This window comes from Pristiophorus japonicus, chromosome 16 (assembly GCF_044704955.1).
Source record: "Pristiophorus japonicus isolate sPriJap1 chromosome 16, sPriJap1.hap1, whole genome shotgun sequence".
Classification (NCBI taxonomy): Eukaryota; Metazoa; Chordata; class Chondrichthyes; family Pristiophoridae; genus Pristiophorus; species Pristiophorus japonicus.
Window position 1 is genome coordinate 45,008,782 of NC_091992.1, and position 72,089 is coordinate 45,080,870.

General features: G+C 45.7%; 1 protein-coding gene across 1 annotated transcript; it reads left to right on the top strand.

The window, feature by feature from the left end:
• The first annotated feature begins 12,306 nt into the window (after positions 1–12,306).
• Positions 12,307–51,434, top strand: vps37d (VPS37D subunit of ESCRT-I). The gene is made up of 4 exons (XM_070857275.1): positions 12,307–12,480; positions 25,457–25,628; positions 32,283–32,365; positions 50,590–51,434. The coding sequence occupies exons 1-4, from the start codon at positions 12,382–12,384 to the stop codon at positions 51,088–51,090; spliced, it is 855 nt and encodes a 284-aa protein (XP_070713376.1). The 5' UTR covers positions 12,307–12,381; the 3' UTR covers positions 51,091–51,434.
• Positions 51,435–72,089: the final 20,655 nt, after the last annotated feature.

A 72,089-nucleotide genomic window follows, 5' to 3' on the forward strand; every position in this document is an offset into this window, starting at 1 on the left:
AAACGATTAATCATTACTTTATAGTCCCCACAAATTCTGACTGTGCCATCGCCCTTAAAAACTGGAACAATCGGACTGGCCCACTCATTGAACTCCACCGGCGTGATGATGCAGCTTGTCCAGCTCGATCTCCACTTTCTCTCGCATCATGTATGGCACCGCCCGTGACTTGTGATGGATGGGTCATGTACCGGGAATCAAGTGGATCTGCACCTTCACCCCTGAGAAACTTCCGATGCCTGGCTCAAAGAATGATGGAAACTTGCTCAGAACCTGGGCATATGAGGCGTTGTCGAAGGACGAAAGCACTCGGATGTCATCCCAGTTCCAGTGGATATTTTCCAGCCAGCTTCTGCCGAACAGTGTGGGGCCAATTCCTTGTACAATCCATAGTGGTAGTTCGTGCACTGCTCCATCATAGGAGACTTTTACTGCTGCACTGCCAATTACAGGGATCAGTTCTTTGGTGTAAGTTCTTAGCTTGGTATGAATGGGGTTGAGCTTGGGCCTGTGTGCCTTGTTGCACCACAGCCTATCGAAGGTCTTTTTGCTCATGATGGACTGACTCGCACCTGTGTCTAGTTCCATGGATATTGGAATTCCGTTCAGTTCGACTTTTAACATGATCGGTGGACGTTTCGTGGTGAAGGTGTGTACCCCGTACACTTCTGCCTCCTCGGTTCGAGTCTCTAGTTCAGTTTGGTCCGCCATGGATCGGTCTTCCTCTGCAACGTGGTGGTTTGCAGGGTTTGCAGCTCGTCTGCACATTCGCTGGAGGTGTCCCATTGTTCCACAGCTTTTGCACGCATAGCGTTTGAAGCAGCATTGATGGGCTCGATGATCACCTCCGCAACGCCAACAAGGTGTCAATTGCCTCGCATTAACGCTTGATGGCGGACTCTGAGTCATCTGAGGTTGTGCAGTTGCAGGCATGTACATTCTGTCAAATGCATTCCTGCCTGAAAAGAATGTTACTTTGTGTACAGTACTTGCCGAAACATCTTTCTGCTGCGAAATTTGTTTGGTGTTATCGCTGCTGGACATAAATGCCTGGGCTATCGTTATGGCTTTGCTCAGGTTCGGTGTTTCAACAGTCAAGTTTGCGAAGGATAATGTCATGGCCAATACCAAGCACAAAGAAGTCTCTTAGCATTTGCTCCAGGAATCCATCGAATTCACTATGTCCTGTAAGACGCCTTAGTTCGGTGATGTAGCTCGCCACTTCTTGGCCTTCAGACCGTTGACACGTGTAAAACCAATACCTTGCCATCAGAACACTCTCCTTCAGGTTTAGGTGCTCCCGGACCAGCGTACACAGTTCTTTATACTATTTGGTTGTTGGTTTCACCAGAGCAAGAAGATTCTTCATGAGGCCATAGGTTGTTGCCCCGCAGATGGTGAGGAGGATCGCCCTTCGTTTGGCAGCGTTCGCATTCCCTTCCAGCTCGTTGGCCACGAAGTATTGGTCAAGTCGCTCCATGAAGGCCTCCCAATCATCCTCGTCTGAGAATTTCTCCAGGATACCAACAATTCTCTGCATTCTCTACATGGTTCGTTATTTTGTCGCCAGTTGTTAAGTCTTGCATATAGCAATGTGACTGAGTACTATAGACGTGAGTAAGTGTGACCTTAGTCTCTTTATTCTAATTCCAGAGTGTTGGTACAGCATGGGGGGTCTGCTTATATACAGTGCTCCCAAGGGATGCTGGGATCCCTTGGAACGCTAACAGATACGCCCTCTGGTGGCGGTAGAATGCTGGTTACATAGTGTTGCATACATAACACTGGGGAACTTAGCAATGTGGTAGAATGCTCCAGCCCTGTCAGTCTGAGCCTCCGTGGTCATGGGGAAGCTGATAAAGTCCATCCTTCACACGTACAAGGCCTCTGTAACCTGTCTAATGCAGCGATGGGTTGCATAGTGAGACAGAGGGCAAATCTCCACTGCGGAGGCCCAAAAGGAACCGGACGCATAGAAAGACAGTGCCCCGGTGACCTTGACCTCGACCGACATTGATGTCCTGATGGCAGGCTGCATATGTGGCCTGATGAGCTCACATATTTCATTGATCACCACCTTGTGGAAGCGCAGTCTCCGAAGGCAGGTGAGGTCGGACACGTCGAGGTAAGATCTCTTTTCCTTTTATGTGCGGGGTGTGTATGGTCTGACCCTCCTCCTCATTCTTGCACGTCTTAAATTGGGGACATAATGATGTGCATCAGCCATTGAGCCATTTGCACTCTGCAGCATCTGTGTGTTAATTGATGCAGGCAGAGAAATGGCTGGCCCCATTGCAATGAAAGTATAATAGCGATTGATCAAAAGCAATGATTTCCTCACTAAAATACACCTAAAGTAAACCCCCAATAGTCCAGAGTCTGAAAATATGTCTGTTGAGATGGTCACTTCACCTGAGAAGAACTCCAGAGTCAATGCAAACTCCCCCGAAGTTGAAGCAGCCTTTTGAATGAAGCAACCTGCGATTTTAAAAATGGCAGCCACACTGCTGGCGTTCATTCAGAACAGTTCCACTTTTTATGGGTGTTTTGGGCGAGCGATATTGTGGGCGATATGTGTACGAGGTGGTGAAAGTGATGCTGGGCAATCTCCTGGGCGTTAGTTTCGCCAAATGTGATCTTTACAACAAAAAAAAGTGGGCGGGCGGTATTATTGAATCTCAGCGTTAATTACCTGCGGAAAGTAACTCTGGGCGATATTATGGGCATTGATTTCGCCCATTCTCATGATTCCGCCCAAAAAAAGTGGGCGGGCGGTATTATTTTTTCCCAGCTTTAAGCACATGGGGAAAGTAACGCTCGGTGAAAAGTTTCCGAAAAATGCCCGCCAGTTTCCATTTTGTGGCTAAATGGACGATATATGGGCATTATATGTCATTTCAGCGGTAAAATGGAAGTTAAATGGGCGTTAAGCATGCAGAAAAAGTAGAAAATCTAGCCCCAAGTCATTGGTATATACCACAAAAAGCAAGGGACCCAGCACTGAACCCTGTGGAACCCCATTGGATACAGCCTTCCAGTCACAAAAACACCCATCAACCATTACCCTTTGCTTCCTGCCTCTGATCCAATTTTGGATCCAACTTGCCACTTTGTCCTGGATCCCATGGGTATTACTTTCGTGACCAATCTGCCATGTGGGACCTTATCAAAAACTTTGCTAAATTCCACACCTGTAGCCAGAGGACTGAAAAATGGTCAGAGCCTCTGCTATTTCCTCCTTTGCTTCTCTTAACAGCCTGGGATACATTTCATCTGGCCCTGGGGATTTATCCACTTTCAAAGCTAAGCCCCTTAATACCTCCTCTCTCACTATATTTATCTCATCTAATATTTCACACTCTTCCTCCCTCATTGCAAAGTCTGCATCACCCCTCTCTTTTGTGAAAACAGATGCGAGGTGTTCATTAAGAATCATACCTATGTCTTCTGCCTCCACACACAGATACCCTTTATGGTCTCTAATAAGCCTCACTCTTTCTCTAGTTATCCTCTTGCTCTTAATGTATTTATAAAACATCTTTGGGATTTCCCTGATTTTACTTGCCAACATTCTGTAATGCTCTCTCTTTGCTTTCCTGATATATGTTTTAATTGCACCATACTCCTGCACTTCTTATATTCCTCTAGAGTTTCTGCAGTATTGATTTCTCGGTATCTGTCTAAGCTTCCCTTTTTATCTTTACCTTACCCTGTATGTCCCTTGACATCCAGGGAGTTCTAGATTTGTTAGCCCCACCCTTTTTCTTTAAGGGAACATACTTGCTTTGTGCCCTCAGGATCTCCTCCTTGAATGCCTCCCACTGCTCTGACACTGATTTACCATTGAGCAGCTATTTCCAGTCCACTTTGGCCAAATCGCATCTGAGCTCAGCAAAATTGGCTTTACCCCAATTGAGAACTTTTATTCCTGATCTATCGTTGTCCTTTTCCATAACTACCCCAAATCTAACTGAATTATGATTCAGTTCTGGGGGAGGTGGGACCAGTACAAACCGGACGGTCTGCACCTGGGCATGACCGTAACCTATGTCCGAGGTGGAATGTTTGCTCATGCTGTTGGGGAGGGGTTCAACTATTATGGCAGGGGGATGGGAACCTATGCAGGGAGACAGGGGAAGTAAAAAGGGGGCAGAAGCAAAAGGTAGGAAGGAGAAAAGCAAGAGTGGAGGGCAGAGAAATCTAGGGCAAAAATCAAAAAGGGCCACATTACAACATAATTCTAAAAGGACAAAGAGTGTTAAAAAAATAAGCCTGAAGGCTCTGAGTCTCAATGCGAGGAGCATTCGTAATAAGGTGGACGAATTAACTGTGCAGATAGCTGTTAACGATAAGATGTAATTGGGATTACGGAGACATGGCTCCAGGGTAACCAAGGCTGAGAACTCAACATCCAGGGGTATTCACTATTCAGGAAGGATAGACAGGAAGGAAAAGGAGGTGGGGTAGCGTTAATGGTTAAAGAGGAGATTAACGCAATAGTAAGGAAGGACATTAGCTTGGATGATGTGAATCTATATGGGTAGAGCTGCGAAACACTAAAGGGCAGAAAACATTAGTGGGAGTTGTGTACAGACCACCAAACAGTAGAAGGGAGGTTGGGGATGGCATCAAATAGGAAATTAGGGACGCGTGCAATAAGGGTACAGCAATTTTCATGGGTGACTTTAACCTACATATTGATTGGGCTAACCAAACTGGTAGCAATACTGTGGAGAGGATTTCGTGGAGTGTAAAAGGGATGGTTTTCGAGACAAATATATCGAGGAACCAACTAGAGAGCAGGCCATCCTAGACTGGGTCTTGTGTAACGAGAGAGGATTAATTAGCAATCTGATTGTGTGTGGCCCCTTGGGGAAGAGTGACCATAATATGGTAGAATTCTTCATTAAGATGGAGAGCGACACAGTTAATTCAGAGACTAGGGTTCTGAACTTAAAGAAAGGAAACTTCGATGGTATGAGACGTGATTTGGCTAGGATAGACTGGCGAATGATACTTAAAGGGTTGACGGTGGATAGGCAATGGCAGACATTTAAAGATCACGTGGATGAATTACAACTATTGTACATCCCTGTCTGGTGTAAAAATAAAACAGGAAAGGTGGTCAACCGTAGCTAACAACGGAAATTAGGGATAGTGTTAAATCCAAGGAAGAGGCATATATATTGGCCAGAAAAAGCAGCAAACCTGAGGACTGGGAGAAATTTAGAATTCAGCAGAGGAGGACTAAGGGTTTAATTAGCAGGGGGAAAATAGAGTATGAGAGGAAGCTTGCAGGGAACATAAAAACTGACTGCAAAAGTTTCCATAGATATGAGAAGAGAAAAAGATTAGTGAAGACTAATGTAGGTTCCTTGCAGTCAGAATCAGGTGAATTCATAATGGGGAACAAGGAAATGGCAGACCAATTGAATAAATACTTCGGTTCCGTCTTCACTAAGGAAGACACGAATGATCTCCCGAAAATACTAGGGGACTGAGGGTCTAGCGAGAAAGAGGAACTGAGGGAAATCCATATTAGTCAGGAAATGGTGTTAGGGAAACTGATGGGACTGAAGGCCGATAAATCCTCAGGGCCTGATAGTCTGTATCCCAGAGTACTTAAGGAAGTGGCCCTAGAAATAGTAGATGCATTGGTGGTCATTTTCCAAAATTCCATGGACTCTGGATCAGTTCCTGGAGGGTAGCTAATGTAACCCCATCTTTAACAAAGGAGGGAGAAAGAAATCAGGGAATTATAGACCGGTTAGCCTGACATTGGTGGTGGAGAAAATGTTGGGATAAATTATTAAAGATGTAATAGCAGCGCATTTAGAAAGCAGTGACAGGATTGGTCCAAGTCAGCATGGATTTATGAAAGGGAAATCATGCTTAACAAATCTTCTAGAGTTTTTTGAGGATGTAACTAGTAAAGTGGATAAGGGAGAACCAGTGGATGTAGTGTATTTGGACTTTCAAAAAGCTTTTGACAAGGTCCCACAGAAGAGATTAGAGTGCAAAATTAAGGCACATGGTATTGGGGGTAATGTATTGACGTAGATAGAGAAATGGTTGGCAGACAGGAAGCAATGAGTGGGAATAAACGGGTCCTTTTCAGAATGGCAGGCAGTGACTAGTGGGGTGCCGCAAGGTTCAGTCCTGGGACCCCAGCTATTTATAAAATACATTAATGATTTAGACAAAGGAATTGAATATAATATCTCCAAGTTTGCAGATGTCACTAAGCTGGGTGGCAGTGTGAGCTGTGAGGAAGATGCTAAGAGGCTGCAGGGTGACTTGGACAGGTTAGGTGAGTCGGCAAATGCATGGCAGATGCAGTATAATGTGGATAAATATGAGGTTATCCACTTTGGTGGCAAAAACACAAAGGCAGAATATTATCTGAATGGCGGCAGATTAGGAAAAGGGGAAGTGCAACGAGACCTGGGTGTCATGGTACATCAGTCATTGAAGGTAGGCATGCAGGTACAGCAGGCAGTAAAGAAAGCAAATGGCATGCTGGCCTTCATAGCAAGAGGATTTGAGTATAGGAGCAGGGAGTCTTACTACAGTTGTACAGGGCCTTGGTGAGACTGCATCTTGAGTATTGTGTGCAGTTTTGGTCTCCTAATCTGAAAAAGGACATGCTTGCTATTGAGGGAGTGCAGCGAAGGTTCACCAGACTAATTCCCGGGAATACAGGACTGACATATGAAGAAAGATTGGATCGGCTAGGCTTATACTCACTGGAATTTAGAAGAATGAGAGGGGATCTCATAGCAACATATAAAATTATGACGGGACTTGACAGGTTAGATGCAGGAAGAATGTTCCCGATGTTGGGGAAGTCCAGAACCAGGAGTCACAGTCTAAAGATAAGGGGTAAGCCATATAGGACCGAGATGAGGAGAAATTTTTTCAACCAGAGAGTTGTGAACCTGTGGAATTCTCTGCCACAGAAAGTTGTTGAGTCCAGTTCGTTGGACATATTCAAAAGGGAGTTAGATGTGGCCCTTACGGCTTAAGGGATCAGAGGGTATGGAGAGAAAGTAGGAATGGGGTACTTAAGTTATGTGATCAGTCATGATCATATTGAATGGCGGTGCAGGCTCGAAGGGCCGAATGGCCTGCTCCTGCACCTATTTTCTATGTTTCTATGTTTCTATGATCACTAACACCAAAATGCTCTCCCACTGATACCCCTTCCACCTGCCCCATTTCATTCCCCAAAACCATGTCCAGAATCGTCCCCTCCCTTGTTGCACTTGTTACATACTGGCTAAAGAAGTTCTCCTGAATGAATTTTAGGAATTCCGCACCCTCTGTACCATTCACACTACTTTTTCCCCAGTTAATATTAGGGTAATTGAAATCCCCTACTATGACAGCTCTAAAGTTTTTGCGCTTTGCAGCAATTTGTCCACATATTTGTTCTTCTATCTCCCTCTGACTTTGGGGGTTTATAGTACAATCCCAGTAGTGTGATCACCCCTTTTTTGTTCTTCAATTCAACCCATATGGGCTTTTTTTATGACCCCTCTAAGGAGATATTTCATAGCTCTCAAGAAAAATATATTCCAGTGAGGAGGAAAGGGTGTGAGAGAAAAGATAGCCATCCGTGGCTAACTAAAGAAATAAAGAAAGGTATCCAATTAAAAACAAGTGCATACAAAGTGGCCAAAACTAATGGGAGGATAGAATATTGGGAAGCTTTTAAAAGCCAGCAAAGAATGACTAAAAAAATGATTAGGAAAGGGAAGATAGACTATGAAAGTAAACTAGCACAAAATATAAAAACAGATAACAAGAGTTTCTATAGGTATATAAAAAGGAAAAGAGTGGCAAAAAGTAAATGTTGGTCCCTTAGAGGACGAGACTGGGGAATTAGTAATGGGGAACATGGAGATGGCAGAAACTCTGAACAAATATTTTTTAAAGTCTTTACGGTAGAGGACACTAATAATATTCCAACAGTGGATAGTCAAGGGGCTCTAGGCCGGGGAGGAACTTAACACAATCACAATCACTAAGGAGGTGGTACTCAGAATGATAATGGGACTAAAGGCGGATAAATCCCCTGGATCTTGCATCCTAGGGTCTTAAGAGAAGTAGAGGCAGGGATAGTGGATGCACTGGTTGTAATTTACCAAAATTCCCTGAATTCTGGGGAAGTTCCAGCAGATTGGAAAACTGCAAATGTAACACCCCTATTTAAAAAAGGAAGCAGACAAAAAGCAGGAAACTATAGACCAGTTAGCCTAACATCTGTGGTTGGGAAAATGTTGGAGTCCATTATTAAAGAAGCAGTAGCAGGACATTTGGAATACAAAAATTCGGTCAGTCAGAGTCGGCATGGATTTATGAAAGCGAAGTCATGTTTGACAAATTTGCTGGAATTCTTTGAGGATGTAACGAACAGAATGGATAAAGGAGAACCAGTGGATCTGGCGTATTTGGACTTCCAGAAGGCATTTGACAAGGTGCCACATAAAAGATTACTGCACAAGATAAAAGTTTACAGGGTTGGGGGTAATATATGAGCATGGATAGAGGATTGGCTAACTAACAGAAAACAGAGAGTTGGGATAAATGGTTCATTCTCTGGTTGGCAACCAGTAACTAGTGGGGTGCCATAGGGATCAGTGCTGGAATCCCAACTATTTACAATCTATATTAACGACTTGGAAGAAGGGACTGAGTTAACGTAGCCAAGTTTGCTGACGATACAAAGATGGGAGGAAAAGCAATGTGTGAGGAGGACACAAAACATTTGCAAAAGGACATAGACAGGCTAAGTGAGTGGGCACAAATTTGGCAGATGGAGTATAATGTTGAAAGTATGAGGTCATGCACTTTGGCAGAAAGAAAATCAAAGAGCAAGTTATTATTTAAATGGAGAAAGATTGCAAAGTGCTGCAGTACAGCGGGACCTGGGGGTACTTGTGCATGAAACACAAAAGGATAGTATGCAGGTTCAGCAAGTGATCAGGAAGGCCAATGGAATCTTGGCCTTTGTTGTAAAGGGGATGGAGTATAAAAGCAGGGAAGTCTTGCTAGCGCTATACAGGGTATTGGTGAGGCCACACCTGGAATATTGCGTGCAGTTTTGGTTTCCATATTTACAAAAGGATACACTTGCTTTAGAAGCAGTTCAGAGAAGGTTCACTAGGTTGATTCTGGAGATGAAGGGGTTGACTTATGAGGGAAGGTTGAGTCGGCTGGGCCTCTACTCATTGGAATTCAGAAGAATGAGAGGTGATCTTATCGAAATGTATTAGATTATGAGGGGGCTTGACAAGATGGATGCAGAGAGGATGTTGCCACTGATGGGGGAGACTAGAACTAGAGGGCATGATCTTAGAATAAGGGGCCGCTCATTTAAAACTGAGATGAGAGAAATTTCTTCTCTCAGTGGGTTGTAAATCTGTGGAATTCGCTGACTCAGAGAGTTGTGGAAGCTGGGACATTGAATAAATTTAAGACAGAAATACACAGTTTCTTAAACAATAAGGGCATAAGAAGTTATGGTGAGCGGGCGGGGAAGTGGAGCTGAGTCCATGATCAGATCAGTCATAAGATCATAAGAAATAGGTACAGGAGTAGGCCATTCGGCCTCTCGTGCCTGCTCCGCCATTCAATAAGATCATGGCTGATCTGATCATGGACTCAGCTCCACTTCCCCGCCACTCCCCATAACTCCTTATCCCCATATCGTTTAAGAAACTGTCTATTTCTGTCTTAAATTTATTCAATGTCCCAGCTTCCACAGCTCTCTGAGGCAGTGAATTCCATAGATTTACAACCCTCTGAGAGAAAAATGTTTTCCTCGTCTCTATTTTAAATGGGCAGCCCTTTATTCTAAGTTTATACCCCCTAGTTCTAGTCTCCCGCATCAGTGGAAACATACTCTCTGCAGCCATCTTGTCAAGCCCCCTCATAATCTTATACGTTTCGATAAGATCACCTCTCATTGTTCTGAATTCCAATGAATAAAGGTGCAATCTACTCAACCTTTCCTCATAAGTCAACCCCCTCATCCCCGGAATCAACCTAGTGAACCTTCTCTGAACATCTCCAAAGCAAGTAACTATGGAAACTAATGATCTTATTGAATGGCGGAGCAGGCTCGAGGGGCCATATGGCCTGTTCTTGTTCCTATTTTTATGTTCTTATGTTCTTATATCATCCCTCCTCACAGCTGTAATTGTTTCTTTAATCAATACTGCGACCCCCCTTCTTTTTACCTCCCTCTCTATCCCGTGTGAAAACCCTGTAACCAGGAATGTCGAGCTGCCATACCTGCCCTTCATTCAGTCATGTCTCAGTAATAGCTATAATATCGTACACCCAAGTGTCAATCTGTGCCCTCAGCTCATCTGCTTTATTCCCCATACTTCTTGTGTTGAAGTATATACCATTTAGTGATGCCAAACTCCCTTGTTGTCTATTTTCCAGCCTTTGTTTCCTCTGTCTTCCAAATTCACTTTCTACTTTTCTGCTGCGCAATTTCAGCTTTGCTTCTCTCCCCACTGAATCTATTCTCCGGTTTCCATCCCCCTTCCAAGCTCGTTTAAACCCTCCGGAACAGCACTAGCAAACCTTCCCATGAGGATACTGGTCCCAGCTCTGTTGAGGTGCAATCCGTCCGGCTTGTATAGGTCCCATCTCCCCAGAAACGGTCCCAATGCCTCAGGAATCCAAAGCCCTCCCGCCTGCACCATCTCTCCAGCCACGTATTCATCTTCTCTATCCTCCTATTTCTGTATTCACTAGCACGTGGCACTGGCAGTAATCCAGAGATTATTACCTTTAAGGTCCTGCTTTTTAATCTCTCTCCTAGCTCCCTAAATTCTGCCTGCAGGACCTCATCCCTCTTTCTACCTATGTCATTGGTGCCAATGTGGACCACGGCCTCTGGCTGTTCAGCCTCTCCCCCCAGAAAGCCCTGCAGCCGCTCGGTGACATCCTTGACCCTGGCACCAGGGAGGCAACATACCATCCTGGAGTCACGTCTGCAGCTGCAGAAATGCCTGTCTGCTCCCCTGACTATTGAATCCCCTACCACTACAGCTCTTCCATTCTTCTTCCTCCCCCTGTGCAGCTGAGCCAACCGTAGTGCCGTGGACTTGGCTCTGGCTGCACTCCCCAGAGGCACCATCGCCCTCACCAGTATTCAGAACAGAATACTGGTTGGAGAGCGAGATGGACTCAGGGGGCTCCTGCACTGCCTGCCTAGTCCTCCTCTTCTGTCTGGTGGTCACCCATTGCCTCTCTGCCTGCACACTCTTAAGCTGCGGGGTGACCATCTCTAGAAACATGCTATCCATGAAATTCTCAGTGTTCCCTGTATCATTAGCATGTTTCCACTGTCTCTCTCGTGAGTGTCTCGGTCTTTTGAACATGTTTCCCAGACTCTCCAACATTGTGTTCCAGTCTCTGTAATATGTTCTCTGTCTCAGTTATGCACTCCCCAGAAACGGTCCCAATGCCTCAGGAATCTAAAACCCTCCCGCCTGCACCAGCTACTTTGTTATGTTTAGACTCAACTATTCCAATGCTGGCCTAGCTGGCCTCCCACCTTATACCCTCCGTAAAACTGAACTCATCCAAAACTCTGCTGCCCATGTCCTAGCTCGCACCAAGTCCTGATCACTCCTGTGCTCGCTGACCGACATTGGCTCCCCATTCGGCAACACCTCAATCAAAAAAAATCTTACACTTGTTGTCAAATCCCTCGCCTCTCCCTATCTCTGTAACCTCCTCCAGCTCTACAACCCGCCAAGATCTCTGCACTCCGCCAATGCTGGTCTCTTGCGCCTCCCCAATTTCCTTCGCTCCACCATCCGTGGCCGTGCCTTCAGCTGCCCAGGCCCTAAGCTCTGGAATTCCCTCCCTCAACCTCTCTACTTCTCTCTCCTCTTTTAAGTCGCTCCTTGACTGTTCAGCCATCAAATAACTCACTTTGGGAGTGGAAGCAAGTCTTCCTCGATTCCGAGGAACTGCCTATGATGAATGAAATCATAGCTCTGACCAAGCTTTTGGTTATTGCTGCTAATACCTCCTTTTCTGATTATGCTTCTGTGAAGTGCCTTGGGGAGTTTTACTATGTAAATGCGCTCTGCAAATGCAAGTTGTGTTGTGTGGGTGCGATGTCTCACTGTTTCTGTATGATACGTTCCCCTGTCTCTCTGACCTGTTCCTATGGCTTCACTCTATGTATCGATCTCGTTGCCTGTGCAGCCCCGCCTGGCGGCTGTTGGCGGATCCCACAGTCCCGCCCTGCTCGCACACACTCCGCCCCGGCTCGCTGGCTCTGGCATGGTCCGGCTCCGCTGCTGACTCCGTCTGGCTCACCATTCCCGGGAGCTGACCGGCAGCAGCATGTCCCGGGACCGCTTCGGCATCCTCAGCACCCGGCAGCTGAGGGATGTGTTGGAGGACGAGGAGAAGCTGGGCAGGATGGTGCAGCTGAGCTCGCAGGTAGGAGAGAGAGAGAGAGAGAGACACCAGTCGCATTGTAATAAATCGCCACACAAAAAGCCTGCAGACAGCAGAGACTCTGGCGCTGAGATGCTCGTTAATTTCACACTGAAATTGCAGCCTCCGCCAGGGGCAGGCGGCGCGGGTCGCTGTGAAATTAACAAGCAGATATTTGCAGATCAAGGGCATGAAATTGACAAACCAGGAACCTTCGCCGGGGCTTCCAACTACAAACAAGGGATTCTTGAAAATCTCTTATTCACAGCAGCCGGAGAGCTGGTGAGGTGGTGATGGGACCTCTGTTGAAGCAGGGAGCAGGTGGCCGGGACAGTGCAGGGGGGGCTGGGAATTGGCCAGGGGTGAGCTGTGTTGTCGACCAGCTCCTGTTTGGAACAAAAGAGGAGGGATTGTTCCCGTTGTTAATGTGCCGAGACCCCCTCCATTGCTCAACATTACAAAGGTGAAGGAGGACAGCAGGAAATATCGGAGCAGCCCGGTGTGTATTGGGGTGGTCTCCGCTCTGAACCCACCGACTACTGATCACACCCGCCGACTGCGCTCAAAGGGGTCCCGATCAGAACGGGTCCTTTCCCCAACCCCCAGCTACAGCACATCAGGTCCGTGCAGCCAAATGTGTGCGTGTTTGAGCTGTTTAAAGGAATTAATATTTACAAAGAAAATATTTTAAATTAACAGGTGCATTTGCTGTGAGCTTGCTTTAGAAGTCAGCACCGCTGAGGAGCAGCACAGTGATCCAGCCAGCTGTAAAACAAATTTTAAAAATCTCTTCTCAGGGGCATTTGCTGTCAACTTTTCCTATTGGATATTCCTCTGTCCACCTTCAGACTGGAACCTGCCCATGTAAACTGGTCACGCTGTAATTGCACCCTCCTGCCAGTTGAGGTGCTGCAGCGCCACCACCAGCGGGAGGATGGAGCGGCCCCGGCCCCGGCCCCAGTAGGAGGATGGAGTGACCCCGCCCCCAGCGGGAGGATGGAGCAGCCCCTCCCCCGGCTCTGCCCCCAGCAGGAGGATGGAGTGACCCCTGCCCCCAGCAGGAGGATGGAGTGACAAGCTTACATAGGTAGTTTCCATTTTAAATGTGGGCTTAAGAATTTATAACAGAAATGTTTTTTTTAAAGGACAGAATCGATTACTTTAAAATGGGCCTGAATTACATGTGCGTCCTGGTCCAAATATTCCCACCCTCAAACCTCACTTCAGCTGAATACTATACTTGGTCTTGACAATGCCACGTGCAATTGACTAGTAATAATATAAAATCAAAATATATAAAGTTAAAGACATAGGGAGTGAAATTGGTCTTTGCCAGTAACAAGCTCAGTGAATCAGCAGCTGGTTTTACATCACGCCTATTGGCTTTGATGGAAAGGAGAATGGGTGTAAAACCGACTGCCGATTTGCTGTGAACCCATTCACACTACAGGCGTAGACCAATTTCACCCCTGTTAAAAATAACTTGAAAATGGGAATTGAATTAGGTTCATGCGCTCTTGTCCAATTATCCCTACCACTAACCTCACTTCGCCTAAAGACTAGGGCGTAGAAATTGCTACGTGTTGTGTCCATTTTTCAAGCATAAAACAGGCGCGAAGCATATCAATCTGTGTAGCTCTTGGTCCCACTGCCGAATTAATGGGCCCATTCCTTAGGCGTCCCCGGCGGCAACTTAATACAGGTGATAGGAGTGCTCTCCTCCCCTCCCTCATGGCCCCCTCCAACCCCACTCCCGGAACTTATCCGAGGGCCTTCTCTCAGCAAGGCAAGTGGCCTGATAATGGCAACCCCCTCACCCCACTTATATAGATGAGGCGCGAGGGCCAATTCGTATCACTCCTCGGGGCCTCATGTTTCGGAAGCATGCTGTTGCCACAGTTCCGAGTCTGGGCATACACTAATCTCTGACCCATCACATCATCCTGATCCCTGTGTGGGTCACCATTGCATATTCATTAATTTACATGATTTAAAAAAAGACAGAGAGAGAAAACAGGGAATTATAGACCGGTTAGCCTGACATCGGTGGTGGGGAAAATGTTGGAGTCAATTATTAAAGATGAAATAGCAGCGCATTTGTAAAGCAGTGACAGGATCAGTCCAAGTCAGCGTGGATTTATGAAAGGGAAATCATACTTGACAAATCTTCTAGAGTTTTTTGAGAATGTAACTAGCAGAGTGGATAAGGAAGAACCAGTGGATGTGGTGTATTTGGATTTTCAAAAGGCCTTTGACAAGTTCCCGCACAAGAGATTAGTGTCCAAAATTAAGGCACATGGTATTGGGGGTAACGTATTGACATGAATAGAGAAATGGTTGGCAGACAGGAAGCAATGAGTGGGAATAAACGGGTCCTTTTCAGAATGGCAGGCAGTGACTATTGGGGTGCCACAGGGTTCAGTACTGGGATCCCAGCTATTTACAATATACATCAATGATTTAGACGAAGGAATTGAATGGAATATCTCCAAGTTTGTAGATGACACTAAGATGGATGGCAGTACGAGCTGCGAGGAGGATGCTAAGAGGCTGCAGGGGGACTTGGACAGGTTAGGCGAATAGGCAAATGCATGGCAGATGCAGTATAATGTGGATAAATGTGAGGTTATCCACTTTGGTGGCAAAAACAGGAAGGCAGATTATTATCTGAATGGTGACAGATTAGGAAAAGGGGAGGTGCAATGAGACCTGGGTGTCATGATACATCAGTCATTGAAGGTAGGCATACTGGTACAGCAGGCAGTAAAGAAAGCGAATGGCATGCTGGCCTTCATAGTGAGGGGATTTGAGTATAGGAGCAGGGAGGTCTTACTGCAGTTGTACAGGGCCTTGGTGAGACCACACCTTGAGTATTGTGTGCAGTTTTGGTCTCCTTATCTGAGGAAGGACGTGCTTGCTTATCTACCACCAAGCTCATGGTCTACAGGGCTGTAGAAATACATGCCCTCCTGTATGGATCTGAGGCATGGACGATATATAGAAGGCACCTCAAGTCACTGGAGATATATCACCAACGATGCCTCCGCAAGACCCTGCAAATCCCCTGGAAGGACAGGCGCACCAACATCAGTGTCCTCGACCATGCTAATATCCCCAGTATTGAAGCACTGACCACACTCGATCAGCTTCGCTGGACAGGCCACATAGTTCGCATGCTAGATACGAGACTCCCTAAGCAAATGCTTTATGCGGAGCTCCTCCATGGTAAACGAGCCAAAGGAAGACAGCGGAAACGTTATAAGGACACCCTCAAAGCCTTCCTGGTAAAGTGCGACATCACCACTGATCCCTGGGAGACCCTGGCTGAAGACCGCCCGAGGTGGAGAAAGTACATCCGGGAAGGCGTTGAGCTCTTCGAGTCTCAACGCAAAGAGCATGAAGAAGCCAAGCGCAGGCAGCGGAAGGAGCGCGCGTCAAACCAGCCCCACCAACCCCTTCCCTCGACGAATGTCTGTCCCACCTGTAACAGGGTCTGTGGCTCTCGTATCAGACTGTTCACCATTCAAAGAACTCATTTTGGGAGTGGAAGCAAGTCCTCCTCGATTCCGAGGGACTGTCTATGATGATGATGAGGGAGTGCAGCGAAGGTTCGCCAGACTGATTCCTGGGATGGCAGGACTGACATATAAGGAAAGACTGGATCGGCTAGGCTTATACTCACTGGAATTTAGAAGAATGAGAGGGGATCTCATAGAAACTTATAAAATTCTGACGGGATTGGACAGGTTAGATGCAGGAAGAATGTTCCCGATGTTGGGGAAGTCCAGAACCAGGAGTCACAGTCTAAAGATAAGGGGTAAGCCATATAGGACCGAGATGAGGAGAAATTTTTTCAACCAGAGAGTTGTGAACCTGTGGAATTCTCTGCCACAGAAAGTTGTTGAGTCCAGTTCGTTGGACATATTCAAAAGGGAGTTAGATGTGGCCCTTACGGCTTAAGGGATCAGAGGGTATGGAGAGAAAGCAGGGGTGAGGTACTGAGGTTGCATGATCAGCCATGAACTTATTGAATGGTGATGCAGGCTCGAAGGGCCGAATTTTCTATGTTTCTATGTAAGCTTCAAAGCAATGAGGGATGAAGTAAAGTAAATTAACTGGGAAATATTGCTGTAAGATCTTTTAACTGTGGATAAGTGAAACATGTTTAAAACTATAAGGTCGAGACTCTGGGCTAGGTGCAGTCCAGAGAGAAATAAATGCAAATGAAACACAAGCCTCCATATTGGATGAACAGAAAAATTAAAATTGGAATAGTCAATGGCCAAAAAAAACTAAACCAAGCCTATAGAGCAAAGGAACAGAAGGACAGTGGAAGGAGTGTAAATATTCACTGAAACTGGGATTAAAAGAGATATTACATAAACAAAAAGGAGCTGGGAGATAAATACAGCATGAAAGCTGTCTGCAGCACCTACAATTCTCATGTTTATATACAGAGCCTTATCAAAATCCGAGCACGTCACACTGTGCACAATTTTGGAACGGTAACCTATTTTATGGTGCTGTTTGTTGGTGGAACAGTATATGGCCAAGACACTAAAAGAAAGAAGAACTTGCATTTACATAGCGCCTTTCATGACCACCGGACGTCTCAAAGCGCTTTACAGGCAATTAAGTACTTTTGGAGTGTAGTTACTGTTGTAATGTAGGATATGCGGCAGCCAATTTGCACACAGTAAGCTCCCACAAACAGCAATGTGATAATGACCAGATAATTAGTTTTAGTGATGTTGATAGCGGGATAAATATTGGCCATGACACCAGGGATAACTGCCCTGCTCTTCTTCAGAATAGTGCCATGGGAATTTTTACGCCCACCTGAGAGAGTAGACAGGCCCTCGGTTTAACATTTCACCCAAAAGACAGCACCTCCAACAATGCAGCATTCCCTCAGTACTGCACTGGAGTATCTGCCTAGATTTTGTGCTCTGGAGTTGGACTTGAACCCACAACCTACTGACTCAGTGGTGACACAGAACAGTCAAAGAGTGGTTAGAGAAGAAGTTACCCTAAAAGATAAAAGTCTCACCAAAAGAGATTAAATAGTTAAAATTATTAAGTGAATATTTTCCAGCAACATTCATCAAAGAAGGTAGCACTACTTTGTTACCCAATTTCTGTTGTACATCCAAAATCCAAGGATTATGAAGTCCGTGCGGCAGATGTACTCGATAGGTTAATGGGGCTTAACGGGTTTCCTGGGACAGATTGATCATATTCTAGAGCTCTGAAATAGACTAGGGGGGGCAATTTGCCAGGCACTGTGTACCATGAAGCAATCTTTGGGCACAGATGAGATTCTGCTTAACTTTTATTCCTGAATAAGCCAGGCTATCCAATGTCATGCTAACTTGCATGTGTGTAGCCAGACCTGAGAACTCCCATTCATTTCAATTCAATAATGTCACCTATTTAGATCTGACTCACTCTTAAAATGAAACATGTTTAAGTGAATCTGTCAAGATCGTGATGGATGAGGAAGCCATTCAGCCCATCCCGAATAACTTTACAGTCTCCCCCATTGCTGCATCTTATTATTTCTCAAATGATTCCAGGGTTTTCACCTCCACCACTCTACCTGAGAGAAAGAAAGACTTGCATTTATATAGCACCTTTCACAACTGCTGGACACCCCAGAGTGCTTTACAGCCAATGAGGTACTTTTGAAGTGTAGTCACTCTTGCAATGTAGGAAACACGGAAGCCAGTTTGTGAACAGCAAGCTCCCACAAACAGCAATGTGATAATGACCAGATAATCTGTTTTAGTGATATTGATTGCAGGACAAATATTGGCCAGGATACTGAAATAGTACCATGGAATCTTTTACATCCACCTGCAAGGATAGGTGGGGCCTTGGTTTAACGTCTCATCTAAAAGTGGCACCTCTGACAGTGCAGCACTCCCTCAGCACTGCACTGGAGTGTCAGCCTAGATCTTTGTGCTCAAGTAGGACTTGAACCCACAACCTTCAGACTCAGAGGCGAGTGTGCTACCCACTGAGCCACAACTGACACACAAAGCCAATTCCAAGTATTGATCATGCTGTGTTATAGGAATTCAGTTCTCCAATTTCTTATAAATGAATAGATTTGGAAGCCTAGAGTCAGCAGCTTAATATTTTATTAATAAAATGAAATCTAATTAATCACAGCAAGCAAGTTTATATACATCTATACTTACAAGCAGACAGCCCTTGGGTGAATCTGACGCCATCAATCCGAGCTGCCTGCAACCTGCTGGAATGGCCTGACTTTTATACTCACGAGTAAACAACTCGACAGGCGTTTTCCATTAACCAAAAGATATCTTACCTTCTGTTAATTGTGTTAACTTGTTAGAATCGTGCATTGTTAACGTAATATAGTTGCTCACTCTGTATTCATACCGTGCTAATTTAATCTGCTCTGTCTCTGCTGCCTTTACTTCTACTTCCTACCTTATCTCACCCAGCCTGACTGATTACTCATGAGTGACTCTTCCTGTGTCGACCACAGTCCATTACACGAATGTATTCAGCTGCATGTTGCACTTCGGCTAACTTCTTTTACTGTCTGTGTTATCCATTTTCTACAATTGTCTCTAAAACCTACATGTATGAAGAAGAACGCTGATTTCCTGTCCTGAATTACCCTTTTATTAGTTTTAACCTATGGCCCTTTGTCATACTCTCACAATTTAATGTAAATTAATATTCCAGATTTACCTTTTCCATTCTTTCAACCATTTTCTGTATCTCCGTAACAGGACCACTCAGAAACCTCCTTCCTAGGCTGAGAAGCCCAAGTTTCTCCAATCTTTCCTCATTAATCAGACTCCTGGCACTGGGGATCGGCCTGGTAACTCTTTACTGCACCGCCTCCAGTGCCTGAATACCTCCATTGTTAGAGCTGAACACATTGCTCAAGGTGCAGTCTGACACGAGCACTGTACAGTTTGATCATGATCGCTTCAAAATTGCAGTCTATAGTTTTGGCTGTATAGCTAAATATCCCATTGGCTTTATTGATAACTGCTCTGCATTGGTTTTGGACATATTGAACGTCAAATCTACTAGGACTTCTGCATCTCTTTTAACTTCACCCTCAGTTAATTCAACACCATTCATAGAGTGCGTGAGTCACCCATTTTATTTCCTATATGCAGTTTGTTTAATAATAAATTTCAGCCGAACAGCTCCAGTATAATTGATGTCCAAAAGTGGTTTAGGCACTTATTTGGGTTCTCTGATCTCAGCCAGGGAGGGCAAAATCAGCCAGGGTTCCCTGATTCCCTCTCCTTATCCAATTGCCCTCGACTGAATGGCGCACGTGTGTGGACAGTGAGTGAGGACAGCACTTAACTGTGATGCCCCCATGGTAAAATAGCCTGTTGACACGCCATGTCTATGATGACTGGTCAGTTTGATGGCAGCACCCATGAAAACGTACCGAAAATAGAGTCAGCAGGTTGTATTTTCCTTCACAATCCTACCCTAAATTGGGTAAGGTAGTGGCACACATTCCTGCATTTTCCTGCCCCTGGCCCAATGCGGCGGCCGCTGGTTACCCATACCCTCACTGCTGAATGTAGAGGCTGGCAGGAAGGCGGGGCCTGGCATCCCAGTTCATTTCCCAGCCGCCCACCCCCCTCAGTGCTATTCCCAGGACCACCTAGTGGATGATGGTGGGAGACCCAGGCCAATGATCGAATGGCCTTTAAGTTTGCTGCTGGAGGGTGAAGGCCGAGGAGATGCCTCCTCTCCCTCCAAATGGGCCCCAGTATTACCATTGAAGACTTCAGTCTCAGCTAAGCCATAAAGAAACACCCAACATTTCTGTCTCTGGGGCTGTATTACCGCTCGATTTCTCTTACTTGGCAGTGGGAATCCCAGCAGGAAACCACCCTGCCTGGCGATGTAATCCTGATCCAGGGAAAATCAGGTTACGACAGGCAGGAATCCAGCCCAAAGAGGGAAATTTCATCCAGTATCTTCAGGAAAAGGCAGAGAAATTTGGCTTCCTCCTCCCCCAAGTTCGTGTTTGCATTGAGTTCAGCCTTTAGCCTCTGCCTGTTTGTGAGTAATGAGCCGTTAGATCCATGCAGATCGACAATTAAGGGATTGATTTTCCTGGCAGACAATAACCAGACATTAATAATTAACTAGATAATTAATCACAATTAATCTGCGGCTTCAGTGCACACACAGAGCAATATAAACATGCCCATATTAGAAACCTAACAATTTTGGTAACTGGGAAAAGACAATGAACCCATAGAGCCATCTCTTTTCAGTTCCTTAGCCCCACCCACCGATCAGTTCCCCAGCCCCACCCACTGAGATCAGTTAACCCATAAGGAAAAGCTGCATCAAGGTGTACATTCATGGCGAACAAATGGAAATATTTGCCCACACTTTAAAACTTCTGGCAGGGAGTGAACAGGCTTTACCACACAGCATTCCCTTGTTAAGCAGCAATTGCAATATTTTTCCAAAATTATTCAGGCTTAACTTAAGGTGAAAGAAATGTGAAATTTGATGCATGTTCATGAGCTGGTGATATAGCAGTAGGAGGAATTGGATGGATCATAAACATTGGGATGTGGGACATTGGGGAAGTGAGACACACGTATTGAGTGATAGTGAGTGTAGGAACCTGGGCTGTCTTGATAGGAAAGTGCTGCAACTGCCTTGACCATATCTTACAGTTGTGTTTCTGAGATATCTGCACACGAGAAGGTTTAGGAACAGGAGTAGGTCATTCAGCCCCTCGAGCCTGTTCCACCTTTCAATTAGATCATGGCCGATCTGTTTATTAACTCCATCTACTTGCCTCAGTTCTGTATCACTTAATACACATCTTTACAACTCCATACAAACTCCATAGACAATACAATGACTGATTATGTAGACAGGGTTAACACGTTATGAAGAGGACTGCTGAACAGTTATTAACCTACTGACATTCAATCTGGTATTAGCATGACATGAATGAATGTTACTTATTCCAACAACAAAAACTTGTATTTATATAGCGCCTTTAACACGGTAAAACATCCTAAGGCACTTCACAGGAGCATAATCAGACAAAATTTGACACCGAGCCAAAGAATGAGACATTAGGACAGGTTGGTCAAAGTGGTAGCTTTTAAGGAGTGTCTTAAAGGGGGAGAAAGAGGTAGAGAGGCGGGGAGATTTAGGGAGGGAGGTTTTATATACAAGCAGCATTCAGATGGTGAAACCAACAAGTATCTCTGAATAGAGATGTATTCCTAGGTTCTGATGTGCCCAACTTGTTCTTTATGAATTGAGCTCAAGAGTTGACTGCTCCTATTTTGAGTTCAAGAATACTCACATGCCTCATTACTTTATTACTTACACAGAATTTCCAATCGCACTCATTTGACACTTTGCACAATCACTCCCACTCTTTAATTGAAATGCACTCATCTCATAGAATCATAGAATGGTTACAACACTGAAGGAGGCCATTCGGCCCATCGAGCCCGTGCCGGCTCTCTGCAAGAGCACTTCAGCTTGTCCCACTTCCCCGCCCTTTCCCCGTAGCCCTGCAAATATTTTTCCTTCGGAAACTTATCCAATTCCCTTTTGAAAACCACGATTGAATCTGCCTCCATCACCCTCTCAGGCAGTGCATTCCAGATCCTAAACACTCGCTGCATTAAAAAAGATTTCCTCATGTCGCCTTTCGTTCTTCTGCCAATCACCTTAAATCTGTGTCCTCTGGTTCTCAACCGTTCTGCCAATGGGAACAGTTTCTCTCTGTCTACTCTGTCCAGACCCCTCATGATTTTGAATAACTCTATTAAATCTCCTCTCAACCTTCTCTGCTCTAAGGAGAACAACCCCAGCTTCTCCAGTCTGTCCACATAACTGAAGTCCCTCATCTCTGGAACGATTTTTGTAAATCTTTTCTGCACCCTCTCCAAGGCCTCCACATCCTTCCGAAAGTGCAGCGCCCAGAATTGGACACAATACTCCAGTTGAGGTCGGACCAGTGTGTTATACAGGTGCACCATAACTTCCTTACTTTTGTACTCTATACCTCTATTTATGAATCTCAGAATCCCGTAAGCTTTTTTAGCCGCTTTCCCAACCTGCCCTTCAATGATTTGTGCACATATACCCCCAGGTCTCTCTGTTCATGCACCTCCTTTAAGATCGTAACCTTTAGATTATATTGCCTCTCCTTGTTCTTCCTAGCAAAATGTATGACTTTGCACTTTTCTGCCTTCAATTTCATCTGCCACGTGTCCGCCCATTCCACTAGCCTCTCTGTGTCCTCTTCAAGTCTCGGGTTCATTGGTCTAATGTATTGGTTTACTGGTATAATTTATCAAACAGAATGAATGAAGAGTTTGTGACAACTAAAAGCTTCTAGAGGCCTAAAGTAGCCCTGGATCACTAGCAAATTTGCTTCACTTCATTTACGCTTTCAATTCTTGGCCTAATCTTCCTTCATAAAATGTTCCTTAAGCTGATAGGTGCAAAAATAACACATTTAAAAATATGATTAAGCACACGCTTTTAAGACAAACCCAACATAGCACGCATTAATTAAATGCACTTCGTGTGTAAGATGATGTCAAATTTCATACTCTTAATGTGAGATTCCTGTTGATGCCAGTTACATGATTTCATCTTCACAACATTTCAACGTGAGTGAGGCCTGCTCTATGTAGCTAAAGCTGGTGAGACATGTATGCAGAGAAGACAAGGGGCTGCTCCTTCAAATAATTATTGGCTATAGCCTCCAACTTTACCAAGTTAAAAAAAGGCATGTAGGGCATTGTGGGTATATTGGTTCACCTCAACCAATCAAAATGGGAAGAACTTGAGGCTGTGTGGCACACAGGAGAACTCGCCAAGCCTGCAGGTTTACGCTCATTAACAACTCTTAGTGGTTTAACATGTGGTTCTGGTGTGCTCTGATTGGTCACACAAAAAGTGGTACTTTTATGACATCTTAATGCACCCGAGGTTATGGAAAATGCAGAAAAGTTGCACTTTCCCAAAAGTGTTTTTTTTTAAAGTGAGAAAAATTGCCTTCAATTTAATGCGCATTCTGTGCGTTAAGGATAATTTCACCTCCTGCCCAGCCAAAGGGGGGTGCTGTGTTTTTAAATAAAAATATAAATCAAGATAAGAGTACTATATTTATAACATGTGATTACTGATTGTATCGCTAGTTGTATTGTGATGCTCTTTAGTGACTGTACAGGATACCTTATCTGTTGACAGCGCCCCTTTAAGTCCTGTAATGACAGCCTACAGTCACCAACTTCTACATAATATGCAGTTCAAGCTGGTATGGCCGTCTGTCTCACATACACATGCACACTCACACACATGTAGCAGCAAACAGCAGCCAGTGTTTCTGTTCCTGATCACTGCCCAGTGACCCCCTGCTGAAACGTGCCCGTGTGGCTGCTGATTGGTCATGGGATCGGACTCAGCTATGGCTCCCCATGCAATCAATAGCCTGTCGGTGCCTGTTGCCCTGTCAATGCCCACTGCCCAGTCGGTGCCCACTGCCCTACTGATGCCCACTGCCCTGTCGGTGCCTGTTGCCCTGTCGGTGCCCGCTGCCCTGCCGGTGCCCACTGCCCTGCCGGTGCCCACTGCCCTGCCGGTGCCCACTGCCCTGTCGATGCCCACTGCCCTGTCGATGCCCACTGCCCTGTCGGTGCCCACTGCCCTGTCGGTGCCCGTTGCCCTGTCGATGCCCACTGCCCTGTCGATACCCACTGCCCTGTCGGTGCCTGTTGCCCTGTCAATGCCCACTGCCCTGCCGGTGCCCACTGCCCTGCCGATGCCCACTGCCCTGTCGATGCCCACTACCCTGTCAGTGCCCACTGCCCTGTCGGTGCCTGTTACCCTGTCGGTGCCCACTGCCCTGTCGGTGCCCACTGCCCTGTCGGTGCCCACTGCCCTGTCGGTGCTCAGTGCCCGTTGCCCTGTCGGTGCCCACTGCCCTGTCGGTGCCCACTGCCCTGTCGATGCCCACTGCCCTGTCGGTGCCCACTGCCCTGTTGATACACGGCATAGGTTCAGAAGTAAAGAATGGCCCTTTGAGTGATGTACCAGAGGTCTGCCTGTGGAACCTTACTTAGCCCAGTGAGAGTCAGCACCTCTAGTTGACAAAGGAATGAAAATGGTGGACAAGAATCATCTATTTCCAACAGAGAATGTCACCCTAATCAATAAAGCTATTGTTATCAGGATCCTTCCTTTCAGCAACAATCGTCAGAATCAGTGAGCCTGGCAACATTTTGAAAAGTACAAGTACAGTGAAAGTGAAAATGGTTTATAACATTATCACTATTAATTTATTTATCGTTGCTGCATTATTGTAATCACCTCCATCATGACAGAACAAAAAGAGCTCACAGATTAGTGACTTCAAAAGTGTCAGCTGTGGCTCAGTGGGTAGCACACTTGCCTCTGGGTCAAAAGGTTGAGGGTTCAAGTCCTACTCCAGGGACCTGAGCACAAAAAAATCTAGGCTGACACTCCAGTGCAGTGCTGAGGGAGCACTGCACTGTCAGAGGTGCTACCTTTTGGATGAGACGTTAAACTGAGGCCCCGTCTGTCCTCTCAAGTGGACGTAAAAGATCCCAAGGCACTATTTCGAAGAAGAGCAAGGGAGTTATCCCCGGTGTCCTGGCCAATATTTATCCCTCAATCAACAGATTGTCTGGTCAATATCATATTGCTGTTTGTGGGAGTTTGCTGTGCACAAATTGGCTGCTGCGTTTCCTACGTTACAACAGTGACTACACTCCAAAAGTACTTCACTGGTACTTAATGCCCACAGTGCATTAACGGCAATGGGATGCATTTGTGGAAGGTCTGCGCACAACACAAAACACGTCAAAACATCCACGTTGCTCAAAATCTCATCCGCTGCATCTGGTATTGGTGCATCTCCGGGGCTAATGTGTGTTTCTGATTCTAGTTACAGACACTGCAGCTGGAGCGGGAGATGCTCCTAGCTGGTAACCGGAAAATGGCAGAAGACAATCTCAGCCTGCAGCCTCGGCTAGATGACAGCAAACTATGTTTGGCCAGGAAATACCAGGAGCTGCAGGAGGTGACTGCAGTTTATGAGGACAAGCAGAGAAAAGTGGGTAAGCAACATTTCTTCTGCAATGCATTGTTTGCCACGTGTTGTCTACCCCCCCAGATTACAGCCAGCCTTTTCCTGTATAATCCTGAACCTTGGTCTGTGAGCGGTTAAAATCCCCCAGTGCCCCTACTCTTTATCACTCGCTGGAAAATCAGGTGACAATAAGAGTAAGGTTCAGCCTCCAAGTTGGTCTATAGTCAAGTCTATATTTTCCAATCTGTGTTATTTTAACACCACCCATTAATAACATGAGTTGCCACCAGCTAATTGGAAAATCAAGGTTTCATGGTGTAGGCACACCCATGCAGACTGACCAATGGGGAGAGATACTGGAGGTGTCGATCAGCCATGGCAAGCACATGTTTGAGAGGATGGGAGCTGTGGAGGAGCATTTGGATTTAGGGGCCCATGTACACAAATCACTAAAAGCTAGTGCACAAGGACAAAGAGTAATCGAAAGGCCAATGAAATATTGACCTATATCTCAAGAGGGATGGACTGGGAAATTGGGGAAATGATGCTTCTGTTGTATAGAGCCTTGGTCAGACCTCAGCTGGAGTACTGAGTCCGTTATGGACACTGAAACTCAGGAAAGATATATTTGCCTTGGAATGGGTACAGCGTAGGGCTTAAAGTGAATAAGGCATTTGATAGAGCAGGTACAGATAAACTCTTTCCTCTGGTGAGGGAATGCAGAACAAGGGGGCATAATCTTAAAATTACAGTTAGGCCATTTAGGTGTGAAATCAGGAAGCATTTTTTCACACAAAGGGCAGTGGAAATGTGGACTTATCTCCCCGCAAAATGCTGTGGATGTTGGTACAATTGAAATTTTCAAGAGTCAGGTCAAAAGATTTTTGTTCAGTAAGCATATTAAGGGATGTAGAGCAAAGGTGGATAAATGGGGGTAAAGTACCGATCAGCCATGATCTGATAGATTGACGGAACAGGCTCGAGGGGCTGAATGGCCTACTCCTGTTCCTAGGTACCCTATCAATGCTCAGAGGAGGGGAGGAAAATGGGGCAAATATTTCCAATAAAGTAGACGGTTAAAAGTAGCTGTAGACAATAAAAGTAACTGCTGGAAATGAGTAAATACCACCAACATGCATGAATGTTTAAACCACACTGCCACATTGCTGCCCCAGCCTTGTTCTGCCTCGGGCTGCTACGTGGGAGGCTGATCTAAATCATGCTTTAATTAAATTCACAAAAAGACTGAGGGAAGGTCAGATGCTCATCACCAGCAGAGTCTCCTTTGTGACAGATTTCAGACCTGCTGTTTTGACAGAGCTAACAGCTGCACTGACCAGAGCTGTGACTTAGCATTGAGTCTGACAAACGTGACCCAACAACAACTTGCCTTTATATAGCACCTTTAGCAAAGTAAAACGTCCCAAGGTGCTTCACAGGGGCGTTATCAAACAACATTTGACACTGAGCCTCATGAGGAGATTTGGGAATGGGCAAGAAACCAGAATTGGAGGAAAACAGATATCTCGGAGGGTTGCAGGGCTGGAGGAGGTTACAGAGATAGGGAGGGGCGAGACCATGGAGGGATTTGAGAACAAGGCTGAGAGTTCTTAAAACGAAGCATTTAACCGGGAACCAAGGTAGGTCAACGAGCACAGGGGTGATGGGTGAACGGGACATTATGTGAGTTAGGATTCAGGCAGCAGAGTTTTGGATGGGCTCAAGTTTATGGAGGGTGGAAGATTCAGCGATACGTTCAAGAAACGCCTGCTGACCGAGTGTAGGTGCAAGGAATGCATCAATGAGCGGATCATAATCCATTTTAAAACATTGTAACACACCCATTACAGTGTACGGCTGGCTACCATCAGGGCTTCACAGGCTTGGTGTGACCACCTTGTTCCCATGCTGTAACTGCTGAGCCACCAGTTAGCACATTCAGCATCTTTCTGATCTCCTTTCACTCTCCGAGCTTTCTCCACCCCCCCCCCCCCCCCCCCCCCCACCACGCCTCCCCCCACCACCTTCTCTTTTTATGGTCACCTTCTCTCTCTCACTCTCTCTCTCTCAATTCCTTGATAGCACACAGGCCAGGATAAGATACAGACAGAGTATCACATGGAGCAAGGCAATATACAGACTGGGATTAACATGCATACTTCCCCTGCTGCTACAGGGAGGTAGTGCATTTGCACACCTTTACACTGTGTCCCTGCATCACACTGTTTCATTCACACGGAGACAGCATTTACAACCTGCACTGGCATAAACAGAGCATGCCAACTGTGAGCAGGCTGAACACACTGTTTAATCTGGATCAGCTCAGATCACCGATAACACTTTTTAAAATTAATTCTTGGAATGTGGGTGTCGTTGGCAAGGCCAGCACTTATTGCCCATCCCTAGAAGCCTTGAAGAATGGTGATGATAGGCCTTCTTGAACCGTTGGGTAGTGGTTCTGATATAACTGAATGGTTTGCCACCAAGAGTCAACCAGAGTGATGTGGGTCTGGAGTCACATATAGGCCAGACTGGGTAAGGACTGAGTTTCCTTCCTGCAGGACATTAGTGAACCATTTGGGTTTATACAACAATCCCACAGCTTCATGGTCACTTTACTGATACCAGCTTTTTATTTCCAGATTTTTAAAACTGAATTCAAATTCTCAAACTACCATGGTGGGATTTCAACTGACGTTCTACTGGATTATCAGCCCAGGCCTCTAGATTACTCATCCATAACATAACCATTACCCCACTAGTCCAGTAACATAATCACTACACTGCCATGATCTATGCAGTGCTTTCTGATAGTTGCTTGAGTTTTGTCCATTATTGATCCTCATTTATTGTCTAGGACAGTACAGCAGTTGACTGTCAAGTAATCAATCAAATGACCTGCCTAATAGCATCTCGTTAACCAAAGTGGGGATTGACTAGCCTCATGTGGCTGACCTGGAGCTGAGGGGGAAACACCGAGACTGGCAACAAGCCCACGCTGGTTTGATTGTTTGGCACCGACAGAGGCTGCCCGCTTCTGGTAACAGCCATATGCCACTGCCTAGGTTACTGTGAGGTTCACAGAAGGTGCCCGTGCAGCAGATGGGTGAAGTCAGAGAAGCAGATGGCAATCATGGTGGAGCTCATTTCATGGCCACTTGGTAGGGTTTCCCCCTGAGCATTGTTTGTGTACAGAACAAGTGCATCCTCATTATCTCCTCATTACTGAAGTCCCGCTCTGTGGTTACTCCCATCTGTCCTTAACCCAGCTGGAGCTGTGAGGCCCCTCCATAAGTACAGGTCATCAGGCTCAGCCAGCTGTTCGCAGAGCCTGTGCAGGACTGAAGGTAAATCAAACAGTCTCATGAACATTATTCTGCAGGTTTTTCCTCATCTATTGAATGGCTGTATGTTTCTGATGGGTGCACTCTATCTAAAACTGTAAAATTCAGTTCAAATTGTTGTCTGCTGCTAGATACTTCCCAGCTGAGGCCGTGACCTTTCTAAAAAGAAAGAATTTGCATTTATATAGCACCTTTCACAACCACAGGACCTCCCAAAGCACTTTATAGCCAATGAAGTACTTTTAAAGTGCAGTCACTGTTGCAGTGTAGGGAAACACAGCAGCCAATTTGTGCACAGCAAGCTCCCACAAACAGCAATGTGATAAATGACATTTATGGTAGTCGAAAAGGTCTTTTATATCCTCCTGAGGGGGCACAGAGGGCCTTGGTCTAACATCTCATCTGAAGGTCAGTGCAGAACACCCTCGATGCCACGATGAAGTGTCAGCCTAGATTATGTACTTAAGTCCTGGAGTGGGGCTTGAACCCATGATTTTCTGAATCAGGTGTGAGAATACTGTCACTGAGGCAAGGCAGTGAGGAGTTAACTGATCGGAGCAGGGAGTGAAGAGTTATCTGATTGGAGAAGTGGAGGGAGCAGAGAGTGAGGAGTTATCTGATTGAAGGAGTGGAGGGAGTGAGGAGTTATCTGATTGGAGGAGTGGAGGGAGTAGGGAGTGGAAGGAGCAGGAAATGAGGAGTTATCTGATATTAGAGGAGTGAATGATGCGACCGGCCATACTAATTCTATAACTCTATTAAACCTTTGGGTGAAAGTATTCCTGACCTTCCTTCTAAGGGAGCGAAATTGCCCCTTTTTATAACCCCATTAGCACCTCTGGGAGGGTGGAGGGGGGCTGCTATGATTAGGTGCCCAGACCTGCACACTACTTCAGATAAGGTCTGACCAGTCAGTGCCTTATAGAGCAACAAAACATTCTCCTTAGGCCTATACACTATTTCCTGTTATAATAATCGATATGTATCACATAGCTCCGGTTGGGCGGTGTGTAGAATGTTTTAGTGTAAAAGGGGTGTCAAAGTTGTGTGGGGCGGACTGGTTGGGCTGGGTGCTCTTTACCTTTCCGCCATTGTTCATTGTTCACACGTAACCTTCAGGGCTGCTGACCGAGGGCCATGCGGCTCTTTGTCGGCGGCAGGGACACGATGGGCTGAAATGGCCTCCTTCTGCGCTGTAGATTTCTATGTTTCTATGTATAATCATTTATATGTGGAACTTTGCTGTGTGCACATTGACTGTAACATTTGCCTACATAACAGAGACTGTACTTCAAAAACAATTCATTCGTTTTGAGGCATGTTGGTACATTTGAGGGTGTGAAGAGGTACTACATATATGCAATTCTTTTTTTCTCTTCATGATCAAAGTTGTCTGCTACAACATTATTATGATAGTACTGATCACTTCAATGCCAGTTCCTCAGTGTTGTTAAACAATGTGACTCAGTTGTGAGATTGTTAAGCTGCACTATCGACCACATGAGTGGGTAACAGCATTACTGGTGGGCTGCTTATTGTCCTTAACTGGGTTCACTGTGATAGATCCTGAGGATAACTCAATGTTTGTACTGCCTTCACCAGCACTTTAAACAGCTGAGTGGCAGTGGCCAGTGGCCATTGCCCAGTGGCCTGTGCCTAGTGGCCATTGCCCAGTGCTCAACAGCATTTTACGCAGCTCCATTTAGAATGCCAGTTTTGTTCACGATCAATGAATGGAACAAAATAATAGCAACAGTATTCTTTTTATTGCACTAATTCTCGGAACATGCACATTGGGGAAGAGAAGCTGAACTATACAGTCCATTATAATGTTCATTTGGGCTCATGTTTTGGTAGTTAAGGATGAATGATACAAGATGTGAAGTTATATAGATTTTATAGACCTTTGCTTGATTTAGAGGAAAAATATTGCAGAACTGTTCCTCAGGTGACCAGTTGTGTTGGCTGGAGTCTTTGATAGAGTGGGTGAAATGGGACTAATGGGCCAACAGCTTCTCATGCTGGTGGGTGAAACAGTAACTGGATGGTCCAAGCTTCCACCAATGTTGCTGTGAAACGACCCATGTACCATCATTAAAAATGGACACGATCACTGCTTCTCTGAGATCTCCCGGCGTGCTCTCCTCCCTCCAAATGAGAGAGATGAGGTCATGTATCCGCGCCAACAGCGCCTCTCCACTATATTTTAGCGCCTCAGCAGGAATTCCATCTGCACCCGTAGCCTTATTATTCTTGAGCTGTTTTATGGCTTTGCCTACCTATTGCAGCGTTGGAGTTTCACTGAGGTGGTGGTGGGTTGCATGCTGCGGGATGGAGTTGAGAACACTCGAGTCAAAGGCAGAGTCTCGATTGAGGAGATCTTCAAAGTGCTCCTTCCAGCGGGCCCTGACAGCCTCAGTGTCCTTGATGAGTGTTTCCCGGTTCTTTGCCAGGAGTGGGGTGGGGCCTTGGGAGTTTGGACTGTAGGTGGCCTTGACTTCGGTGAAGAATCCTCGTATGTCATGGCTGTCGGCTAGTTATTGTATCATCTGCGCTTTCTCCATCCACCATCTGTTCTTTGCGTCCCGGTTTTTTTGTTGGAACTCAACCTTGAGACGTCTGTAACGTTGCTTTGTAGCTCCCGAGTTTGGTTGTTGCTTGAGGCTCAAAAATGTTCTGCGCTTACGATCTATTAGTTCTTGGATCTCCTGATCATTTTCATCAAACCAGTCCTAGTGTTTTCTGGTTGAGTAACCAAGTGTCTTTTTCACAGGCACTGGTTATGGAGGCCTGGAGGGCAGACCATGCGCTGTGGGCATTGAGCATCTCAAGGTCATCAAGGCACACCAGGTTGGCTGTGAGGCGTTGGCTGTATAGGGCTCTCTTAGCTGGGTCTTTAAGTGTCCCGTGCATCATAAACTGAAATGATCTTCCCGACAGATTATCTCCCAGCTCCCTTTGGATAGTTGCCTGTCTCCACTCAGCACATCTGCCCCCACCCCCACTCTTACTGATGACTGTTAAATGACCTCACGTGACTAAGATTGAGAATTCACTGAGTGGAGGATTGTGTGGGGATGGGGTAGGTCATCTGTGCCTTTTCCTGCTGTAGCACAGTGTGCTGATTCCCTACTTTTCCAATGTTGACTGTAAGAGGGGAAAGTGCCAGAGTGTGAAATTGTAAATTTGCTCACAAACCAGCAAGGAGCTGGTGGAATGTGTCACGGGAACAATAGGCGATCTTCCTTTGGGTAATGTCAGGAGATGCAGCATCTGCAACTGTCCTGCATTGCACTGCGATCTACTGATGTGACTGGGTCTGGTTTCTGTCTCCACAGCCGCCTACCTGGAACGGCACAGCCCCAAGTCTGCGTTGGAGCTCCTGCAGAGAGAGACGGTTAAAACCGAAGAGGAATCTGAGGTGAGTCCTCGGCAAAAATAAACCCCTCCTGTAGGTCCCTTTCTGATAAATCGTAACCCTACCTCACAATCTGCAAGCTTCAAAATCAGGGACACTTTATTTTATAGATAATGTATTTATTTTATGATGTGCATTTACATGAATAGTCAAATAACCCTCCATTTGCATATTTTGTACTTTTATTTATGCACATCTATTGAGTTTAATGCATTGTTATGGTTTTCACAAGTCCAAATGCTAAAAGCCCCTAATATATAAGAAAAAAGAGCCAACTTTGGCTCGTAAACAGAATATTAAAAAGGCATTAAAAGATACTGAACCCAGGTTATTACTGGAGGAGAGGAGCACAGATTTATCTGTCAGTATACAGACCCCCTGCAATAATGTCCAAATTGGGTTGCATTCCTTTTTTATTAGCCCATCTGATTGGGAGTTATGAAGAAAACAAATTAAGCACACTTGGGACCTTGGGTTAAGAGTTTTGGCCGGGAATGTGCTTCATTTGTTTTTCACACCTCTGAATCAAACGGGTTAACACCTTTATGCTATTTTGATATTTCTGCGGATCCATTAGATGCACTCCTACATCTGTGGGAAGACTTTGCGGGTTCAAACCCCAGTCTTGGATCTGAGCACATAATCTAGGCTGTTACTTCAGCAGTGCTGGATGAGATATTAAACTGAGTCCCTGACTGCCTTATCAGTTATATGTTAACTGTTTCTGATACCATTCACAGAGGAGAAGGATATTTTCACATCAAACCAATAACTGGTCATTTATCTAATTCCTGTTTGAAAAATGGCAGTTGCCTTTACGTACATTATATAAGGCACTGCACTTCAAAGTTATTGTTTCCGTTTGAAGAATAGTGTGACATAGTGGCTGGATTTGCAGGTGACTAACAGTCTGACAGGCCGCAACATAAACACACTCCTTTCATGGTCTTAACCATATCCATGGGATAGAGGGGGTGGGGGGGAAAGGTGGGCCATGTTCCCCCTAAGGTGCGCAGCTGTGCACCGATCACAAGGTCCTGCACAGGCCACTCATCAGCTGCTGCCTTTGGAAGAGGTATGGTGCGTGCGCAGCAAATTTAAAGGGAATAAAAATTCAAGGGAACATTGGTGCATTGATGGTGGTGGGGGGGGGGGGGCGGGGGGAGGCCGAGGGCACCTACACATATTCCTATGGATGTTAACCCAACATTTAGCAGCACAGTTCTGGTCGCCAAGATTGTCTGGAGCAAGGTTTGAACCCTATACTGTCTGATTCCCAGGCAGAAATGGTATCACAAAGCTGAAGGTTTGCTCCACTTCAAAGTAATTCATGTGAAGTGATTTGGTCGCAGCAAATTGGCTTTTAATGAGAAGCTTGTATTTTGCCAAGTCCAAAAGCAGACCAGTACTTGATGAGCCTGGGGTAGGGCTAGGAAACAGCCGATCAAGAGGAAAAATCACTTTTTAAAAACAATTATGTGTCGGCAATATTGAGCTGGTATCAGGGGCACATTTATTACAATGCAGTCACTCTCTCTCTGTCTGTCTCTGCTCCCTCTCTATTACAAGCTCACCTAGCTCCCGCCTCTTTGCCAACTCTTTGTCAAGTTGCTGCAGATTTGGATGCGGTGCCTCTGGCTCATTATTACTTGGAATTAATTTTACATTTTTCCTTTCGTTTTCTTTATATTTTGCTACATCCCTTAGTTCCCAGTTAACATATCCCTGAAATCCCGGTTTCTTCTTCCCGCGGGCATTCGACTCAATTCTGGAGAAAAGTTGCTCCCACCAGAGATCCCGGTCCTGAGGACTCCTCTCCCAGCACATCGGAGCGCGTGCACGTCGGGCGGACGTAGAGCTGGACTGGAGTCATGTGGCACTGGGCAGCCAATCCAGGTAAAGTATTTTCTCAATCATAATAATGGGAGCTCCGTAAGTAGGCGTTCTCATTATTATGATTGAGAAACATCCCCCAACACCAAAACACCAATAAAAAATAGAGAGAAAAAATCACATATTTAACATTAATTTAAATTAAAGTTAATAAACGTCTTAGAAAAATATATATTTTTCCAATTAAAAAAAAAAAAAAGTTTTTTAATTATGGTTTAAAATAAACTTACCTTAGTAGCTAAAACTTGACAAATTGGAAAAGCCGTTTTTTGGCGCATGCGCATCGCCTGGGGAGGCCGCGATTTCAGGGTTTAAATGGATCATTTCTCTGCTTCTATTTTGCTGGAGTGCCTCTGACTATTAATTATCAGGGGGGAGGGGGTTTTACAACATTCGGACTGCATTATACTCTGTATTTATTATTGGCCCTGAAATTCCGTTTTGGCTTTCCCGTGGGCATTTTAGAGAAAAAATACGCACCTACCTTAAGCTGCTGCCCACGTTCGACTTTCCAATGCTGAGGCCTCTCCTGACTGCCAGTCGTAGGGCGTGCACGTCAGGATGTGCGCAGGCCTACAGCTGGAGTCACATGGCTCTGGGCAGGCAATCGGGTAAAGTATCAAAATAATAGGAGTTCTGCAGGGTCCTAAACTCCTATTACTATAATTGTGATAGAGCCTGAAACACCCAAAACACAGCCTCAAACACCCAAAACACTAATTAAAAAATAGAAAATAATTACACTACATTCATTTAAATTATAGTTATTCATGTCTTTTAAAAAAAATAATAATAATTTCCCGATTTAAAAAAAAAAGTTTTTTAAAATAAACTTACCGTTGTGGGGAGGGTTTTTAATGATAAAATATGTTTTAATAACTATTTTTATATATTATTGTGTTTTTTAAAACACTTGCGCTTGTAAAAGTAGGTTATGTGCCTGCTTTTTCAGGCGCAAGGTTTTTGAGGACATTTGGAAGCGTAAATATCGGAAATTTCCACTTACAAGTGTCCTCGTTCCCGATCTGCGGCCGTCTGTCAAGCCAGAAACTTGACAGATCGGAAATGCCGGTTTCCAGCACATGGGAACGCCGTACAGACCCGGGGAGGCTGGAATTGTAAGCCCAATAGTTTTGACCCTACTTTCTATATCTGAAATAATATAGTTTATACATTTTTTTTGCTATCTCTTCAACCCGCACCTTATCCTAGCTCTGAATCTAAAAGAACTGCATGAATGTTCTGTGCCTGTGAGACTAGGCCCCGACCCGAGACTGGGAGCTTGGTCGTATCCATCATTCAGATTTCCCAATGTCAGTAAATAGCTGTAGCCAGTTTTAGTTTCACAAACTCATCATTTTCCTCCCTGAGCCTGCTCCACTCCCTGCTGGTGGCACTGAACTGTTGGTGGTGTTACAGCGCGGTGACAGCTCACACCAGTCGGTGGCCCTGGTGGTGTTATGGTGCAGTGACAGCTCACATTGGTCCAGTTTTAATATTTTGCTGCGACATGATTGAGAAAAAAAAAATCACGTCAAAAAGAGGTTACAAATCGGGAAAACTGGACTTTTGTTGCTCCATGTGCTTTTAAAAAAAATTTTAAAACATGCTATCTGCTCAATAAAAGACTAATCTGTATAAAAGCTGGACTCTGCTGACTTGATGAGGGGCGATGTAGGAATCCCAGGAGTATTGAGGACAGCTGGTGCATGGAGGAGTGGTTAGTCTCACCTGCTCTGGGTGAGAGAGCATGTTGAATATTTATGTACCAAGCAGTACAAAAGGAAAGACATCTGAATCCCCTTGAAAATAATTAAATGAGCTGAGTGAATATGAGAGAGCATGAAGCTGGAGTCTGAGGAGGTAGTATTGAAGTTTTGTCTCTTGATCGTGCTCTCACCCAACCCGCACATACCAATGTATGGTTAACCATGATATGGAAGAATTTGCACCATACCTTACTATAACTCATTTGCACCATGCCTTACTATAACTCCCAATGCTCTACTCATGCAGTCATGCTGTTAGTGAATGTGGCAGTTATTTGGCACATAGCAGTGACCCATACAAATGACCAGTTGATTTGTGTTTTATTGGTGTTGGTTGGGACACCAGCAGAACTCCCTACTTTCAAACAGTGCCTTGGAATATTTAACAGCTGCTGAACGGGGCCTTAGTTTAACACTGAACGGGGCCTTAGTTTAACACTGAATGGGGCCTTGGTTTAATACTGAACGGGGCATTAGTTTAACACTGAACAGGGCCTTAGTTTAACAATCATCCAAATAATACTCGACTCAGTCCCAGCACTATTGCCTCTAAGTCAGAAGGTTGTGGGTTCACTGCAGGACATAATCACATAAGGTAGGTTGACACTTCAGTCTGATGTCATGGGAGTTCTGCACTGTCTTTTGTATGACATATTAAACCAAGGCTCTACATGGTCCCGAAGGTGAATGTAAAATATACTTCAGTACCTGTTGGAGGGGCTGTCTTTTGGATGAGATGATAACTGAGGCTCCCATTTGCTATTCAGGTGGATGGAAAAGATTCCATGGTGCTATTTGAAGAACAGTCCAGCCAATATTTATCTCCCAATTAAAACCACTAAAAGCTGATTAACTGTTCATTCCTCTTGTTGTTGTTTGAGGGATGTTGGTGTGTGAAAACTGGCTGCTATTTTTGCCTACAACATATTGGCTGTAAAGCATATTGGGATGTTGTGAGGATGGGAAAGACACTATATAAATGCAAGTTAATTCTTTCTCTGACACCACAGCACTCCATCAGTACCGGCCGAGATGATATGCTCAAATCGTCGATTGGGGCCTTGTGTACAAACTTCTGACTCAAAGGCTGCCAAACTGACACTTGTATACATTTGCTTTTTTATTTCTCCACATCCATAGTTATTCATCTCATGAACCTAATTAAAAGTTTCATCGTTGGAGCCCCCCAAGCTATTTTCTTGCTTGGGCACAACTGGGCTGCTGTTGTTGGCGAACCTGCCCAATGGGAGCAGGTCTCTGTTGAAGAAAGTCCAGCAGGGATTGGCCTCGCAAAATGTCAACCAGATTTTGTAACATTGATTGGCTGAGAAACCTTCCTTGGCTGTTGGTTTTCCACCAATCAGAGGCGAATTTCTTAAATGTTATATCCCACCTCCTACATGGGTAGAGAGAGAATCAGGAATTAGAGGAAAGCACAGGAAGTGAAAGAACTTTAAACTTATTCTTTTAAAGAAAAAAGATTAGAATAAAACAAGAAAGATAAAAAGAAATGAAGTCCAATGAACATAAAGCTAAATATTCTGAACAGAAGAGAGAGAGAAAATGACCACAATTTTTCATAACCGGTTTTTATATTTATGTAAAATTGAGTTCAAGTGTCTGTTTTTGTAGTTTAGATTAGTTTAGTTTAGATTAGTATTATGTTAATGTAGCTATTCCAGACATTTCAATATTTTTATTATTATAATGTTAGTATTTACTTCAGGCTCGTGGTCTCAACTGAAATTTGTATTGAAAAGTCCGCCAAGGCGGTCTGAAATCCCACTAGTCAGGCTGCAGTTAGGACGTTGTGTCTAGTTTTGACCACAATACTTTAGGAAGGATTTCAAGGCCATGAAGATGATGAAGAAAAGATTCACTAAGATGATCCCAGCGATGATCAGCTTTAGTAATGACCAAACATTAACCAGGCCTCTCCATTAGAACAGAGAAAGTTAAGAGACCTGCTGGAGATGTTCAAAATTGTGAGGGATTTCAATCAGATAAATAGGGTAAGCTATTTCCACTGGTTGGTGAGTCAGTAACTAAAGGGCACAAATCACCAAAAGAATCTGAGAAAGGTTGGGATCAATATTTTTATGCAGCATTTTCTTTGGATGTGGAATGCTCCAACATAAACAATGATGGAAGCAGAATTCATAGTGGTTTTTCAAAGGGAAGTGGTTACATTTTTAAATAAGAACATCTTTAAAAGGTATAGGGAGGGGGAATGGGATTTGTTAGACAGGTCTTTCGGATAGATGGCACAGATGCAGTAAATGGAATGGCCTCTTTCTGTGCTGTAAATGTTTGGGATTTTGTGGTCTCCAATAATCTACGGATTAATTCTGGGCAATAAAAATGTAAATAATGAACTTATGTAGTCACATTGACAGATGTCCCGCTCGTCACCTGATTACATTATCATTAGACGTTTTCCAATCCGTCATCCTTTCCTGGTGGCTATTTTACTTTGTTTCTGAAGTGGAAGATTAAAGAGCATATAATAAGGAACTGATTGTGAACCTACTAATTCAATGCCAATAAAATTAATTGGCTTTAGAGCTGATGTGTGAACAAATTGTATGTTAAGGAAAGTAATTTTGTGAGTTTCCTTAATTTAGTGGGTGTTTACTTCTGCCGACACTCCTAAATTTAGTCTTGGGATTAAATGTTAAATATTTGACATAGAATTTACAGCACAAAAATAGGCCATTCGGTCTATGGCGGTGTGTATGCTCCACATGAGCCTCCTCCCACCTTACTTCATCTCATCTTATCAATATAACCTTCTATCCCTTTCTCCCTCATATGCTTATCTAGCTGACCCTGAAATGCTTCTTTGCTAGTGGCTTCAACCACTCACTGCGGTAGCTGGTTCCACATTCCCATCAGTCTCTGAGTGAAGATTTCCACTTTACATTAACTCAAGACCCAACGTTGGTGCTTTTTCTTTTGCTTGATAAGCAGAAATTAAATGGAACAGGCAGTTTAACTCCGGACTTACTTCAATTTCACATCACATTAACGTCTCCCATTTAAAACTGGGGCGAAAGCCCTGGAGGGAGCCAGAAGCGTTTGAATGGTGAGCAGAGCAGGAGAGATTGATTAAAGGAGGAAGGCTGCCAGATACGTTGGAGGAGAAGCAGCAACAGTAGGAACCCCAGGGCTCGTTGCTGCCCACTGCAGCGTGAGTACTGACAGTCAGCAAGAGACAGAGTTAAAGGGGTTGCACCTCAGCAGGGATGCACTCTCAGACCTGTGAACAAGACCTGCCATCAAAGAGCTGCATCTGGACCGCATTCTCTGTGCTAAACTTCTACACTACTGAGAAATACCAGGCAACAACAGGAGACATCAGTTGGATCGGCCAGTATGCCGTTCACAGCTGTATCCCTGAAGTAAGAGATGCCCTCTTCCACCAAATGCCGGCATATATCAAGTACAATAGTGGTACCTAGCCAGAGAGGCAGACCAATCATGTGGCCCGCAAGTACTCAATGCTATTAACTGCCACTCGTGTATCTATCGTAATTGCCCTCCTCATTATGAAAGGAATGGCTTTCTGCTCCCTGAACATTCAGATGGTTTAAATCCGCCAGCAAAAGATTACGCAAGTTAATGCTTATTTTCCATGGAGTATTCATGATGCCCACATCTTGAAGGAGTCAAAGGTTCCACAAGTGTTTGAGAGGGGAAACAGAATACAACGCTGGCAGGTTCACAGTTTCACTATTCTAGGATCACACTGTGGCAGGGGTGTATTTTTGTGAGGTCAGTTGTACAGTGACAAGACTTCTGCGAAGCAAAGCCCTGGCTTATTTTCTGCATGACCAGTTGTCTCCTTAAATCTCTGCCCCTCCATCCTCATGTCAAATAACACGTGCAAGGATTTCATGGATTTCTTTGTCAGCAAGATCCACCACACCTCGCCTCCCACCACCCAACCAGGACACCCCTACCCTAGCCCATCTCTCTCTTCTCTTGCCCTGTAGTTTCTCTCCCATCTATCCCCATTCTCTCTCCAAGTTCAACTCATCCCGGAGATCCACCTCCTGCTCCCTCGACTGCCTTCTTGCTGAACGAAGGACCACCCATCTCTCCTTGTCCCCAATGCTGATGTTGTAAATGGTTCTGTCTCCTCTGGCACTGTCACCCCTTCCTTTCAAAATCACTGTCATTACCCCTCTCAAAAAAACAGACTCTGCCTCAACCCTTGTCTTTGCAAACTACTGTTCCATCTCTAACCTCCCTTTCCTACTGTCCTTGAACGTGTTGTCACCACCCAGATTTGTAACATCTTTCCTGCCACTCCATGTGTGAATCTCTCCTACAGCTCTAAAATTGCCTTAAACAAAGTCACAAGGGATATTCTTTGTGACTGACCATGGTGCATTATCCTTCCTCATCTTACTGGAGCTCTCTGCAGCCTTTGACAACGTTGACCACACCAATCTCCTCCAATGCCTCTCTTCCATTGTCCAATTTGGTCTCACTTAGATTCACTCTTAGCTATCCAATCTGGCCAGATCATCTCTAGCAATGGCTTCTCTTCACACTCCTACAAACAGTACCTTGGGAAAGCTGCAAGGATCCATTATTGGCACCTTCCTCTTCTTCTACATGCTGATCCTTGGCGACATCATCCACAGGTATATGGTCAGCTTGAACATGTACATCGCTGATACCCAGCTCTACCACTACAACCCCTCCACTGCATCTGTGTTGTCAGACTGCATGTCCTACATCCAATCTTGGATGAGCCACAAATTCCTCTAGCCCATCACCCCTGTCCTTGCAGGCCTACATTGACTCCCAGTCCCCCAACACCTTCAATGTAAATGTCTTTTTTTTCAAGTGCCTGCATGGCCTCACCCTCCCTATCTCTGCAGCCGCCTCCAACCCTACAATCCAGCCCCCCCCCTCCCCTCCCCCCAACTCTCCAGTCCTCTGGCTTCGGTTTCCTGTGCAACTCCCTCTCTTCATCCCACCATTAGCGACCATGACTTTAGGCCTCATGCCTTGCAGTTCACAATTCTTTCCCTGAACCCATCTACTTCTCTACCACTCTTTTCTCCTTTAAGACTCTCGTTCCAGTTCACCCTTTTGACCAATATCTCTTTCTTTGGCTTGATGTTCATTTCTCCCTTACCCAATCAGGAAAGCACCCTGGGGTATTTTCTATATTAAAGACACTATGTAAATGTAATTTATTATTCTTGGCGGCAGTCAGTCACACAGTGACAGGGCTGCACTATTGTAAGGTCCATTTCTTCCAATGTATAATACCTTGCACTCATCTGTATTGAATTTCACTTGCCATAGTTTTGCCCACTTCCAAAATTTGTCCAAGTTCTTCCATAGTTACTTGGCTATATCATCAGATTAGACAGATTACCTCCCCCACCCCCACCGCCCCACTTTTAGTTGTATCAACAAGTTTGACTAACTTGCATATGTTTTTGAATCCAGATTATTTACGTAGGTCCAAAACAGTAAGGTCCCGTTAGCGATCCCAGAGGTATGCCACTCAGTGTAACACCCCAGCCTGGTATCACTCCTGTTACTAGTTGTAACTAAAGGAAGCAGTCAGCAGTTGTTTTATCTCTTTAAGACAATTCCTTATCCACCTCCAAGTTTTACAGAGGGTATTCATTTTTTCAAACATAAAAGCAATTTAAATATTACTTTAAACAACAAATCTTTATCATTTACTGGTTTTGAAAATGGGAAAACTGGTGCAGACCATAAATATTAGCAATTATTTCAACTTTATCTCCAACTATAATTGTAGTTGTTTATTATCCTCCCACGTTACATTGATATGTTTGAAATGTAGGTGTGACATACATCATCTGAAGTGTAATACAAGTCTATTTCTTAAACACTATACAAGATGATTATGTTCAATCAAGAGGTGTAGAATGAAGGGTGGATCATTTATACCTTTTCAGAATTAAAGTATTTCCACAAATTATAATAAACAAGCATCTGCATGCTTTGTCAGTATTTCATATAACTCATAGGAACATATAAAATTCTGACGGGATTGGACAGGTTAGATGCAGGAAGAATGTTCCCGATGTTGGGGAAGTCCAGAACCAGGGTCCAAGGATAAGGGGTAAGCCATTTAGGACCAAGATGAGGAGAAATTTCTTCACTCAGAGAGTTGTGAGCATGTGGAATTCTCTACCACAGAAAGTTGTTGAGGCCAGTTTGTTAGATATATTCAAAAGGGAGTTAGATGTGCCCCTTATGGCTAAAGGGATCACGGGGTCTGGAGAGAAAGCAGGAATGGGGTACTGAAGTGCATGATCAGCCATGATCATATTGAATGGTGGTGCAGGCTTGAAGGGCCGAATAGCCTACTCCTGCACCAATTTCTATGTTTCTATCAGCGCTGCGTCGAGAGTTGCACTTGCTCCCACTCTGTCCTAGGCCTTCGCCACTGCCGTGTTCTTCTAGTTGCCTCAGCCTTTCCACCCTGGACAAACAGAAGGCTCATTAATAGTCCGACATGCTGTCTAATTATTCATATATTGTGAAAGTTCAGTAAGCAAAAGTGAGGCTTGGTTGAAATTCATGAGATTCATATCAAATGCCTAAAATTTAACGTGTACCAAAAGGAGTTTTCCAACATTTCCTTCCAACAGTTAAAGTCTATAGCTGTGATATGCAGTGATGACAATCCTTATTATTTGTTCTTATCAATTCCGTGCAGCCCAATGTTAGAACTCCACAAGATCAGCCCAAGTTAGCTTGTGTGTTGATTACTGCTCCCTCCTGATTGACATGTGCTCAGTACCTCCCTCTGACAGGCCTAACTAGCAGCGAAAGCCCAGTCCACTGCAAATGGCAGTTATCTTTTATACGAAACTCTGGTGCAGAATAGTAATCCCAGACACATGAGGAAACCTAGCCCTAGATATTCATCTTCAGCACCTGCTGGGAGCATCTTGAGGTCGATGAAACCCCACACTGAAGACGAAAAGTGAGGCACTGATGACTAGAAAAACGGAATAAGTAACTGCTTATCATATGCACTTTTCAACAGACCAGCTACAATCTGCAATGACTTGGAGACTGTTTTCTAAAATAAATGTTTACAAAAAACAGCAATATTTCAATCTCATTATACAAACTAAAGCTAATACCTTGAAGAGAACAGAGTTGGGCAAGACACAGACTGTGCTTTGTTATCTCAGGAAGCTGTGGTCCACCTAGTCCCCACCCTTTATCTGAGTGCTGCTTTGCACCAGATATCACACACATTTCCCGGCTGCAGAGCATTCATGTACAGGAAGGACAGTTATTTCAGTTTGTTACTTGCACCATATTTCATACAGGAAGTGATTCCCCTCCCCCTGCTCGCTACTCCGAATCATGAGTTGGCTGTTTCTGCTGCTGTTTAAAACAATGTTTCTGGTCTGAGTTACACCTCTGTTTGATTATATTTTCTTTACTAGTAAAGAAAATTATTTTTGTCTCCGCCTTTCATTGTGTAAATGGGTGAGCAGGAAATCTACCATATAGGCCGAACAGGAAAACCAGCTTCAAAATACTGACACTGTCCAAATAAACCTGTAACCTCACAGGTAGCCCTGAGTATAATTCTATGATACGTAGTTAAACTGAGAGTGCAGTGGGACACAGCCTTGTCAAAATCTAGGGTGCAGGTATACCCAACATGATATCACATGTGTACACGGATTGTGGCAAAGATTTGGAAGATTTTCCTTCATTTATTACAGAGATTTGTAAGCTATTATGTTTATGTGTTGATACTCATTCCTGCCCTCCCCTTAATTGGCACACTTCCATTGTAGGATGGGGTATCTGATTGCTGTCTGGTTTGATGCCCAGTTGTTGTAGGGCTTGGTGACTTAAGGCTATAGGGTTAGGTATAAGGCTTAGAAGGCTTGGCGTCTGAGTGCTATTTGGTTGGCTTCTGAGCGTTGTAAGGTTGGTGTTTGATTGCTGCAGGGTTGTGTGTCTGATTGGTGCGGGGTTGTGTGTCTGATTGGTGCGGGGTTGTGTGTCTGATTGGTGCGGGGTTGTGTGTCTGATTGGTGCGGGGTTGTGTGTCTGATTGGTGTGGGGTTGTGTGTCTGATTGGTGTGGGGTTGTGTGTCTGATTGGTGTGGGGTTGTGTGTCTGATTGGTGTGGGGTTGTGTGTCGGATTGGTGTGGGGTTGTGTGTCTGATTGGTGTGGGGTTGTGTGTCGGATTGCTGTCGGGTTGTGTGTCGGATTGCTGTCGGGTTTGGTGTCTGATTGCTGTCGGGTTTGGTGTCTGATTGCTGTAGGGTTTGGTGTCTGATTGCTGTAGGGTTTGGTGTCTGATTGCTGTAGAGTTGGGTGTCTGATTGCTGTAGAGTTGGGTGTCTGATTGCTGTAGAGTTGGGTGTCTGATTGCTGTAGAGTTGGGTGTCTGATTGCTGTAGGGTTTGGTGTCGGATTGCTGTAGGGTTTGGTGTCGGATTGCTGTAGGGTTTGGTGTCGGATTGCTGTAGAGTTTGGTGTCGGATTGCTGTAGAGTTGGGTGTCTGATTGCTGTAGGGTTTGGTGTCTGATTGCTGTAGGGTTTGGTGTCTGATTGCTGTAGGGTTTGGTGTCTGATTGCTGTAGGGTTTGGTGTCGGATTGCTGTAGAGTTTGGTGTCGGATTGCTGTAGAGTTGGGTGTCTGATTGCTGTAGGGTTTGGTGTCTGATTGCTGTAGGGTTTGGTGTCTGATTGCTGTAGGGTTTGGTGTCTGATTGCTGTAGGGTTTGGTGTCTGATTGCTGTAGGGTTTGGTGTCGGATTGCTGTAGAGTTGGGTGTCTGATTGCTGTAGAGTTGGGTGTCTGATTGCTGTAGGGTTTGGTGTCTGATTGCTGTAGGGTTTGGTGTCTGATTGCTGTAGGGTTTGGTGTCTGATTGCTGTAGAGTTGGGTGTCTGATTGCTGTAGAGTTGGGTGTCTGATTGCTGTAGAGTTGGGTGTCTGATTGCTGTAGGGTTTGGTGTCTGATTGCGGTAGGGTTTGGTGTCTGATTGCGGTAGGGTTTGGTGTCTGATTGCTGCGGAGTTGGGTGTCTGATTGCTGCGGGGTTGGGTGTCTGATTGCTGCGGGGTTGGGTGTCTGATTGCTGCAGGGTTGGGTGTCTGATTGCTGCAGGGTTGGGTGTCTGATTGCTGCAGGGTTGGGTGTCTGATTGCTGCAGGGTTGGGTGTCTGATTGCTGCAGGGTTGGGTGTCTGATTGCTGCAGGGTTGGGTGTCTGATTGCTGCAGGGTTGGGTGTCTGATTGCTGCAGGGTTGGGTGTCTGATTGCTGCAGGGTTGGGTGTCTGATTGCTGCAGGGTTGGGTGTCTGATTGCTGCAGGGTTGGGTGTCTGATTGCTGCAGGGTTGGGTGTCTGATTGCTGCAGGGTTGGGTGTCTGATTGCTGCAGGGTTGGGTGTCTGATTGCTGCAGGGTTGGGTGTCTGATTGCTGCAGGGTTGGGTGTCTGATTGCTGCAGGGTTGGGTGTCTGATTGCTGCAGGGTTGGGTGTCTGATTGCTGCAGGGTTGGGTGTCTGATTGCTGCAGGGTTGGGTGTCTGATTGCTGCAGGGTTGGGTGTCTGATTGCTGCAGGGTTTGGTGTCTGATTGCTGCAGGGTTTGGTGTCTGATTGCTGCAGGGTTGTGCGTCTGATTGCTGAAGGGGTTGTGCGTCTGATTGCTGTGGGGGTTGTGCGTCGGATTGCTGGAGGGCTGTGTGATATCTTGAGACACAGTAAATACATACAACTCACAACTAGAACTGCAGAGCACATGGCTTTATTATTACATCAGTAGTCCACTAGTTGGCTCTACAACACTTCTCCCTCCTTATTGAAGAAGTTAATCACAGCAAATAATCATTGTACATGACTTGCATGGTATACACAAATCTTGATATACATATCTCAAATGGAACCTATTTTATGTTTCCAAATTCAATTATAGAATTTTATAACAAACAAAAAATATGAACTTATTTTCCATACTTACAGATTAAACTTAACCATTCTATTTAAGAAAGGAGGGAAACAAAAAGCAGGAAACTATAGACCAGTTAGCCTAACATCTGCCATTGAGAAAATGCTGGAGCCCATCATTAAAGAAGTAGTAGCAGGACATTTAGAAAATCATAATGTAGTCAAACAGAGTCAGCATGGTTTTATGAAAGGGAAGTCATGTTTGACAAATGTGCTGGAGTTCTTTGAGGATGTAACGAGCAGAGTGGATAAAGGAGAACCAGTTGATGTTGTATATTTGGATTTCCAGAAAGCATTCGATAAGGTGCCACACAAAAAGTTACTGCACAAGATAAGTGCTCAAGGGGTTGGGGGTAATATATTAGCATGGATAGAGGATTGGCTAACCAACAGAAAACAGAGAGTCGGGATAAATGGGTAATTTTCAGGTTGGCAAACTATAACTAGTGGGGTGCAACAGGGATCAATACTGGGACCTCAACTATTTACAATTTATATTAATGACTTGGATGAAGGGACCGAGTGTAACATAGCCAAATTTGCTGATAATACAAAGATAGGTGAGAAAGCAAGTTGTGAGGATGATGCAACGAATCTACAAAGGGATATAGATAGGCTCAGTGGGTGGGCAAAAATGTGGCAGATGGAGTATAATGATGTGAGGTTATCCACTTTGGTAGGAAAAATAAAAAAGCAAATTATTATTTAAATGGGGAGCGATTACAAAATGCTGCAGTACAGAGGGGTTTGGGGTTTCTTGTGCATGAAACACAAAACGTTAGCATGCAGGTACAGCAAATAATCAGGTAGGCAAATGGAATGCTGGTCTTTATTGCAAAGGGGATGGGGTATAAACGTAGGGAAATCCTGCTATAATTGTACAGGGCGTTAGTAAGACGACATCTAGAGTACTGCATGCAGTTTTGGTCTCCATATTTAAGGAGGGATATACTTGCATTGAAGGCAGTTCAGAGAAGGTTCACGCGGTTGATTCCTGAGATGAAAGGGTTGTCACATGAAGAAAGGTTGAGCAGGTTGGACCTATACTCCTTGGAGTTTAGAAGAATGAGAGGTGTTCTTATTGAAACATATAAGATTCTGAGGGCGCTTGACAGGGTTGATGCAGAGAGGATGTTCCCTCATGGGGGAATCTAGAACAAGGGGGTAGAGTTTCAGAATAAGGGGTCGCCCATATAAAACAGAAATTAGGAGGAATTTCTTCTTTCAGGGGGATGTGAAGCTTTGGGATTCTCTATCCCAGAGAGCTGTGGAGGCTGGGTCTTTGAACATATTGAAGGTGGAGATAGACACATTTTTGAATGATAAGGGAGTCAAGGATTATGGGGAATGGGCAGGGAAGTGGAGTTGAGGCCAGAATCAGATCAGCCATGATCTTATTGAATTATGGAGCAGGCTCGAGGGGCCAAATGGCCTACTCCTGCTCCTATTTCTTATGTTCTTATGTTTTCTGTTTCTTAAACAGAACTTTCAGACTGTTTGTCTGCCTGACTCAGACTCTGACTTAAATTCTGACTTTCTCTTGGATTTGTTTCTGGTACATCTGATCAAGGATTTGCTATTGGTACTCTACTTGTAACTAGACTATGTGACTCATCAGAATAAATTGAATCATCCCAACTTTTAACATCTTCCACAAACCTAACCTTTCCATGATCAAACATCTTGACCAAATATATGGGGGCCACATATCTTCACTACTCTTCCTGGTAACCACTTTAACCATTTATGGTGATCGTTCTTCCTCTAACTTTCTAGTTCAACTTCACACTTCTCTCCCTTACTCTATCTTTATCATGACTATCTTTCTGCCTTCTCTTCTACTGACTATGCCAAGTTTAGCATTAACAACGAAAACATGGTTCATGGCTGTCGTTTGAGAAACAACTCTGCTGTGATTTCTACCATTAGTGGTATGAGGAGTATTCCGATAGGTAATCAAAAAAATTGCCAGTTTGTGGTTCAATGACAACTGACATTTCTTTGGATTTAGATCCAACATTTGCTTGATGAGAGCAAGTTTGACAATTTGTACTGTGTGCTTTGCTGCACCATTTGAAGCAGGGTGGTATGGTAGAACTTTGGTATGTTTCATACCGTTTCTGCTCATGAACTGTGTGAACTCTTCTGAACAAAATTACGACCCATTATCAGGCACAATTTCTTCTAGGATGAAGAAAACAATCTTTGCAAATTGTCTAGTGTTTTGCTTGTTATTATCTGCATTGGAAACACCTCTACCCACTTCGCATGATTATCTATCACTATGAACAATTGTTGTCCTTCTAGCTCAGCAAAATCTACATGTAACCCTTGCCGCACCCTGGGAGGTCATTTCCATGGCTGGAATGGTACTGATGGTGGTTTCTTGCTTACTGATTGACATGCCATACACTGACTCACGATGTACTCTATATCTTTATCTAAACCAGGCCACCATAAGTAACTGCATGCAAAACTCTTGATCAAGCACATTCCCAGATGCTGGTCATGAAGATCTCCTAACAATTTGGACCTGAACCTATTTGGGATAAACACTCTTGCCACCCACATGATACAGTCGTTATCCACTGACAATTCATTTCTATGAACAAAGTATGGATGAATATCTGATACCTGGTTTGGTCATCCATTTGCTATGCAATCATACACCTTTGACATAACTGGGTCACGTTTGGTTGCCCTACCAATCTCTTCAGCTGTAACTGGCAGTTCATCAATGTATGAGAAATAGAACACTTCTTCCCTATTGGGTGTAACTTGTGATGGGGATTGCAATCTGGACATAGCATCAGCATTACTGTGATCAGCTGATCATCTGTACTCAATGTCATATGTATATACTGACAAAATCAAAGCCCATCTCTGCATTCGAGCTGCAGCTAAGGTTGGAACTGGGGACTTTGGATGGAGGATTCCTGTCAGATGCTTATGGTCAGTAACTATGGTAAACTTATGACCAGACAAGTATTTGTGAAACTTCTTGGCCCCAGAAATCAATGATAAAGCTTCCCTTTCGATCTGTGCAGAATTCCGCTCACTGGCACTGAGTGTGCGTGAAGCAAAAGCAATCCTCCCCACTAAGTAATACATGAGAGATCACTGCCCCAACACTGAGGTGAGGTGTCACATGCTAGCTTGACCTCCTTATATACATCATGAACTAACATGGTACTCTCTACTAACTGGCTTTCACACTCTTTGAATGCTGTGTTGCATTCTTTTCACCACTTCCAAGGGACCTGTTTTCTCAACAGCTCATTCAAAAGATGCACAAATGATCAAAGTTCAGAGACATTCTTAGGAGTGGATGCATTTCTGATTGCATTCAGCTTTCCCTTGGTTGGATGTAAACCATCTCTGTCTACTAGGTGCCCTAGGTTGGATGTCTGGTTGCTGTGGGGTTGGGTGTCCGGTTGCTGTAGGATTTGGTGACTGATTGTGGGAGGGTTTGGTGTCCCATTTGCCACAGGTTTTGGTTTCTGCTCACTATATGATTGGGTGTCTGGTTATGGGTCAGCCTTTGGTCTGTGCTAATTTAGCTAGTCTCAGTTAGGATGGCAATGTAAGGGTTCTATAATTTCTTTAAGTTGGGGAGGAGCAATGAGCAACCTAGGTTCCCGCTCCCATATTACTGTCCAGTGACCCAGGTTGGAAAGTACTTATTTATGGGCATCAAGTGAGGGCTTGATTGAAAAGGGCTGATGTCATCCCATTGCTGTAGTGTTCCTCTATTTGATCATCTTTGAACATTTACTGTCCACTCACACATACCAGAAGGAAACCTGCACTCAGGGATTGATACCACAACATGAGTCAGGATAGGAAGAGAAAACATGGTGGGGGAATAAAATCTGGGAATCGGCTCAAAGCAATTCATCAATGAGTCTGAGTTTGTTCATCAGTAGTTTCTGGGCCTTTTAAAACAAATCTGTGTTATTTCACCCATCAATGTATCTGTAGCTCTGAAAAACTTTCAGGTGGTTTATTGCCATGGTACAGGGAGTATAGTTCAAAACCGCAGGCAGAGACAACCTGTGGCTCCCTGTTTGTTTCTTTTAATTATCTGCAGTTGTATTTACATGTGCACAAAAGTCACATCCTGGCTGCACCCCAGTGACAATAAGTAGGAGGCAACTTCACTGCTAGAAACCATAGCAACAGCAGACTGAGCACTTCCACTGCAACTCAACTCAGCTGCCACATTGTGACCTGGAGTTGGTGCATGCACTGGATTTACTGGCATTGCAGTGCCAATCCTGGGCTTTTATTTCCATGTCTTCAGGCTAGATTTGCTGAGATACCTGTCGTGTTGCAGTTAAGTCCAGTTACACCCCAGTTCTACTGTAGAATGAAGGTACAATATTATAATGAGTTGACCTCTTCCTGCTCCCTAGATACTTTGACAGGCTCAGGAGCAGGGGTCACCAACACCTGCTCTGCCTCACTTCCTCCAGCAGACCAGGTCTACATATCTTCGGGCCCTGCCTTACCAGAGTCTCTGCAACAGGATGACATTATATAATGAGACTGTTTTTCTTCACAGGAAATCACTGACACATTCCTGGCTGGTAAGGTGTCACTGGAGGGCTTCCTGGAGAGGTTCCACAGGACAAGGAAACTTTGCCACATGAGAAAAACGCAAGTGGAGAAACTGCAGGACCTGATTAAAAAGGACAAAAAGAAGCAGCAGCTGGTGCAACAGCGGCTGGAACAGCGAGTGGCTTCGCACAACGTCCCTCCCAGGCACCAAAATGGACCCGCGGGCCACGTACTGCACCTGCGCTACGGCTTCACACCCACCATCGTCGTGACCTCCGAGGCCGCGAATCCCTTCTCTGTGCCTTCACCTCTTCCTCAGAGCAAGAACCTGCCCCCCCTCAGCTCGCGCGAGTGCCAGCCCGCGGTCTCGCGGCCCAACACTCCATTCGCGCCCCAGGGCCTGCGCTCAGGCCTGCGCATGCTGGGACAGCTCCCGATATGGACTCCGCGGCCATTTAAGCTTCAGCGGGCCTACCCGGTGCAGAAGCAGCCGCCCTACCGATAGGAATATGCACGGCCCTTCCAGAAAGTTGCTCCGTGCAAATCAAACACAGAGCTGCTCGTGGGGGAGGACGGAATGACGCATCGTCGGGCAGAACCATGTCATAACAACTCATCAGGAACGGAAAGAAAAAACGAAATGAGCGATTAGATGGGAAATATTGGTTTGGGGACAAAACAGATTTTCAAGCTGGGCTCCCCAAGTTGCTCAGTAGCCAACCAGTATAGTTATCGAAACAGAAGATGGAGATCTCATGCCTGGTTTAGCAACATGAATGCAAACGACTGGCTGTAGGATCAACACCTCTCACTATCTGGTTAACATTATTGAATATAAGCAAGATTTGCCACGGCTGAATAAGTCAAATTCCCTTTTTACTACATGGGATTTTCCACTATTTTAGCTGGGTTTTTTTGGGAGGGGGGGGATGTTATTCTACAAATCTGTCATATTCCATGAAGACCATAGCTACTGGCCTTGATTATAACCATGAAAGAGATTGAATGGGTATCTGAGAGACTTGGTGATTTTTTTACATTTGTTATTGATCTGCTTTCTGATGTAGTCAATGAACTGGAGATGAGCAGCCCTGAAAAGGAGGAGTTTCCACTGATCTATACTGGGCCAATGGTACGAGTTCCTACAGATGGCCAATGAGTGTAGGTCAGTGCAAAGAAACTGGACAATATCCTCACATCCAATCATATCAATATTGCTTTCCTTCAGTTCACCTTAGTCTGGCTCAGTTCTGGTTGAGTCTGGCACATTTCATCATCGAACTGATCCAGATAACCACTGGTGGAGCTCGTGCAGACTCGCAAAGCCATCCTGAAATGAAACAATACAGTATTTGCTTAAAAATCTGCCTCTGGCATTCAGAATGCAAGACTGGACAGGCCCAGTACTCCACTCAATCTCTGGAAATCAATTTGATAGAGATTTCCCTATGGTGCCTGCCAATGTGGTGGCTACTTGCCTTTGAACTGATCAGTCTGGTCTGGGGAGTGGCCACCTGATCATTTCCAGGAACAAAAGCCGGTCAGTAAATGTTCATTTTATAACTGCTGTGTCAATAAAAATGGTGTGCATGCATGAAAGGAAACATCTTACATTTACAAATGCATCAGTGGGGCCAACTTACATTTTTGCATATGGAAGTGGACCTGTCTCATATGCGCACACATGAGAGAACCCGTCCCAGGTGTGCATATACAGGGCAGACCTTGTCCCATTTGGCATATGCCTTCTATAAAAAAAAGCTGCACTTCCATCTGCTTTTGCAAGTTTTTGTGTCGCAATTAATACTGGAACCAGAATATCTGTTGCTTCTTAACTGACCCTCAATTGACCAACAAACAAAACTGGGCAACTAGTCTGCCTTCTGACCTGGAATGACACAAGATAAAGGCTGGCATCTAGAGTGTATCTGTTACACACCAGATGTCACATTTCAAAGTGTCACATCTTGTTACAGATTCAAAACTATCTTTAAAAAAAATGGGAAGCAAGTCACTCACCGGCAGCCTGAAATTTACAAGTAGTTCGAACTGTCCTGTGAATTAATTCAGCAGCTTACAAGTGGCTACATTGACCTGGATTTGAATATTTAGATCAGCTGTGCTCCTGACCTGAGGCTTCTGGTGAGCAATGCCATGGAGGATCTGCTAGTTCAAACAAATCTGAATAAAATGAAAGCTCTAAAATTAAAAATTCACGTTTACCCCCTGCTTCAAACCTGTATTGGCTTTACAGCAGCTTCTGCACAGAGATGTAAATGATTTAACAATTTGAGGAATTACATATACATATGCAGCTGCCCCACAGCTCTGTAGCACCTAGTGCAGTATTAAGGCATACAGACAAAGATGGTCCCCAGGTTTAGTCCCTTACTCTGCACTGTTAATCTTAGCCAGGTTAACAGTAACATTTCTGACTGTGGCTTCTCTGTACCTGGCACAAGGAAGGGAACATCAGCCAGAGATCCTATGCAGTGGGTCCTGCTGGAAAGGGAATGTGTTTAAAATGTCAGTGATACCTCCCCATTGGCAAATATGGTGCTAACTCACTGATTAGACTGCCCTCTTGAGTGAGATACGGAAGAGCTGCTGGCACCCATGGAACAGGACCTCAATGCATTGTTTTCAATATCCCCATCCTTATCTTATACATTTCTTCACAACTTCATTGCAATTTGCCTCTGCACTCTCCTCCAGCGCTGTATCCCCTCCTGATACTGCACCATTGCAGCAGCCAATTTATACACAGCAAACTTCCTCAAACATTAAATGAGATAAATAACCAGATAATGTAGTTGGGTCGTGTCAATTTTAAGAAGAATCATTGGCCACAATATTGTGAGAACTCCCCTGCTCTTCCTGGTGGAATATTTTATTCTCCCTTGAGCAGGCAGACGGGGGCTCAGTTTAATATCTCATCTGAAAGACAGCACCTCTGTCAATGCAGCTCTCCCTCAGCATTGAGTATTAAGCTAGATTGCTGTGCTTAGGTTCTGGGGGGCTGCTTGAGCCAACAACCTGCTGATTCCGAGACAAGAGTGCTATCAACTGAGCCAAGTTGGCATTTAAGAGTGATAAACCTAAAACTTACAGGCCAGCTAGCCTAACGTATAATGGGTAAATGTTTGAGGACATTACATGGGATGCTTTCACTGCTTAACTAAAAAGCACAGAGGCTAAAGGAAGCAGTCAGCATGAATTTAGAAGCAATCGGTCATAGCTCACTAATCTTCTGGAATTCTTTGAGGAGGTAACTATTGGACTTAGCTATCAGGGAATATAATGGGTCTGCATTTTTAGAAGGTGTTTGGTAATATGAAACTATTGAAAGCAGTTAAGACTCATGGAAGGAATGGGAAATGAGTCTCTGGATTGAAAAATGGATTGGCAGTAGGAAACTAAAGGTAGTGAGCAATGGAAGCAGCTTAGTTTTGGGGGGTGTTAGTCTGGGAGTAGTAGCAGAGCTCTGTGACGTCTGTTCTGGGTGCTTTTTGATTGTAATATTCTTGATGGAGTTACAGGGGAGTGTTTCCCATATATAATCATTTTCTAAAACTTTCTGATCACGTGATAAATATCAGGGAAATAAACAGCCTACAGAGAGATTGTGATCAATTAAACAGAAGGATTGTTAAGTTAGTTTTGAATCCAACGGGTAATTTGCCATTCATTTCATGGGTCAACTACTTTCAATGTCTCACATTATCAAACATCTTCTAAAACTCCAAGTCAATTATATTGGCTGGATAACTCCAGTCCAGTGGTCTAACTACCCTCTCTAAGGAAACCAAGATGTCAGTGAGGCACAGACTGTTGCTTCTCAAAGATCTATTGTGCCTGGGCCAGTGCTTGCTCTTCAATCTAATCCCATTTCTCCCGCTGCTAAATTCATGGACAAAGGAACGACAGATAAATTTTAATAGAGATAACTGTAAATGAATACACCTAGAAATAGAAAACAGTGAGGTAAATTTTCATCTTCAACTTTCCTGATGCACGGCTTTGCATAGAGGGAGCATATATTGGGAATTTGGACATGCACTCCCTGATTTTCTGTCCATTCATTTTAAAGGATGGGAAATCATGGGGAAGCGTGCACCAAATTGCTGAAAGTTATACTGGGGCGTGAAGCAGGTAGTGCCGATAATGTATCCCAGTCCGTTCATCATGAAAGGGTGGCCTTCAACAAAGGTAAAGCAGAAAAGGATTTTGAGTAATTATTGGCCATTCATTGAAAGTGTTCAGTCAATTTGAGGCTGTTATCAATAAAGTGAATCAAATATCAGAGTATAGTTCCAGGATATTTAATTCTAAAGTTGTACAGATCAGGGGATTTGCAATTTTGGGTATTCTGACTACTATGAGATATTGATGGGTTGGATATGGTTCAAAGGACAGAGACTCAAAGAGCATGACTTATCATTGGAGAAAAAACATATAGGTAAATAAAGAACTTGAATTTATATAATACCTTTTATGACCTCAGGATATCCCAAAATGCTTTCCAAATACTTTTGAAATGTATTCACTGTAGGGATATGTGGAAGCCAATTTGCATACAGCAAGGTCCTATAAACAGCAATGACCAGATAATCTGCTTTGTTTTAGTGATGTTGGTTGTGGGATAAATATTGGCTAGCACATTGGGAGAATTCTCCTGATCATCTTCGAAAAGAGTCATAGAACTTAAGAACATAAGAAATAGGAGCAGGAGTAGGCCATTTAGCCCCTTGAGCCTGCTCTGCCATTTAATATCATGGCTGATCTGATCATGGACTCAGCTCCACTTCCCTGCCCGCTTCCCATAACCCCTTATTCCCTTATCACTCAGAAATCTGTCCTTCTCCGCCTTAAATATATTCAATGACCCAGCCTCCACAGCTCTCTGGGGCAGAGAATTCCACAGATTTATAACCCTCTGAGAAAAGAAATTCCTCCTCATCTCATTTTTAAATGGGTGGCCCCTTATTCTGAGACTATGTCCCCTACTTTTAGTTTCCCCTATGAGTGGAAATATCCTCTCTGTATTCATCTTGTCGAGCCCCCTCATTAACTTATATGTTTCGATAAGATCACCTCTCATTCTTCTGAACTCCAATGAGTATAGGTCCAACCTACCTTCATAAGTCAACCTCTTCATCTCCAGAATCAACCTAGTGAACTTTCTCTGAGCAGCCTCCAATGCAAGTATATCCTTCCTTAAATACAGAGACCAAAACTGTACGTAGTAATCTAGATGTGGCCTCACCAATACCCTGTACAGTTGTCGCAGAACTTCTCTGTTTTTATACTCTATCCCCCTTGCAATAAAGGCCAATATTTCATTTGCCTTCTTGATTACTTGCATACTAACGTTTTGAGTTTCAGGCACAAGGAACCCCAGGTCCCTCTGTACTGCAGCACTTTGCAATTTTTCTCCATTTAAATTATAAATTGCTTTTCTATTTTTTTCTGCCAAAGTGGATCTTTCACAACCACCTGAGAGGATAGTCAGGGCCTCAGTTTAAAGTCAGCCTAAGTTATGTGCTTAAGTCTTTGAAATGGGAATTGAACCCGCGACCTTCTGACTCAGAAGCGAGAGTGCTAACACTGAACCAACTCTGACAAATAGATAGCATTAAAGTGTTAAACAGACAGAAATGTTGTCACAACATGAGCAGGATATTTGACTCAGACTGTGAACACTGAACTAAAGCAAAGCTAGAGTTTAGAAAGCGTTTTTGGAAATCCAATAAAAAAAGTTATTAACAAAATAAAACTTTCCCCCCCCCCCCCCCCCCCAAGTGTTAGATACATGGATTGGATTCTCTGCACAATTAGCTGATGGTATGCTAATTAACTCTTTCCAAATAAAGTTGGGTAGATATCTGATTGGGAAAGAGATTGGAGGCTATAGGTGCAGATTGAGGTCCTCAAATACTCTATGAGACACAATAGTTCCTTTTCACCCTGTGAGGAGAAGGGAGTGGGGGAGGGGGGGGGCGGAGGAGAGACAGCAGGCTAAAGTTGAAAGGTGAAGCTGTGAGGATGGATGACTATTCTGGAGTTTTGCTTGTTTATTCTTGGGTATGAGGGGGTCGAGGCACAAGTAGCATTAGATAGGGGTCTTTAAGCTCCACTTGTGCTCTCTACTGGTTTTGTTCACTCGCTTTCTCATCTATTTTTTTATCGCACTTTGCTTGCACAGAGCAATATTCCTAGAGGCTCTAAAGTATGTTGTTAGTGCACAGCAAAAGCTTGCCATCAGAGATAGACAAAATTGGGAGTGTTTTAGCAAAAGTCTCTCAGAAATCCCAGGAATAGCAAATGTTGTAAAAGAGAACAAGGTGGGGGTGGGCTTCAGAGGGTGGGTTTAAAACAACATTTCAGATCAAGCATGTGTTACAGGACACCTGCCATTCATAAAGCGAGAATTGACATCGCCACTGGGCCTATTGTAGACAAAGCGAGTGAATCTCCTCGCAGCTTCTCCACCTCTGCTGCTGTAACCTCAGTGTGACTTCGGCAGAAACTCCATTTATGTGCGAAAGCCGTTACGGCGGTGAAGTGGAGAAGCCCCGAGGAAATTCACACCCAAAGCTTTGATTTCCCAGAATCCTTCACTCCAATTAGAACATACTGATTAAAAATAATCCTTCTTATTTCTTCCTCAGAGGCCCACTAATTTTATATTATTGATTTATAAAGTTACGTTGGGATAGTGCCAGCTCCCTGTGACCTCAATGATCTTGGCATAATTGTCATTCCTCAGGGTAGTGTGTAAACACATATATCCAAGTGTCATTTGCAAGGGTTGCTATGGTGATGTTAACTGCTTAAATCTGTTTAAGCGGTTAGATTGGATTATGATTACAGTCGAAGTGATTTCTCTGAAATTCAAAGTGACTTTCATCCTTACCACATGTGCCCAAATAACAACAATGATTCAAAGTAATTCATTGGCTGTGAAGTGTTTTGGAATGTCCTTGAGTGAAAGTCACTAAATAAATGTAAGATTTTTTTACTTGTTGTTGTAACAATAGAGAATGTCACCCATGTTCTTCCTAATCCAGTGGTAACACAGTATTTGAGATTAGTCTCCATTTTTGTTTCACAATTCTGTCTGCGCCACTCCCTTCTGGTTCATCTACCCTTATCTTTCATTCCTGTTTGGTATACTATCCCCCAACCCCACCAGCCCCACTCTTCCAGGCTTCTCTGCCCCTCCCCTTGTAGCCCTGTCTCACACATTCCCTCACACCCCTTAATCCTTTCAAAAGGTAAACTGCCTCACTCCTTCATCACCCCAGTAGCCCCGTTCCTCCTGCCCCATTTGTTCCATGCCCTTGCTGCACTGTTTGCCCCACACCTGTGCAACCTCACTTGCCCCAAAACCTTCTTTGCACCTCCACCATTCCCAGTTCTGCCAGCCTCATTTTTACTGCAGTCCCTCTCCCCAGTTGTCTGGTAATGCATCGCCCCACGGGATGAATATCTATGCAGGCAAACAAATGGGGCAATCGCCCGATGAACGGTTTCGGAGTCAGAGGCAATGAAGGTAAGATAGAGATTCAAACTCCCGAGAGCCATTTGCTCACACTTGTACCAACAGCAAATGGACAGTTCCACACAGAGTCGAGAGAGCAGGAGCGGGCAATGGGAGATTCCAGGCATGCGTCTGCAGTGCTGCTGGGAGTGAGTGAGGTCACAGCGGAAACACCTGTGATGGTTTTTTTAGAATGAAAGTGAAGGAGCACAAATTCTTTTGTACATCACGATTCCAATAAAAAAATCTTTTGTTAAAATGTGTGCCGCTGCTGTGCTTTATTGGGTCTTCTGGGTCCCAACGACTGTTGTCACTGCCTCTTAAAATGAAATGGGGCCAAAATTGCCCCTCTCCTTAAGGCCTGTTACCACCGCAAATCAGCGGCCACACTGCGGAGTGGAGTGGCCGCCGGCTTCTGGTGGAATGGCCGCTGCTAGCCCAATTGCCCTCCCGAGTTTTCCCGGCGGTGTCCCACTCCCCACCTACCGCTCCGCTGCTGCCAATCAGTGTTAAGTGCGTCATCACTGTGCGCCCCGCCAATATCCCCCCGAAGGCGACATTCCCCATGGAAAATCTTCAGCCCGCCTGGTGGTGCCAAAACAAGCTTTTTCTCAGAGGTCCAGTGAGACTGTGGCCTTCTGCAGCGGCAGTGCGGCTTCCCTTAAAGGGGAGGGCGCACTGCCTCTGCCGCCATGTTTTTTTTTTTTGTCGGCCAACTGCCATGTCGGCCCGACAATTATGCCCCCAGGTTCGGCCAGGCTGCCAACAGGAAGCCTGGCACCTCCTCTTGGGCGCCAGGCCGCTGGCCCAGCCGAAACCCTCCCTGGTGGCCCAGTGGGCCGAAGTTTAAAGATCGCGGAGGATCTCCCCTTTAAGTGAAGGAGAGAGCCGTGGTAACTCAGCGCCATGATGACATCATCGCGGCAGTGACTCCGCACTGCCCCCAACTTTCGGCCCTCAGGAGTGGTCACCGCCTCCACTTACACCGTCTTTCGGATCAAAACAAAAAAAACAAAAGCCGAATTTCGCAAAAGAGTCGATCTGAACCACAGCTGCGGTTAAAAATCACCGAAACGGGGTGGGGGCGCCCTGTTTTAGGCCGGGGCAATTTGTACCCCAATGTGTTTTGTCTGTAGGACAGATGGAATTTTTTTTCACAACAAGTGACACTCATGGGATGGGGATCTAGTATTCAACGAGGCAATCAGTGATGTAACACTGCCGCATTCAAAGGTTCCCTCCCTCCCTTAAAGGGAAGCGCCATCACTGCAGGCTCTGCAAAGAAAATAAAAACTTGCCTTCTCCACCACGGCAGCCGCGATCCCGCCCGACCGACCCGGTACTCAGGCAGCGTGCCGAGCTGATCGATCGCGGGCAGGAACCCGCGAGAAAACCTGCAGGAGAGAAGGTAATGTTTTTCCCCACTTACCTCGGCCACCTCCCCTTTAACAATCGCCCCTGAAGCGGCAGGCCGCCCGATGCATGCCCCTGCAGCTGGCCGGTGTTTTCGCCCGGCAATGCTGCGGGGGTGGGGGGGGGGGGGGAACGCAGGGTCCGGGGTGCTACCAGGGTGATGCGCAGGCCGATGATGTCACGACCTCCAGGCTCCAGGCGAAGGAGATTGGGGCGCAACACCGTATCGCCGTCGCAAAACTCCTGCCGAATTTAAACAGGTTAAATCCTCCATTAAAAGGAATTACACATGAATGTGAATTAATTTCAGCCAGAATGTGCTCTTGTATTGGCAGATGGATCTGCTGCACACAACTGGTTCTTTCAAATGTTAGTTTGGTGATCAATTCAGTTATTGGCACTGACATCACTAGCCACTCTTGGACTGAAGGAATCACTCCGCCTGGCAATTCCGTCAGTGTGACGGTTCACCGCCATATTTTCCTTGAACTGTTACAGTTTAAATGCTATACCCTATATCACACATTGCACCCTGCTTAACTTGGTATTACATAATATGTATCTGTTCATACACAAATTGGGCCCGAACTTTGTCAAAGCCAAGGCCCGCCCAAGTGCCGCCCAAAGGACCGCCGATGGCTGCCGAGAGACCGGGCGGTACTTTGCCAGGAAGATTCCTCTGAAAGAGATGGGGGTACCACCCAGTGGCAAAATAACGGCTTACGCGTTAATCTGGGCAGCAGCAGGTGGCAGCTCCCAATCTCGGCAGCAAATGTGATCTTCGCCAAAGTGCCGCCGAGGATTGAGTTGGGCCCAGGGAGGGGGGGTGGGCGGGGAAGACCTAACATTTTTTTTAAAACACTGGAACACCTTCAAGGCACCCCATATAGATGAATTGCTGGAAAAAAAATGTTACAAGATGTTCACTAACCTTTTTTTGCAGGGCTTCTTACATACTGTCGTGGTTAGACCTGCCTCCATGCTGCGGTCCTTCCCCTGCGGCCGCCGACTCCTGCCTGCACCAATATGGTAGCTCAGCGGGCGTGAGGTCATTATGCGACTTGGCCGCCAGCAGCTGTCACCGGACGGTTTCCGGCGGTACTCCCCTCCCGCCGGCTGCAGACCTGGGGGAACCTGTAACCGAGGGGAGAGCAGTGAAAAAACTCAACGGCAGCCGGCGGCCGTTGGTGGCAAGGTCACCAATTTCAGGCCCTATAGTGTTCCTTATTTCACTGGGATTTCAATGATAAAGGAATGTAAATGAATGACCATTACAGTGTTTCTCCCCTGGCATTATGGGAACTAATTGTTCTTCCAAACAAACAAATTGTCCATAATATACAAAATACGTGGAGTATTTTAAATTGGAATGAATATTTGAATGAATACTTGATCTTTCTGTTTTGAAGACTTGCCCCATGTAACTGTTATTTTTACTAAGGCCTGCTAATTCCCAACAGTCACCCTTAGATTGCCCTGTCACAGCAGTATTGGTGGGGGTGGGGGAGTTCAATCTAAATGTGGATGTGAGGGTTAGAATGTGCGGATGGAGAATCAGTGGCATTCACTGTACAAGGAATTTGTTGAACCATTGGCGGGCTCAGTGTCCTCAGCAATTCTTCCCAGGCTTTATTCCTTGGGCTAAACATCTCTGCAGACAAATCATTGCTGTCCGATCCATTGGTCTGCCTGCAGTTTCTAAATCCTTTCACCAACAGCCGTTTGCATCTGATGAAGGTGATTCTGTACCTGGCTGAAACCAGTATGAAGCGGCTCTGAGACCTCTGCCAGATCTTCCTAATAGAGGCAGCAACCTCTCCCCAGTATCTGCAAGCTCCACATTCGCAGCTGCTTGTAGTGATGACCCTCTGATCAGATACAGCTCTAGTCAGATCAGTTTGCCCAGCGGCCTCCTGCTGATTATAGCTAAATGTGTCTCACTTTGTAAGTGAACTTACCTCCATGCATTTCAGCACAGCATTGGTCTCCGTGATGAACATTTGACATTCTCCAACATCTGGTGCACGAACGCGTCACTTTTCCAAAGATAGCTAGAATCTTTGTACCGATACTGTTGCTTTGAAGATGTCCCAATGGTCCCTATACCCTATTGCTACACAAGGCAATTGAGGCCTGTAACCTGAAGTGAGTCTCCCCACCCTCTATATCAGGTAAGTGTTCATTTGATAGTGATGTGTTAGAGTGTGTTGATGCAGTTTACACATTTCCTGTGCCGGTGCTTGTGGTGTTAGTGTGGTTCACACCTCTAAAGGGGCGCTATATTATGCTACTGCCAGTGGGTTTACCAAGCAGCTCGGCCAGATATAAAATGCTGGGAATCACTAAGACTGGCAGTTGTCTGTGCGGGTCCCATCCCCTCAGGGAGCAAGCCGATCGAGTGCAGCTCCCCCACTATGTAAACATCAGACAGGGCCAGCTCATGCCTACAGAGAGGGAAGGTATAAACATAGGAAACAATCCCACAGTTATCATCAACATTAAATCATCGGATGTAAATAAATATTTATGTTCATGGACCTACCTCAGATGTAAGAGAACCCTTCGAGTTCCCTCACTGTGGTACCATAAAAGACAACTTCAGTCTACACTTTATGGATCAATGATGAGATAGTCACAAAGACAATCAAAGTGTTTGTGTAAGAAGCTGCTCTGAATTAAAAGACAGTGAAGAATTAGGGCTTTCGATAAGAGGAGACAAAAGGGCCGAAATTGTCCCTCTCCAAAAGGCCAGTTAGCACCTCTGGGGAGTGCTAATGGGGTGATAAGGATTTTCCGTCCGGAAGCAGACGCCACGCCCCTTACTTTTTGCCCCGAGCGGTGGCACACACCGCGCTGATGTTGTCACGGTGCACGCCGACCCCTTATCGCCCCGCAGGTTAAATTGCCCCGCGGGAGTGAGGTTGACGCAGGGCGATGCCATTGACAGCTTAGTGGGGTGCTCCATTCGCCCTTAAAGGAGAGGGCCTGCCACTGCGGCCGCCATCTTTATTTTTGTTGGCTGACTTTGCAGTCAGCACGACAATGGCGGTTGCTAGTTCAGTTGGGCTGCCTGCACCCCCTCTTGGGTGCCGGGCCACTTTCCCGGCCAAAACCCTCCCTGGTGGCCCAGACGGCACCACGGAAGTGGCTGCATAGTTTGCAGCGGCCCTCCCCTTTAAGAGAGAAAAATTGGCGGTGCTGAGTGACATTGGCGCGTTTCCGCCCCTCTCTCACCCAGTTACCACCCCGCGGAGGCGCCAACACCACCCCGACAATTTTTCTCAGTTAAAGAGCCGAATTGTGGGTCAGTAACCTCTTCTTCCCGCCGGGCGATTAACTTTTATTTAATTCAAATTTTGCGCCCCGAACCGGGCCCGGGTCAAATTCGCCCCCAAACTCTTAGTGGCTTTGTATGGTCTTTCTCTGTCCACTGTAATAACCTGACGCTGGTGTAAAGCAGCACGGAGTGGAATTTGTTGCAAATACGTTAAATGCTGCTGCAAGAACCGTGCCACTTGTCATTTCTAGTCTATAGAGAATAAAATGTAATTTAATCAGCAAACAGCTACACAATGCTCAAAGCTCAGTATGAAGAAACACTGAATTGTAAAGGTTACAACAGGGTCAGAATTTACACAGATCAGACTAATGACCCATTCAGACCTCCCACTGAATCACACACAATGATCGACTGGGAAGTGTTCGGTTTTGTTCCTGCAATTTCAGCCTGCTTGCTATTGCCTGCAATCTCTCTGCCCTCCTATTGTTTCCCAGGTGTAGGGTTGCTCTGTTCAACTCTTCACTCAACGCCTAAAGTTCTGGTTCTGGCAGGGTTTTGTATTGAAGGGAGGAACACAGTGTTTAAAATTTCATGATGATATATTGCTGAATAAATAGTAATGACTTGTAGTGTGTGCGAGTGTGTGGGATGGGAGGGTAATTTGTAATGAGAGGACTATAGGTACTTATATCGTAACTAAACATTTTGGATCCTGTTTCAGTCTGAAAGGGGCAGTCGCATCATGTGTGTCCCCTTTAACAAAAACATCTGTCTCTTTGGAGTATTAGAAAGTGAAGCCACTGCCTGGTGTGGTACTGAGCCCTACAGATTAGATAGATCCCAGACTGTACTCAGTCAGGGTGCTACAAATGACCTCAGTATCTATGGGCTAGTGAGGAAGAGAAACATTATCCTGGGTTTCAACTATCCTGAGATGATTCCAGATCACTCTTCAGGACTCCTGATTGCTACCCAGTGATTCCTGATCACTATGTAGGAACTCCTGATCACTATCCAGGAAATCCTGCTTGGAGATGCACAGGTGATCGTGGGTAAGGACTGGATACGACCTGACTGTGATGACCCTCACAGCTGAATAGCTTGCTAACATCCACTGTCTGGGCTTACCCATGAACAATGGCCACATCAGTGAGATACCAGAGGGTGACTACAACTGCACCCTACCAAGGGGGAAGCATGGAAGTAATTGGAGAAAAAATTAATAAAGAAGTCATGTACTGCCACATGATGCCAACCTGAGAAGGGTGCATCGGTCTACTGACAGGGAATGACTGAAGATTTATGGAGAAAGGGAAGCTGCCCATTGGCAATGAGATGGTTAACATTACTGAGACTGTCTGACTTGGCAGTGAAAGGTTAAGGAGGAGATGCTGTTTGAGTTTTGGCAGTGAGAGGGTTACTCATTACTAATTGCCTGCCCTGCACACAGGACATTTCCAGTGGGGGTGAGATATTCTGCTGCCTCTAATCTAGACGTGACGAGGTAGTAATGGGTCACGCCCGGCAGGGTTGGTCGAGAGCAGGTTCAGAGAGACAAGGTGCTGAGATTTATCAAGGCACTGATACGAGCAACCTCACATGTACAGGCCAGTTGCTAAACTCACAAAGGGAGCAGAAATGCTGAACCCCCAACTGTGACACATTCAAGGATCTCCATATCAACAGGAACCAGCTAACTTTAAGTGTGAGACAATTCACCAAATCTACAAACCCCAAGGAAAACACACATTGAAGGTGAAACTCTTCACTCGGTCTCAAAATACCCTTGTGACCTTCAAAAAACACCATCTTCAGGATAATTATGCATAGATCAAGGAAAGCATTCAGTATAGCTGATTCACGACACTCAGACAAGGCAGAGTGTGTCACTGATGGAGGAGAGAGAGTCACTCATTGATAGAGGGGACAGTGACACAGAGGGGAGAGTGACACTGATAGAGGGGAGAGTGACACTGATAGAGCGGAGAGTGACACTGATAGAAGGGAGAGAGTTAATGATAGAGGGGAGAGTGACACTGATAGAGGGGAGAGTGACACTGATAGAGGGGAGAGTGACACTGATAGAGGGGAGAGTAACACTGATAGAGGGGAGAGAGTCACTGATAAAGGGGAGAGTGACACTGATAGAGGGGAGAGTGACACTGATAGAGGGGAGAGTGACACTGATAGAGGGGAGAGTAACACTGATAGAGGGGAGAGAGTCACTGATAAAGGGGAGAGAGTCACTGATAGAGGGGAGAGTGTCACTGAAAGAAGGGAGAGAGTCACTGACAGAAGGGAGAGAGTCACTGATAGAAGGGAGAGAGTCACTGATAGAAGGGAGAGAGTCACTGATAGAGGGGAGAGCGACACTGATAGAGGGGAGAGAGTCACTGATAGAAGGGAGAGAATCACTGATAAAGGGGAGAGAATCACTGAGAGGGGAGAGTGACACTGATAGAAGGGAGAGAGTCACTGATGGAGGGGAGAGTGACAATGATAGAAGGGAGAGTGACACTGATGGAAGGGAGAGATTCACTGATAGAGGGGAGAGTGACACTGATAGAAGGGAGAGTGACACTGATAGAGGGGAGAGTGACACTGATAGGAGGAGAGAGTCACTGATAGAGGGGAGAGAGTCACTGATAGAGGGGAGAGTGACACTGATAGAAGGGAGAGTGACACTGATAGGGGGAGAGAGTCACTGATAGAAGGGAGAGAGTCACCGATAGAGGGGAGAGTGACACTGATGGAAGGGAGAGTGACACTGATAGAGGGGGGAGAGTCACTGATAGAGGGGAGACAGTCGCTGATAGAAGGGAGAGAGTCACTGATAGAAGGGAGAGAGTCACCGAAAGAGGGGAGAGCGACACTGATAGAGGGGAGAGTGACACTGATGGAAGGGAGAGTGACACTGATAGAGGGGAGCGAGACACTGATAGAGGGGAGAGCATCACTGATAGAGGGGAGAGAGTCACTGATAGAGGGGAGAGTGACACTGATAGAAGGAAGAGTGATACTGATAGAGGGGAGAGAGACACTGATAGAGGGGAGAGTGACACTGATAGAGGGGAGAGTGACACTGATAGAGGGGAGAGTGACACTGATAGAGGGGAGAGAGTCACTGATAGAAGGGAGAGAGTCACCGATAGAGGGGAGAGTGACACTGATGGAAGGGAGAGTGACACTGATAGAGGGGAGCGAGACACTGATAGAGGAGAGAGAGTTACTGATAGAGGGGAGAGAGTCACTGATAGAAGGAAGAGTGATACTGATAGAGGGGAGAGTGTCACAGAGAGAGGGGAGAGTGTCACTGATAGAAGGGAGAGAGTCACTGACAGAGGGGAGAGAGTCACTGATAGAGGGGAGTGTGACACTGAAAGAGGGAGAGAGTCACTGATAGAGGGGAGAGTGCCACTGATAGAAGGGAGAGAGTCACTGACAGAGGGGAGAGAGTCACTGATAGAGGGGAGTGTGACACTGAAAGAGGGAGAGAGTCACTGATAGAGGGGAGAGAGTCACTGATAGAGGGGAGAGAGTCGCTGATAGAGGGGAGAGAGTCGCTGACAGAGGGGAGAGAGTCACTGATAGAGGGGAGAGTGACACTGATAGAGGGGAGAGAGTCATTGATAGAGGGGAGAGAGTCACTGATAGAGGGGAGAGAGTCACTGATAGAGGGGAGAGAGTCACTGATAGAGGGGAGAGAGTCACTGATAGAGGGGAGAGCGTCACTGATAAAGGGGAGAGAGTCACTGATAAAGGGGAGAGTGCCACTGATAGAGGGGAGAGCATCACTGATAGAGGGGAGAGCGACACTGATAGAGGGGAGAGAGTCACTGATAGAGGGGAGAGAGTCACTGATAGAGGGGAGAGAGTCACTGATAGAGGGGAGAGAGTCACTGATAGAGGGGAGAGAGTCACTGATAGAGGGGAGAGAGTCACTGATAGAGGGGAGAGAGTCACTGATAGAGGGGAGAGAGTCACTGATAGAGGGGAGAGAGTCACTGATAGAGGGGAGAGCGACACTGATAGAGGGGAGAGAGTCACTGATAGAGGGGAGAGAGTCATGGATAGAGGGGAGAGAATCACTGATAAAGGGGAGAGAGTCACTGATAGAGGGGAGAGAGTCACGGATAGAGGGGAGAGAGTCACTGATAGAGGGGAGAGAGTCACTGATAGAGGGGAGAGAGTCACTGATAGAGGGGAGAGCGACACTGATAGAGGGGAGAGTGACACTGATAGAGGGGAGAGAGTCAGTGATAAAGGGGAGAGAGTCACTGATAGAGGGGATAGAGTCACTGATAGAGGGGAGAGAGTCACTGATAGAGGGGAGAGAGTCACTGATAGAGGGGAGAGAGTCACTGATAGAGGGGAGAGAGTCACTGATAGAAAGGAGAGAGTTACTGATAGAGGGGAGAGAGTCACTGAGAGAGGGGAGAGAGTCACTGATAGAGGGGATAGAGTCACTGATAGAGGGGAGAGAGTCACTGATAGAGGGGAGAGAGTCACTGATAGAGGGGAGAGAGTCACTGATAGAGGGGAGAGAGTCACTGATAGAGGGCAGAGAGTCACGGATAGAGGGGAGAGAATCACTGATAGAGGGGAGAGAGTCACGGATGGAGGGGAGAGAGTCACTGATAGAGGGGAGAGAGTCACTGACAGAGGGGAGAGAGTCACTGATAGAGGGGAGAGAGTCACTGATAGAGGGGAGAGAGTCACTGGTAGAACGGAGAGAGTCACTGATAGAGGGGAGAGAGTCACTGATAGAGGGGAGAGTGACATTGATAGAGGGGAGAGAATCACTGATAAAGGGGAGAGTGACACTGATAGAGGGGAGAGAGTCACTGATAGAGGGGAGAGAGTCACTGGTAGAACGGAGAGAGTCACTGATAGAGGGGAGAGAGTCACTGATAGAGGGGAGAGCGACACTGATAGAGGGGAGAGAGTCAGTGATAAAGGGGAGAGAGTCATTGATAGAGGGGAGAGAGACATTGATAGAGGGGAGAGTGACACTGATAGAGGGGAGAGTGACACTGATAGAGGGGAGAGTGACACTGATAGAGGGGAGAGTGACACTGATAGAGGGGAGAGTCACTGATAGAGGGGAGAGTGACACTGAAAGAGGGGAGAGAGTCACTGATAGAGGGGAGAGAGTGACTGTTGGAGGGGAGAGAGTCGCTGATAGAGGGGAGAGCGTCACTGATAAAGGGGAGAGAGTCGCTGATAGAGGGGAGAGCGACATTGATAGAGGGGAGAGAGTCACTGATAGAGGGGAGAGAGTCACTGATAGAGGGGAGAGAGTCACTGATAGAGGGGAGAGTGCCACTGATAGAGGGGAGAGAGTCACTGATAGAGGGGAGAGAGTCACTGATAGAGGGGAGAGTGTCACTGATAGAGGGGAGAGCATCGCTGATAGAGGGGAGAGAGTCACTGATAGAGGGGAGAGAGTCACTGATAGAGGGGAGAGAGTTACTGATAGAGGGGAGAGAGTCACGGATAGAGGGGAGAGAATCACTGATAGAGGGGAGAGAGTCACTGATAGAGGGGAGAGAGTCACGGATAGAGGGGAGAGAGTCACTGATAGAGGGGAGAGAGTCACTGATAGAGGGGAGAGCGACACTGATAGAGGGGAGAGTGACACTGATAGAGGGGAGAGAGTCAGTGATAAAGGGGAGAGAGTCACTGATAGAGGGGAGAGCGTCACTGATAGAGGGGAGAGAGTCACTGATAGAGGGGAGAGAGTCACTGATAGAGGGGAGAGAATCACTGATAGAGGGGAGAGAATCACTGATAGAGGGGAGAGCGACACTGATAGGGGGAGAGCGACACTTATAGGGGGAGAGCGACACTGATAGAAGGGAGAGAGTCACTGATAAAGGGGAGAGAGTCACTGATAGAGGGGAGAGAGTCACTGATAGAGGGGAGAGAGACACTGATAGAGGGGAGAGCGACACTGATAGAGGGGAGAGTCACTGATAGAGGGGAGAGTGACACTGAAAGAGGGGAGAGAGTCACTGATAGAGGGGACAGAGTCACTGATAGAGGGGAGAGAGTCGCTGATAGAGGGGAGAGCGTCACTGATAAAGGGGAGAGAGTCATTGATAGAGGGGAGAGCGACACTGATAGAGGGGAGAGAGTCACTGATAGAGGGGAGAGAGTCACTGATAGAGGGGAGAGAGTCACTGATAGGGGGAGAGAGTCACTTATAGAAGGGAGAGAGTCACTGATAAAGTGGAGAGAGTCACTGATAGAGGGAAGAGTGACACTGATAGAAGGGAGAGTGACACTGATAGAGGGGAGAGAGTCACTGATAGAAAGGAGAGTTACTGATAGAGGGGAGAGAGACACTGATAGAGGGGAGAGCGACACTGATAGAGGGGAGAGTGACACTGATAGAGGGGAGAGAGTCAGTGATAAAGGGGAGAGAGTCAGTGATAAAGGGGAGAGAGACATTGATAGAGGGGAGAGTGACACTGATAGAGGGGAGAGTGACACTGATAGAGGGGAGAGTCACTGATAGAGGGGAGAGTGACACTGAAAGAGGGGAGAGAGTCACTGATAGAGGGGAGAGAGTCACTGATAGAGGGGAGAGAGTCGCTGATAGAGGGGAGAGCGTCACTGATAAAGGGGAGAGAGTCATTGATAGAGGGGAGAGCGACACTGATAGAGGGGAGAGAGTCACTGATAGAGGGGAGAGAGTCACTGATAGAGGGGAGAGAGTCACTGATAAAGGGGAGAGAGTCACTGATAGAGGGAAGAGTGACACTGATAGAAGGGAGAGTGAACTGATGGAGGGGAGAGATTCACTGATAGAAAGGAGAGAGTTACTGATAGAGGGGAGAGTGACACTGATAGAGGGGAGAGTCACTGATAGAGGGGAGAGTGACACTGATAGAGGGGAGAGTCAGTGATAAAGGGGAGAGAGTCATTGATAGAGGGGAGAGAGTCATTGATAGAGGGGAGAGAGACATTGATAGAGGGGAGAGTGACACTGATAGAGGGGAGAGTGACACTGATAGAGGGGAGAGTGACACTGATAGAGGGGAGAGTCACTGATAGAGGGGAGAGTGACACTGATAGGGGGAGAGAGTCACTGATCGAAGGGAGAGAGTCACTGAATGGTGACAGATTAGGAAAAGGGGAGGTGCAAAGAGACCTGGGTGTCATGGTACATCAGTCATTGAAGGTTGGCATGCAGGTGCAGCAGGCGGTTAAGAAAGCAAATGGCATGTTGGCCTTCATAGCAAGGGGATTTGAGTACAGGGGCAGGGAGGTGTTGCTACAGTTGTACAGGGCATTGGTGAGGCCACACCTGGAGTATTGTGTACAGTTTTGGTCTCCTAACCTGAGGAAGGACATTCTTGCTATTGAGGGAGTGCAGCGAAGGTTCACCAGACTGATTCCCGGGATGGCGGGACTGACCTATCAAGAAAGACTGGATCAACTGGGCTTGTATTCACTGGAGTTCAGAAGAATGAGAGGGGACCTCATAGAAACATATAAAATTCTGACGGGGTTAGACAGGTTAGAGCAGTAAGAATGTTCCCAATGTTGGGGAAGTCCAGAACCAGGGGTCACAGTCTAAGGATAAGGGGTAAGCCATTTAGGACCGAGATGCGGAGGAACTTCTTCACCCAGAGAGTGGTGAACCTGTGGAATTCTCTACCACAGAAAGTTGTTGAGGCCAATTCACTAAATATATTCAAAAAGGAGTTAGATGAGGTCCTTACTGCTAGGGGGATCAAGGGGTATGGCGAGAAAGCAGGAATGGGGTACTGAAGTTGAATGTTCAGCCATGAACTCATTGAATGGCGGTGCAGGCTAGAAGGGCCGAATGGCCTACTCCTGCACCTATTTTCTATGTTTCTATGTTTCTATAAAGGGGAGAGAGTCACTGATAGAATGGGAGAGAGTCACTGATAGAGGGGAGAGCATCACTGATAGAGGGGAGAGAGTCACTGATAGAGGGGAGAGCGACACTGATAGAGGGGAGAGAGTCACTGATAGAAGGGATAGAATCACTGATAGAGGGGAGAGTGACACTGATAGAGCGGAGAGTGACACTGATAGAGGGTAGAGTCACTGATAGAGGGGAGAGTGACACTGAAAGAGGGGAGAGAGTCACTGATAGAGGGGAGAGAGTCACTGATAGAGGGGAGAGAGTCGCTGATAGAGGGGAGAGAGTCGCTGATAGAGGGGAGAGCGACATTGATAGAGGGGAGAGACTCGCTGATAGAGGGGAGAGAGTCATTGATAGAGGGGAGAGAGTCACTGATAGAGGGGAGAGAGTCACTGATAGAGGGGAGAGAGTCACTGATCGAAGGGAGAGAGTCACTGATAGAGGGGAGAGTGCCACTGATAGAGGGGAGAGAGTCACCGATAGAGGGGAGAGTGACACTGATGGAAGGGAGAGTGCCACTGATAGAGGGGGGAGAGTCACTGATAGAGGGGAGAGCATCACTGATAGAGGGGAGAGCGCCACTGATAGAGGGGAGAGTGACACTGATAGAGGGGAGAGTCACTGATAGAGGGGAGAGAGTCACTGATAGAGGGGAGAGTGACACTGATAGAGGGGAGAGTCACTGATAGAGGGGAAAGTCACTGATAGAGGGGAGAGAGTCACTGATAGAGGGGGGAGAGTCACTGATAGAGGGGAGAGAGTCACTGATAGAAGGGAGAGAGTCACTGATGGAGGGGAGAGTGTCACTGAGAGAGGGGAGAGAGTCATATAGAACGGAGTCACTGACAGAGGGGAGAGTGACACTGATAGAGGGGAGAGTGACACTGATAGAGGGGAGAGTCACTGATAGAGGGGAGAGAGTCACTGATAGAGGGGAGAGCGACACTGATAGAGGGGAGAGTGACACTGATAGAGGGGAGAGAGTCAGTGATAAAGGGGAGAGAGTCACTGATAGAGGGGAGAGAGTCACTGATAGAGGGGAGAGAGACACTGATAGAGGGGAGAGAGTCACTGATAGAGGGGAGAGAGTCACTGATAGAAGGGAGAGTGACACTGATAGAAGGGAGAGTGACACTGATAGAGGGGCGAGTGACACTGATGGAAGGGAGAGTGACACTGATAGAGGGGAGAGAGTCACTGATAGAGGGGAGAGAGTCACTGATAGAGGGGAGAGAGACACTGATAGAGGGGAGAGAGTCACTGATAGAGGGGAGAGAGTCACTGATAGAGGGGAGAGAGACACTGATAGAGGGGAGAGAGTCACGGATAGAGGGGAGAGTGACACTGATAGAGCGGAGAGTGACACTG

What these genes read in the sequence shown, in the direction of transcription:
- vps37d (XM_070857275.1), top strand. Translation starts at nt 12,382, where the DNA reads ATGTCCCGGGACCGCTTCGGCATCCTCAGCACCCGGCAGCTGAGGGAT. An exon ending in GGACAAGCAGAGAAAAGTGG is followed by an intron (nt 25,629 to 32,282) that starts GTAAGCAACATT and finishes CTGTCTCCACAG; the next exon opens with CCGCCTACCTGGAACGGCAC. An exon ending in AAACCGAAGAGGAATCTGAG is followed by an intron (nt 32,366 to 50,589) that starts GTGAGTCCTCGG and finishes TTTTCTTCACAG; the next exon opens with GAAATCACTGACACATTCCT.